Here is a 64,471-nt window from a genome sequence, read left to right as displayed (position 1 = left end):
CAGAAATCAATTGAGATTGTATGAGAGGAGATTGGTGGGGGTGGGGGTGAGTTGGAGGTGGGGGTGACATAGGGGAGGTCTGACTTAACAATGGGCACTTGTTTATGTCATTTCCCTTGCCTGATATCTGCCAATGAAAAACATTATACCTAATCTTGTAAGGTTACGGGAAGTTAATGGGGAAGGGACACAAATCCCTACTAAATGTTGAATGTAAAACAAGCAGCAACAGTACTTAGAGAAAGTATTTTCCTTTTTTCCTACATTTTGACATCAAATGTGTTTTTGTGCTCAGAGGAAGAAATTAAGAGATTGAACCAGAAAAAGTATTAAACTCTGTATCTCACCACTCTGGGATAGGCAGGGTTACTTCCTAGGTGATTGGGCTATTGGACTGAAGACAAAAATAAAACTCAAGAAAAAAAAAAGCCCAAGTTCAAGGAAAAATTGTGACAATCTTTGAGGTCCTCGTACTTTAGGAGTTCCGAGGAGCTCTTGTTCATGGCTAAATGTTTGTACAATAACAGTCTTTGCTTGGGTTATTCTGGGCTGAGAAGTTGTTTGTACAACCACAGCCATGTCTCATCACAAAGTGGGCCCCATTTCTGATGAAGAAAACAGAAGTTGGCTGAGCTAGACCTAGCAGGTTACTTAGCCTCTTTCAATCTGTTTCTTCATCTGTAAAATGAGGGCAGTAGTAGCGATGACCTCATAATAGAGTTTTTGTGAGGTATGCAAGAGGTAATAGGTATCAAGCTCTTAGCAACAGCAGTTGGTACATAGTCAATGCTCACTATCATAGTTATTAATACTATACAGAATAAACTTACTTAATGGGCTAAGGAAAGAATTCTTTCTTGAATTGCCTTAGATAGGACTAGATGCCCCTATCTTGTGGGTTTGTATATAGACTCAGGTCTACCTTTGAACTAAATTGAACTTCTGGGTTTGGTGGCATGGTGGAGGCAAGGGAGAGTGGGTGTTGTGGGTGGGAGGCAGTGCTGCAAGGTGTTGTAGCCATAGAAGTATGAATGTCCATGTTAGCCTTTGGTTTAATTTGGCATTGACTGACATTCAAACAAAGCAGCGTTGTGAGTAGCAGAGGAAGGGAGCGGAGAAAAGTCAACAGATTCTTGGAAATAAGATGTGGCTTTTGCTTTGCTATTTTTTTTTTCAGGCACAGAAAATATTTCTTTGCTCTTGGGCTCACACAGCTTAGTTTCCTCTAAGCTTCAGAGGAAACTTCTATTTAAAATAACAAGGAGTTAGCAAGACTTCCCTTGATACTTGTTGTTTTTATAATGAGGACCCCTCTGATAGGGTCATTTACCCTAGTGATAAAGCTTTGCATATATTTAAAGTCCCCCTACCTCACCTCCTGTAGCTATGGCATATGTGATACTTTAAAAGTTGCATATCTTCTATTTCCTGATGACTTTGCCTGAAAGTGTTTATAGATGTATATAGTGTATATAGATGTATCATTTACCCATTCTCTCCACGTATTTGTGTTTTTATTTCTAATTTTAGGATAAAATTTTAGCAGAAAGCCTGGCAATGCATAATTCATTCTCTAATAGTTGCTCCCTTGTACATCAGACATCTGGTGAGATGTTATAGGAATTGGTCCTAGGTCAATATTCAAAGCACAGGGAAGCTCTGTGTGACCAGTCAATGGAACTTTCCTGTTTTCTAGTTTTGTGGTATATGTTTAAAGCAAGGTTTCAAGCAGAAAAGTTTGAGCAGTCACCGCTCCACAAATGCAGGGCTTTTTGCAATAGCAATACAGTAAATGGCTACTTGTGATATTAAGCTTATGTCAACAATGATGGGATGGGTTGGATAGGGAACTGATGTACCACTTGGTACTGAAATTAGACCTTAATACACATTTTTTGCTGTAACAATATAGACCAATATATTCATAATACATAACATTGAAACATGGACCTACATACAGGATAGGAAAAAATACTAAACATCATTTCTACACTTTAAGTGCCATTTGTAATTTACTAGAGATGTCCAATTACAAGCTCCCCTTAAAAGTTAACTTGCTTTTAGTCGAAAAAGTAGCTATCCACCATATAAAGGATCCTACATATCTTTAGTATTGTTAGTGTTAGGTTTTCTAGCAAATAGCTATTTTTTTCCTATATAAGGGAGGAAGCAGGAAAGCCTAGAGAAACATTCACTAGGTGTGTATTTTCCACTAAACTGAAAATTGAGTCTTGACACCCAACCATGGTCTCTTTCTTTTCTCCTGATTACATCTCTCCTGCATTTCTAGAAAAATGAATGGTGAGGATTGAACTAGTGTTCCTGAATAAAAAGAGTGATAAGGATGCCTATACCACTTTATTATTTGTATGTAATTCATTTTGTAACTATGTTTTAAAACTCACTAGATGAAAAAGACATCCCAACCTCAAGGCTTCCATAAGAAGTAAATGACCTATTTAAATTGAGGGCAATATGAATAGCTCATTTGATCACTCTTGGAGCCTAAAAGATGCCCAAAAAACAGGAAACAGTGAGAACCTGTAATGTCTAGGCTCATTTTCCCCCTTTAATGAGAGGCATAGATTTGAACCATTATATTTGCAGCTCAGTAAATGTGTGCATTTATTCTTATGTACTAGGCAAAGCACTTACACATAACATCTCTTAAGAAATATTTATCCCCATTTTACAGATGTATCAGAAAACTTTACCCTCTAATGTGCTTCTGATTTGCATGATCCAAGTTTTTAAGGCCTTTGAACTATTTGGAGAACAAGCCAAAAACAAAAAAAGCCTCAGCTTTAGTCTTAACACCAGCTTATTTATTTATTTTTTTTAATTCCAAGCCTAAGGTTGACTCAGGGCTACTTCTGGACATATAGGGAACAGAAAACTTTGGTGATTCATTCTCATCTTGTAAGCATTTTAACTCCTTATGAACAAAACATAGTCTCAACAATTCCAGGAAGATCTAAACAACTAGGAGAAGTTCTTTTGCAGGGAGCAGACATATGCAACTTGTATAATAAACCAGATAACCTGGATTAGAAAGCATAGTAATCTCTTTTGGTTTTGTTATCAACTGTGTGACCTTCAATTTTAACCTCTATGTGATCAGTTGGTTCTTAATGGGAAAAACCAGGGGTCTGAAATTTATGATGCCTTTTAGTTTTAGCATTTAAGAGGAGGTCACATTTACCTGGGCATTTTCCATAGAGGCCCTTGGAAGTCTGCAGCTAATAGCTGAGCTTACATTTCACTATTATTTACATTTAAAACACTTTCTGTAGAGGATAAGAAAGGAGATGGATAATAGAGTTTTGCAAGGACTGTAGGGAAATTGTAAAATTTATTGTTATCTTTAATACCTAGCTTTGGAGTTTTTTAGACAAGTGATTATTTCCCTCAATTCGTTCATTCTTGTCCCCATTCTCCATCCCATAAAACAATGTTCACAAATTGAAAAGCACAAAACAAGTGAGAAAAATCAGCTTAATTCCACCAGAGGTAAATCTCGCATTTCTTTTGTTTCTGTGTAAGCATATGCAACTGTGTGTATTAGTTTGCGATCTGCTTTCTTTTTGGAAATATATTTCTTGTAGGTATTTTCTCATGTAGGTCACTTTTAACCTCTTTTCATTCTTTTGCTTCCTTCTAGGGCATCCGGGGAGGCCGGATCTCAGAGCACTGCTGGCTCTGCTGGTGATAGGAACAATATGATAAAGTTATAAGGGCGGGGGAGGGGTGGGGGCGGGAAAGATTCTTTAGCAGAGAAAAAAAATGAAGAAAGCTCCACTTGAAGACCTATGAAATTTCCGACACTAGAACCTTTGTATATAGTTTCCAGTAACCTTCGGCAGGGGGCGCTCGGAAATTGTCATCACTTTCCGGACAGCCTCTCGCACTTTACCCTCTAGAAAATTGAACAGTGTTTCCGGCTCTTCTCAGTTGTAGAAACTCGTAAGTTTTCGGCAGTTTCCGGGGAGACTCGGACACTCCGCGTCTCGCTCGCTCTGTGGCGCTCGCCCGGTGCGGTGGTGCAGGGTCTCGGGCTAGTCATGGCGTCCCCGTCTCGGAGACTGCAGACTAAACCAGTTATTACTTGTTTCAAGAGCGTCCTCTTGATCTACACTTTCATCTTTTGGGTGAGAGACGGAGGCGCCCGGGTGCGGCTAGGAATCCCGGGCTAGGTAGGGGGTGTGACCCTTAGCACCGAGAGCTCAGGTTGGGGGTGGGGTGTGGTTTGCAGGGCCATCGCTTCTGGGACCCTGGCGCTGGCGACGTGTGGCTGAAGCTCGAGATCCGAGCTCTGGCATGTCTCCGGCGCCGGGGTCGGGGTGTGGGACGAAGGTAGACGACAGGCTGAGCTGGGACCCAGACGTGCCAAGCATTTGAGGTCGATGCGGGAGGCGAGGAAGGGAGTAAAGTTCCCAGAGCAGGCAGACGGTGTCTCTGAGCCGCTGGAGAGGCTAGGCTTGTCCAGCTCCTTTGAAGGCTCACTTACATATTAGTGTTTTTCTTTTCACTGCTTCTTGAGAGGGGAGTGTTTCGCAGGTAAGTATGGTGTGGTTTTTCTGCTCCCGCCAGTGTATCCTTTAGGTTTGCTTTTGCGTACCCATTCCTTTGTGCCCTGTGCTCATCCCTAAACTGAGGGTGGGAAGAGGGACGAGGGACGAGGGGAAAAGTTTCAGGAACTCACTGAAACACTTTATTTTTCCTCCAAGAAGGTTTTCTTTCTAACAGTTAAGGAAGTTCTGATGCCTAGGTCATATATGCCTGGGGCTTGTGTTTACACAAAAGATGAATTTTAGGAATTTCGCTAAGATACTTTGTCCACAGCCTACCCTCTGTTATTCTCCACTACCCTCCCCTCTTGTCTGCCATATGCATGCATATCACACTCCTGTCTTAAATACCTCGTGGCTTGTGATTTGAAGATGTTTCTCTACACGGTACATAACTTTTTATTGTCTGATTTCTCATGTAGATCACTGGTGTGGTCCTCCTTGCCGTTGGCATTTGGGGCAAGGTGAGCCTAGAGAATTATTTTTCCCTTTTAAACGAGAAGGCCACCAATGTCCCCTTCGTGCTGATTGGCACTGGCACTGTCATTATTCTTTTGGGCACCTTCGGTTGTTTTGCTACCTGCCGAGCTTCTGCATGGATGCTAAAACTGGTGAGTCCTTGTTTTCTTTAAGTTGATTCTTGGTTTTAGAAAAGATTCTCATATGTCTTTGTTTCTTGGAACTGGCCATGGCCCTTTATGATTTTTTTCCTGTTTCTTATGAAAACTTACCAAGAAACAGTTCAGCTGCCAATTTCCACTTTCAAAATAGATATTTTGTTATTGTTTCCCCTGCTCTTTTCTGTAAAAACATGCTGAACTGATTGAGCAGATAATTATTTTTTCTTTGACTCCCTTTGGAACTATGATATAGTTTATTTATGCTGACTTGGACTTCTTTTCTATTCTACAGTATGCAATGTTTCTGACTCTCATTTTTTTGGTCGAACTGGTCGCTGCCATAGTAGGATTTGTATTCAGACATGAGGTAAGCCTGAATTAGGGAAGCTTTTAATATGTTAAAAATTATCATTTAAGAGATAAAAATGAATTAACTTAAATAACAGAGTTAGGCCTCTGTATTTAAACTTGTAGCTGACAATAATGACTTTCTTCTAAAAATTCTGGCCCACTTTTAACATAATAGAAAGTTTAGAATATTGTAAAATATCCTGTTAATGTGGAGATAGTACAGTTTTTAACTTTAATGATAGGAAAATATGGAAAGCACAAAATTGATACTTTCTTCACTTATGCCATATGTTTTGAAAAGATTGGATATACTTAGTACAGATGATCAAAATTTAATGTTGAATTAGAAATCAGATAAACCCACGGTTGGTAAGAAATCATTCAGTGAGTAGTGAAGACTCATCAACGAGAGTGCTTTACATACAAAGTGATAGTGTGGTCTTTGGAAGTAAAGTTTTGTAGCTTAAATTTGTACTCGGTTTAAAGTAGAGAAAGATGGGAGATTACAGAATACAGTAATACTTAGATAAATCTGTGCTCCCACAGCTCTTTGACCTTGTAGTGGTTATCATCTTATATTGCACTGTTTTACTTAGTAGTCCCCTCAGCTAAACTATTTTGCTTAGAGGACATGATTGGACCATGGAAGTTGATTATCATACATGTTGCCACTGACAGAGATAGGACCAGTGGTTAGATGAGAACTTATATTTGACCTAGAAACCAAAAGAACTTTCCAGAATATCTCTTTACTGGCATTGTGTTTTTTTTGTTGTAGATTAAGAACAGCTTTAAGAATAATTATGTGAAGGCTTTGAAACAGTATAACTCTACGGGAGATTATAAAAGCGATGCAGTAGACAAGATACAAAATACGGTAAGTGGTTATAGGTGGTAGCTTTTCAAGAGGGGAACACATTCCCTGTCGCTTCAGAGAAAAGAATGGACCCTGGCTACTAGATGTGCACTTGTACAAGAACTGTGACATGTTTTATTTTCCTTACATGTGTGCCTGTTTTTTTCCCTCTCCATTTTCATGATAGGCCAAAGTACTGTTAGTACCAACTGTAGCAGGAAAGTAATGCCAGTTCTTTAGGGGGGAGTACTCATCTCTTGAATCAATTCAGGAGAGAGATCATTGAGTATAATAAATGTTTTGAGCACAAATTACAGTAGAAGATGATTTTAGGTTAGATGTTTGACTAGAGAGTTGTAATATGAACTATAGATGCTTTTGTTGGATTTTTCAGTTGCATTGTTGTGGTGTCACCGACTATAGAGATTGGACAGATACTAATTATTACTCAGAAAAAGGATTTCCCAAAAGTTGTTGTAAACATGAAGATTGCTCTCCACAGAGAGACGCTGATAAAGTGAACAATGAGGTAAGGAGTCTTTTAAAACTTGTTTGACAATATTTGAGCACTTCACTGAAGATTGAGTTGACTCAATTTTTAATTTTCCCTTACTTTAATACATGTAAGTGGAAGTGGTCTGGGCAGGTAAGACTTGAGGTCACAGAACTAGCAAGTAACACTTTTACATGCATAATTCACAAGGTGGAAAGAGTTGAGAATAACAATTGTGTTCAGAACATAGGGAAGAGAATAGAATTTAATAAAATGACAGTCAAAGGCTATGGTATATATGTCTTTCTGTGGATATGATCAAAGTGTGTATTACCATAAAGAAAAGCACAGATTGGGCTGGGTGTGGTGGCTTGCACCTGTAATCCTAGCACTCTGGGAGGCTCTGAGTGAAACCCTTGAGCTCAGGAGTTTGAGACCAGCCTGAGCAAGAGTGAGACCCCCCATCTCTACTAATAATAGAAAAATTCGTCCAGCATGGTGGCACAGGCCTGTAAGTCCCAGCTACTTAGGAAGTTGAGGTAAGAGGATTGCTTGAGCCCACAAGTTGAGGTTGCACCATGGTATGATGGCACCATGGTACTCTACCCAGGGCTACAGAATGAGACTCTTATCCCAAAAAAAAAAAAAAAAAAAGCAAAGATTTCTTGAGCTGTACTCAAATTTTTCCCTCCTTTAGGGTTGTTTTTTAAAGGTGATGACCATTATAGAGTCAAAAATGGGAGTTGTTGCAGGAATTTCCTTTGGAGTTGCTTGCTTTCAGGTAAGTCCTTGTAGTTAGGAAATACTTCATCCCTCTCATAGGGTAAGCTAGAATATTTTTACTTTTAGTGCTTAAAGTTTTTGCCTCAGGGGCTGGAACAGTAAGGAAGGACATTTTTGGAGAAGTCACATTTTCACAGAATTCTTAGTTACTGAGCACAGTGTAGAAATACTTTGTTTTTCTTTTGGTGGAATCTTGATTAGACTTGTTGTGTACATGTAATACTGATTTTTATTTACAATTAGGTCTTTTTTGTTTTGGTTTTTTTAATTTCAAAATATTAAGGAGGTACAAATATTTTTGTTACATGGATACTTTTTATAATGCTTAAGTTGGGGCTTTTAGTGTGCGTATCACCCGCATAGTGTTGATTATACCCGATGGGTAGATTTTTACCTCTCCCTTCCTCTCCTCCTCTTCCTTTCTTGATTTCCTATGGCCTTGATGTCCCCTAGGTGTGTCCATTGATTCATAGTGCCCATGTGTGTTCATTGATTAGTTAATTAGGTGTTTGTTTTTCCATTCCTGAAATATTTCACATAGAATAATGGTCTCTGGTTCCATCAAAGTTGTTGCAAAATACAATATTTTATTCCTTTTTATGTCTGAATAATACTCCATGGTATGTATACCACATTTTCTTGTACTCAGAAATTTATTTAGATTTGTTTTACTTAGGGAGGGTGGATGTTTTGCTCTTTTCATTCCAGTATTTTTAGGTCTTGGGTTTTATGTTTTCCTACACAACTACGGAGGTTTCTAAATTTTTACTGCCATGTTATACACTCTTTACCATGGCAATCATGCCTTGAAACTACAAAAGCAAGATTCAGAATTAACAGTTATGAAATTCTGGCTCATATATTCTCTGAATGTTTTACAGGCACTGTTACGTATACAGTGTACAAGGAAGGAAATTATTAATGAATTACAAGTGAAAGGAGAATATATTCTGAGGTCTTCAAGCTCTTTGTGTGTTAATTTTGTTCATATTTTATTTCCAGCTTATTGGAATCTTTCTAGCCTACTGCCTCTCTCGTGCCATAACAAATAACCAGTATGAGATAGTGTAACCAGTGTATCTGCGATTTACTCCTCTCCAACTTCAAGGTGAGTTCATTTTGGTCATCAGCTCTGTTGGTGTTGATATTTACTCCAGCTTTTGCATGTGATACACGGACTGAGTTTGCCAAGAATGTCTTTTCCAGTAGTGTATTTAAATTTTGCACCATATACACAAGAGACCCATCTACAAGGCACGGCCAGAAAGCAGTGACTTAGCTACAGCTTATATGTTCACGCTCTGTTCACTTATGGAACAGAAGAGTCTCTTTGGGTTTACATGTTTGTATATATGTCAGCCTAAAGATCATATGTGATTCCTCTTTTAACATATTTTGACGTGGAGTGAGGAGAAACAAAAGAATCCCAGTAATGACTTTTTTCATGAGGTCCCTGGCAGGTACTCTCTGCTCTTAACCAATACTGATTGACATTTTCCCTAGTCCTTTGCCAAGTTTTCAATTACCACAGTCTAGTCATTGAGTGTTGCTTTCTGGTAAAAAGATGTTTTCATGAACTGTTGTTGAAGCCATAAACTCACCTGACCTAACCAGAAACCAGATTTTGGGGAAACATGTGTTTCCATAGCTTCAGTGTTTGAATGGTAAAATACTGTGAGAACAGTTGGCGAGTTGATCCCTAGGACACCCTTCTCATTGTAATTGGACACATGGGAAAGGTCTTCATTGGTGGGAATAGACGAGCATGTCTGCAAGTGAATACAGATGTTGAAATTTGGGCAACACGCAAACTTAACTTTTTTTCCTTTAATTTTAGGATACTTAAGGTAGCCCCCCGTGAATTATAAGATTGCCTGGATGGAGGACTGACGACTCTACTTATCTAAGTAGACTTAAGAACTACACCAATAGGCTGATTCAATCAAGATACTTGTTCAGTATGTTCTAAGTCCACCTTCTGTCCCGTTCATCTTGAATTGTCCCCGTGTCACTCTAAAACACTGGAAGAGCTAGTAAATTATAAGTGAAATAATACTGTGTTTCTCTTGACTTTTATTATTCTTAGTGTGGAGCCTTTGGAAGGCACTGTGAATTTGCTATTTTGATATAGTGCTATAAGGTGGAAGGTTGACCCCCCCTGAATTTGCTATTGATGTAGTGTGATAGAAAAATTGACCTCCATGAACTGGCCCCTTCCCAACAAAGGTTATCTGATTGGATTGTATAATGTGCACCAAGAAGTTGAAATGTTCCACTATTCTGATGACAGGCAGAAAGTCATATTGTGTAATTTAATCCAGTAGACCACTGGATGGCATCCATCATCAGAGTGACACCCAAGACTGAAAGACACTATTGATGTTCTATGCTATATCAGGTTTCAGCACAAAATTTATGTTTCTTTGCCTCCAAAATAAGGCACTTATTATGATTATTTTCCTATTGTTCAAAAGGTTCTAATTATTACTTTAAATGGTGTCGGAATTGTATTTTCCTTAGGAATTTAATGGAACTTATCTTCATTAGCTTTCGCTGGTATTTCCTTACCAGGTTGATATAACTTAATTGTCGATATTATGGTCAACTTTAATAGTCTTAGTTTTGGTTTGTGCCTTTGATTAATAAATATAAATCTTTCCACAATAAATATGGTTTTCCTCTAAAAGAACTGTGTTTAAGTTAACTTTTAGAAAATATACTGGAATGATTGTTTTCCACTGAGAAAGCTAAGCTGCACACTTTTATTTGGAATATAGTTTTCAGATATATAATGTAAGGCTAAAGTCTTAAAGAAATAAAGTCTTAACTTTGTGTTATTATAACAATTACTGTCCTTATTTAAAAAATCTATTTCCTGTAAACATGTAAATTTCATGATATGAAACAGCAGATGCTTATCATTCTCCTAGAGAAAGACTTTTTAATTATATAGTTTACAATAAAAAGTTGTATAGGAAGGGATAACAAGGAAATTAATAATTATTAAAATTTGAGTTGAAGTGGGGAACTATTTCTTTGGTTTTTAATTATTTATTTATTTTTATTTCTTTGGTTTTGAGTCTTTATATCAGTTGAACTTATCTCTGATTGCTGTATAATCCTTGAAGAGGCAATCAGTTATAGGTAGATAAAAACTACTAGTTATTTAAGAATAATGAAATTTGGGCAGATGTTTTAAAGTGCCTGGAGTTACTGCAGAAAAAGGATATTCTCCTCTATAATGTTTAACAGGGATGACTTGACATTAGAAGATAAAGTAATAAGAAAATAAAGTAAAAATGTGACCTCTCCAATTGCAGTAAATCAGATCTTTGGCTATGGGCATTAGTGAAGGTAAAGAAGCAAATATTTAATAGATCATCAGTGTGATTTTTTTAGGTAGGTATTTTTCATCATAATTTTCTTGAAGAACTTTTTAAGCTTTTTAAGTAGGAGTTTGTTTTTTATAAAAAATGTTTCCCCTTTATTATTAAAAAAAATATATAGGAAAGTAGAAAGAGAAAAAAAACACCATGCATTGCCTTTCAGGTAGGTTTTTAAAAATTTTCTTTTCTTTATTTTTTATTAAATCATGGCTGTGTACATTAATACAGTCATGGGGTACAGTGTGCTTTTTTATATACAATTTGAAATATTTTCATCAAACTGGTTAACATAGTCTTCATGTCATTTTCTTAGTTATTGTGTTAAGACATTTGTATTCTACATTTAGAAAGATTCACATGTACCCTTATAAGATGAACCATAATGAATTTATTTTGGATAGCCAGTTATAAAAGTTCCTTATAGCTGATGTGTACATATGGATACTGGATTGTAAGCCTTAAGTCTCAAAGTAACGAGGAATCTGGTTTCACCTGATTATCACTGGTGCAAAGAAAAGTTCATGTGTCTTTAATAGTTTGCTAATTAGAATAGCTGGTTACAGAGAATGCTCACTAGATCCGGAGAGATCCAGTTTTCACCTGGCTCATAATAACTTGGCACAGTAGGTCTGTGCCTTTCCGTGGTTACACCTCTAATGACAGAGAAAGTGAATTTCATTAGTGGCAAAGCCCTGGGCTCTGAGCTTTGAAGTTTCATGAAAACTTCATAAAAATCAGGAGAATTTTACATTTTTCTCCACAATGTATCTGTTTTAGTTTTAAATAATTCTTTATTTTTGATGTGCCAAATGTATCCTGCGGGTTGCCTTATTTCCAGGCAGCAGGTTGCTTATTGCAAGGTAGCTCTGAACCCCATTTTGAGAAGCAGACATTTCTAGGTATATTTTCTGAAAGTGTGGAAAGCTTCATAACTTTTTTTTTTTTTGCAGTTTTTAGGCTGGGGCTGAGTTTGAACCCGCCACCTCCGGTATATGGGGCCGGCACCCAACTGAGCCATAGGCACCGCCCAAGTTTCATAGCTTTCTTTCCATTGCTCATTCCATGTGGGCTGTTGGGTTTATGTTCTAGGCATCAAACTTTAGTGGAAATAAATACCTAACACACTATAAATGCCATTTTTGGTTTTCCTCCAAGCTCTCAAAAGATTCTTTGAGACTTGATGTTTTCAACCTCTTGTCAAAATCCAAATTTGTTGTATGCCAGTGATGTGGCCAGGCAAACCTGTTAAATTATGATACACAAAGCAATGTATGCACTTTCTTGAGAAACTGAGGAAACCAGTTCCTTTGGACTATTCTGTGTGGGCTTTTGTTTGTGTTTGTAGGGAAAAAAATAAAACAAGATATAAATGCTATTTCTGCTTTTCCTCACAGCATACACAAGATACTTTGAGATTTGATATGTTTGCTGCTTTTCTAGGTTGACACGTGATGTGGCAAACCAAACCTTTCTAATTAAAAAAGAAAAAAAAAAAGGCTAACATATCAGAAAAGAATATATAAACTGAAAAAGCTACAGGAAAATGAGACTTTCATTTGTAAGTCATCAGGTTTAAACTTTGCCCAGCTTGCTTGTGAGAAAGAAGCAAGTATGATTTAGTTATGGTTTTTCTATTAGGTACTCCCTACCCCATGGAGCTTAGTAGAGTCAGGCACTTGTAAGAGCACAGTAAATGCTAATGGATAAATGAATGAGTGAGTCTAATTATAATGGCCTTTTAATGTTCTGTGTGAAATAAGATGCTGATTTAAATATCTCATTCCATATAAGGCACCATTTATGTAATAGAAAGCACCTGCCTAGTCAGAAACCACTTAACCTCAGAAACCACTGCTCACTTCCTCCAGGTCAAATCACTTTTTGCTGCTTCTCTTTCTTGAAGTCTTTGCTACATTTGATGTCACTGAATTTTTTTTTTCTTGTTTTGACCTTGTGCTATCCTGATTTCCTTCCCTTTGACTACTCTTTCTATTTTACTTTGCTGTTCGAATTTCCTTCTGCTTTTCAAGTGTAGCTGCCCCCAAGGCCTTGTATTTGACTTTCTGCTCTTAGATTGTGCCAACCTTACCTTAAGGAATTAAATGTAGATGATTAGTAGGCCAAACCTCTTACCCTCAAGTTGTGCCTTTTAGTTGTGTATTGGTCATAGCAGCTTGCTTGTATTCCCCACCCCCTCTAACTCCCAAAAGCTTAGCATTTTGAATGCTTAAAAATTTAAAAGCATTTCTCCTATAACATTTAGTGCATGGACAGTAAGCAAGCACTCTTCCACATTAACTGAACTGGCTCCTTCACCAAGGATGGCATGGTTTATGAGAATTGGGGAAAATGGGTCAGCTAGTCTAAGAGGTCACTATCATTGGCTCTGTCACATGCATTTATCAGGTGAGCATGAGTTCTTTGGGATTGTCACACTTGATCTGGTGGTATTCTCATTATAACATCCTCAAAGTTTTTATTTAAAAAAATATTGAAGTGGTAAGTAGGAAAGGCTCTTGTATCATCTGACAGAAGTTTCTCACCACCTTTCCTGGGAAAACACAATCCTAGTGGCAACATCCACCAAGGAAATCAAACTGATAATGGCACTTGCTTGGATAAAAAGAATCAGTTCACAAATGGGTATATATAGTGTATGGTAGGTGATACAGTTACTCAGAATCACCACGAGAAATGGAGAGTACTTACATTATGTACACTGTTAGGGCAACACACCTAGGGTACAGCATTAAGAGATTCTGAGAGTTAAAGGCTGGTATGCACACATTTTCACATGTCCAGAAAGGCCATGTATTTCATAAGCACAAAAATGGGTTTAAGAAAGGTAAGCCATTTGAACACACCTTTTTATTAAATTTTTTTTTCTACTCAATAACTTTTCCTCTAGAGAGGACGTAAGAGAACTAATGTTTATTGAACATTTAATAATTGTTTCAATTGACTATCCTTTATGGGGAGGTAGTGCTATTCCCATTTTCCAGAAAAATAATAGCAAAAAAGCTGTGGATTAGGTTAAATAACTTGTCCAAGGTCACGCAACTATTAAGTTGCAGATCTGGGATTTGAACTGAAATCTAACTCTGAAGCCTGTGATCCTTTCACTGGATTCTTCTGCATCTTAATAGCACAGAAGATTATGTGACCCTAGTCCATAGCCAGAGAACAGAAGGAAGAAAAAGGATTCTCCCATCCTCCAAATATCTTTTAATCAATCTCTATTGAATATGAAATCTTTAAAAAGGAAACCTTTATGAGTATCCTATTTCCTCACACTATGCCCTTGAAGGGTGTTAGTATACAATACGCACATATTAAAAACAAACTCTGGGTTACTGCTCGCTCCCATGATGTCATTGAACAAAGGAACTTAGATTATAAAGTTAATCACAGTCTAAACATTAACTCCTCTCATAACAAAGATCGTTTACCAATCTTTAAAATAATCTTGTGAAGTAGTAAGGGAGGGTGAAGTGATCATATTCCCAGTTTACAAACTAATGTTGTTAATTGAACTCAAGAGTGATTCCATGACTCAAAGATCACATACTGTGCTCAGTGTCAAAGTCAGGAAGAAACATAAGTCTAGTTTCTTAGTCCTGTGCTCTCCATCCTCTTGTCTTGGTTCTGGAAAAGCTTTAGTTCTTACTAGTCAAGTTATTTTAGCATATACCTTTCTAGGGATCTGAGTCTGGGAAAGTTTTCTTGTAAACAACTTCTCAAGCGGATTCTCTGCAGCAGACATGAATTATTTCATCTAAGAAGACATCGTTCCATTGGTTGTTATGACTACTGAGTGGAGGAACACACACAGGCAGGTCAGAATCATGAGCTGATACTTGTTAGGTGACATTTTATCTTTGGCAAATTATGGCATTTCTCAAAATACCTGTTTCTCTACAGAGTAGCCTCCTCTGTAATTAATCTCTTGGGACTGATGGTTTGAAAAGACCCTTGGCTTTTATGCCACTTTCATTTTTTTTTGATCAGATGGATTCCTAGCCAAATTTTAACAGATCTAAAAAGAAGAGTTGGTACCCACCCTGCAGAAACTATTCCATAATATTAAGGAGGAGAGAATCCTCTCCAACTCATTCTACAAAGCCAGTATCACCTTGATACCAAAGCCAGCAAAGGACACAACAACAACAAAAAAAGAAAACTACAAGCCAATATCCCTTATGAATATAGATGCAAAAATCCCCATTTTTAAAAAGCATCTTGTCACACAGTCTAAAGCTTCCTAAAGTTTATCAACTAATATTTTCTACATTAGTAAAGATACTCTGCAAAACTTAGTTGCCTTCATAACATATTCCCTTGTGAATTATCTTTACATATCAAGTGGGAAAAAATCCACAAAAATAAAAAATAAACCTATGTCACACAGACACTCACATATGCTGAAGGCAGACTCACTCACCCCGAGGGCACAAATCCAAGTTCATGATTTTATTAAATGGGTTTATTTGTACAGCTACACATGCATACAGATAATTTATTCCCCCACAGGATAGCAGCATTTTCTGAGGATGCCAGCCCCCCCCCCCGTGTGCCCCAGGGAATCCAGGGACTTCGGAACTGCACACTACAGCTCAGTGCAGCCTTGATTCCAGCCCAACCACAGTCTCACCTAAGCAGAGCACAACACACAGGCCCTTTTGTTATGGTCTTTTTTTTCCCCTACGAATTTCTATATATTTTTTCAAATTTTTATTTTATTTATTTTTTACTGCATTTGTGGGGGACAATATGCTGACTCTGTATACAATCTAGAATGTTCACATCAAACTGGTGAACATATCCTACTGTGTATATTGCAAGCAGACATGTCAACTATATTAACAGTAGAGTATAAATGTCTAAACACAACAACTGAACAAGTGAGGTGAATGGTAAATGTTGTCATGGTCTTTCTTAGTCTCCTCCCTGGCCCATCTTGGCATCAGTCTCATCATGGGGCTCTGACACTGCAGGACAAAATGTAGCAGGAAACATGTCATGGTCATTATTTGAGAAATTATTCGAAAGACCTACCCCAAAGAATGTGGAAAATTTTAAAAAATTCAGGGAAAATTAAAAATGTATAATCTAAAAAATCAAAGGTAACTGATGATTTCATTTAAAAATAGGTATTTCTCATCTACAAAATGTAATACATGAATTATTATAAAACATTTTAAAAGTTCAGAGTTCAAAGAGGTATAAAACAATAAGTGAACGTCTCCCTCTCCTACCTAACCTCATTCCCACTCCCCAGAGGGGACCAGTGGTTAAAGTTCCTTGTGATTCCTTTCACATATTGCCATGTACAAGCGTATCTGTAATCTTTTTTTTTTCTCCCACAAATTGGAAGCCATGGTTAAGATCACAGATTTAGGGCCAGATTGACTGGGTTTGGGCCTCATCTCTACCAATTATTGGCTGTGTGCTCTTTGGCAAGTTACCCAATCTATCTGTGCCTTAGTTTCCTCATTTATAAAAGGGGGATAAATAATATTACCTACTTCCTAGGGCTATTTAAGAATTAAATGAGTTACTTATATGCCAAGCACTTAAAATAGTGTCTAGTGTACACTAAGTGCTACATAATTCTCAGTTCTAATTTTAAAAGGGATTTTATTTCTATATTTTACATATAAAAATTCACTCATCTCAGGGAAGGTATTGGGGGACCTTACCTAATGTGCATGATGCAAAGGTACATCCCAAAACTATTAAGAAATGAGTATAATTGTGATGGATGTGTTACTTAGTTCAATGTAAACATTTCATATTGTATACTGAAGCAATACGCTGAACCCCATAAATGCATCAATGTACAAAGTTATGATTTAATAAAAATAATTAATTAATAAAATAAAATAAATAAAAAATTCATTTGTTTCAAGTGTAAAATTTAATGATTTTTAGTGGCATTAGTGAGTGGATACAATGCCACCAAAAATCAGTTTCAGAGCATTTTCATCACCAAAGATTTGATTTTCTAGGCATTTCATATTAATGGAATCATACAATGTGTGGTCTCTTTTGTCTGGTTTCTTTCACTTCACAAAATGTGTCTGAGGTTCATCAATGATGTAGCATGTGTTAGAAGTCTTTTTTCTTTATTGCTGAGGAGTATTCCATTGTATAGATACACCACATTTTAACTATCCATTTGCCAGTTGATGGACATTTTAGGTAGTTTACAATTTTTGGCTATTATGAATAATGCTGAATAATGAATAATGCCACAAACATTTACATGCATCTTTATGTGGACATATGTTTTCATTTCTCTTGGACAGATACCTAAAAGTAAAATTGCTGGGTTGTATGATAATTTTATGTTACCATTTTGAGGAACTGCTAAACTATTTTCAAAGTGGCTATACCATTTGACCTTCCTATCAGCAATTTATTTTTTTTCCCTGTCAGCAGTTTATGAGGCCTCCTGTTCCCGCACACACTTGCCAATATTTGCTATTGCCTGTCTTACTTTTCATATCTATTCTAGGGGGCCCAAAATAATATATCGCTGTGGTTTTAATTTGCATTTCTCTAATGACTGATGATGTCGAGCACCTTTTCATGTGCTTATTGATGGTTTGTATACCTTCTTTGATGAAAAGCCTGCCATAGATTTTGTTTGTTTCTAAAGTTGGATGATTTGTCTTTAAAGTGTAAGAGTTCATGGAATGTTTACATCTAACTGGTTAACATAGCATTCACCTCACTTGTTTAATTGTTGTGTTTAGACATTTATACTCTTAATATATTTGACATGTACCCTTGTAATATGTACAGTCGATGAGTTCCCACTGATTACCCTCCCTGCACCTGTCCATCCCCCTCCTATCCCCTCACCCTCCTCTTCTTTCCCTCTTTCTGGGCTATAATTGTGTTTTATCTTTCATATGAAAATGTGGGTGATTATATATTGGTTTCATATTAGCATTGAGTACATTGGGTATTTTTTTTCCATTCTTGAGATGCTTTACTAAGAAGAATATAATCCAGCTCCATCCATGTAAACATAAAAGAGGTAAAGGTTTGAGTTTTGAAGAGATCCAATTTACTATTTTTTTTCTTTTATGGACTGTGCTTTTGATGTTATAGCTAAGAACCTAATCTAAGGTTTTACAGATTTCCTCCTATTTTTTTTCTGAAAGTTTGATTTTTGTATTGATATTTAAGTCTACAAAAAATTTAGAGTAAATTTTTGTGTATGTTGTGAGATGAGGATGTCAGATCATCTTTTTCATGGACTGATCATGTACCCTGTGGCCTTGCTTTACTTTTAATACTTTTTGTTTTGATTTGTGAGTTCTTAGGGTTTTCTATAGATAAGATTATGTCATAGGCAAATGGAATTATTGTACTTCTACCTTTCCAATCTAGATAGCTTTTTTTTTCTTGCCTAATTGCCTGAATAGAATCTCGAGTACATTGTTAAATAAAAGGGTGAGAGCAGGTATTCTTTTTTGCTCCTGATCTTATGGGGGAAGTTTTCAGTCTTTTATATAATTATGAAGTTACCTGTGGGTTTTTTGTAAGTGACCTCTATCAGGTTGAAGCTCCCTTTTATTCCTGGCTTGTTATATAGCTTTATCATGAAAAGTTACTTACTTTGTCAAAAGCTTTTTCTGTATTTTCCATATATAGTATGTAGTAATTAATGATGATGTAGTTTTTGTCTTCTTAAAAATATACTAATTAATCATTTTAGGTGCATTAATGCATTGATTGACTTTTACATGTTGAACCAACCTTGCATTCCTAGGATGAATCTCAATTGGTTGTGATGTATACACCTTTCTTTATACTGCTGGATTTGGTTTCTTGGTATTTTCTTTAGGGTTTTTGTGCCTATATTCATAACGGATATTGTTTTATTTATAGTTTTCTTGTGATAGATTTGTTCTAATTTGGTATCAGGATAATATTGGCCTCATAGAATATATTGTGAAGTGGTTCCTTACATTTTAATTTTTTGAAGAGTTTGTGAAGGATTTGCATTAATTCTTCTTCAAATATTTGATAAATCAACCAGTGAAGCCAGCTGAATCTGGGTTTTCTTTGTAAAAAGCTTACAGATTCTTGCTTGAATCTCTTGTTATAAATTTATACAGACTTTCTATTTCTTTTTGAACTCATTTTGGTAGTTTGTGTAATTTGAGAAATTCACCCTTTTCATCTAGATTGTTTAATTATGTGCCGTGCAATTGTCCATAGCATTCCCTTATAATGATTTTATTTTTCTAAAGTTGATAGTGCTTTTTCATTCATGATTTTAATTAGTTTAATCTTTTCTTTTTCTTTCTTGGTCAGTTTAGCTTTATTAATCTTGTCAGTCTTTTCAGAGAACCAACTTTGGTTTTATTGATTTTGTTTTTCTATTCTCTAGGGCAATTAGTTCCATTTTGTACTTTATTATACCCTTCTGCTTTGTGTGTATTTTGCCTTTCATTTTTCTAGCTTCTTATGGTAAAAGTTTCAGTTGTTGATTTGAGATATTTTTTATTATAGACATTATAAGGTGTAGATTACCCTTTAAGAACTACTTTAGCTGCATCTCATACATTTTGATTTATGTGCTTTTAGATTAATTTAGGTCAGAGTATCTTCTGGCTTCCTTTGGAATTTCTTGTTTGATCCATGAGGTTTTTAGGAATGTGTTGTTTCATTTCCAAATACTTTATATTTTCTTCTTTCGTTGATTTCTAATTCAGCACCATTTAGGCACAGAACAGAATTCACATAATTGTTTTCCTTTTAAATTTATTGGTACTCGTTTTATGACCCAGCATATATGTCAGACAATGTTCCACGTGCACTTGAAAAAAATGTGTATTCTATTCCTGTTAGATAGAGTATTCTATAGATTTATGTTAGATTGATTTTGTTGGCAGCATTGTTATATTTTCTATTTCCTTGTTGACATTCTGTTTAGTTTTTCTGCCTGCTATTGATGTGGTGTATAAAATTTTCCAACTATTATTATTGCATTATCTATTTCTTCCTTAAATTATGTCAATTTTAATTTCACATATTCTGAGGCTCTTTTGTTAGTTGCTTAACTGTTAAAGTATTATCTCTTCCTGCTGAGTTGACCCTTTTATCATTGTAGAATGTCCCTTTCTGAGTCTAATAATAATTTTTTGTCTTAAAGTCTTTTTTGTTTATTATTATAGATGTTCTAGCCTTCTTTTCAGTATTGTTTGCCTATCTTTTTGCATGTACTGTTTGTACACTTTTTACATTCTTTTGCTTCAAACCGATTTGAGTCTTTGAATATAATGTGTGTCTCTTGCAGGACAGTATGTAGTTGAATCATGTTTGTTTATATCCATTCTGTCAATTTCCATCTTTTTTTTTGGAGAGGGGACTTCATTTATATTTAATATAATTGCTGATAAGGAAGAACTGACTTCTGCCATTTGCTATTCATTTTCTGTATGTCATATCTTTTTTTGTACCTCTCTTCTGCCATTACTACCTTATTTTGTGAGAAATAGCTATTTTCTAGTATCTTAATTTGTTGTTTCTTTTATTATGTGTCTTTTGAGTTATTTTCTTAGTGGTTGCCTTGGGGTTGACAATCTTAAAAAAATATAGATTGGATTAATACTAACTTAATAGTATATATAATATTAGCTCCAATATAATCCCATTCCCTCTTCATTTCTTTGTGCTATTATTGTCATACAAATTATACATTGTTAGTCTAGCAACACATTTTATAATTATCTTTATGTAATTGTATTTTAAATAAGGTGGGAGAAGACAAAAGTTATAAAATGCATTTGTTTATTTATTTATTTATTTATTTTTATTTCAGTTTAATGTGAGGGCACAAGTAACCAGGTCACAATATTTGAATTTGTTAGGTAGAGTCTCTCTTGTAGTGAGAGACCCAAAGGTGTGCCATACACCCCTACATTGAATTTGTTAGGTAGAGTCTCTCTTGTAGTGAGAGACCCAAAGGTGTGCCATACACCCCTACATTGTTCCTGTTGTCTGTTATGTTTACCCACATAGTTATCTTTCCTGGTTGCCTTTCTTTCTTTGTGTGGATGTGAGTTATTGCCTAGTCCTTACATTTCATACTGAAAGACTCCTTTTAGTATTTCTTGTATGTCAGATCTGATCGTTAAAAATTCTTTTAGTTTTTGTTCATTTGGAGATGTGTTAATTTTTCTTCATTTCTGAGGGACAGATTTATCAAATATGGAAATTTTTGTTGACAATTTTTTCCTATCAGTGCTTAGTGTATGTCATCCCAATACATTCTGGCCTCCATGGATTCTGTTGAGAAGATCCATTGTCTGTGACAAGTTGCTTTTATCGTGCTGCTTTAAAGAGTCTTTCTTTGTCCTTGTCTTTCTGACAGTTTGGCTATGATGTGTCTGAGTATAGATATCATTGGGTATTCTACTTGGAAGGTTTTTGAATTTCATGGATATATAGATCAAAGTTTTTTCAAAAAATTTGGGAAATTTTTGGTCAAATATTTTTTCTGCTTCTTTATCTTTCTCTCTTATCCTCCTATAATCCCTAATATATGTATGTTTGTATGTATACAAACTCCCCACTTCCCTCCTTCTTAATTCCCCATCTTAAATGTAGTACCTGGTGTACTCCAGGTCTTTGAGGCTCTGTTATTTTTTTCTTTATTCTTTTTACTTTTTGTCACTCAGAGTGAATTATCTCAATGGACCTAGCTGTGAGTTCTCTGATTCTTTCTTTTGCCAGCTCAAATTTGCTGTTGAACAACTCTAGTGAAGTTTTCACCTCAATTATAATACTTTTCAATTCCACACTTTCTATTTGAATTTTCTAAAAAATGCTATCTTTTTATTGATAGTCTATATTTGTGGAGTCATAATTGTCATATTTTTCTTTAATTCTTAATAGTTCCCTTTAGTTTTTTGAACATATTTATAAAAGCTCTTTGAAGTCAGTGCCCAATAAGTTCAATTTTGAGCTCCTTTTGTAACAGTTTCTATTGACTGTTTTTCCCTCTGTGTATAGGTCATACTTTGCTGTTTCTCTATGTGTCTTGTAATTTTTTTGTTGAAAGCTACACATTTTAAATAATACAATTTGGCAACTTTAGATCATATCCCTCCCTCCCCCAGGGTTTGCTGTTTTGTTTGTTTTTTCAGCTTTGCTGTCCTTTTGGCCAGTGCCTTTTCTAGACTAATTCTATAAAGCTTATATTGCCTATAATGTAAGGTGATATAAGTCTCTGCTCACTTAGTTTAATGATTAGCTAGTGATTTTTCAGATATATCCATAAATGACTTGAGTCAATAATTTTTCTACCCTTTGCCAGAGGTGTATGCATGTGAGTATCTCTCTGCCATTTGAGGCATGCCTTCCACACACAAACAAGTGACAATTCAACCTTAGCTCTCTGGCTTGCAGAGAGCCTTAAAGTTAAGAATAGATAAGAGGTTAGTGCACTCTCAGGTTTTTCTAGGCAGGTACACAGCCCTGCACTTTCATGTAGCATTCTACATCCCTGGGAATGTGTCAGAACTCTTTAAAGCCCACTGTGGCTATCTCATTCCATAGATTTTCCTTTTAATGTTTTGACCAGGCTCTGGCTTGCCCAAACTGGTATAGTCAACTCAGGCAGCTGTGATGTTAAACAGTTGCAGCTTATTATTTTTGACAAATGCACTATAGATAAGGTTTTCTCATGGAGCAAGCTCTGAGTCAGGTCAAATAATGAAAGCACTCTATAAATGGAGCTTTCTCAGGGAACCACAAGACAAGTCAAATAGTACCAATACTCTGAGATGAGACTTTTAAAACCCAGTCTGCCCCATCTTGTGACTATAAGGCTTTTTTTCAGCTACTGTGGTTGTGAGTTGGCAGGCTATCAAGGTAACTGTGAAGCTGGGGATAGGGACCATGGGAATAAGCCAAGTAAAAAATATCATAAAGTTTTCTTACAGAGATTCAGTGTTTTTCATGAATAGATGCTTCTCAGATTGCTTTAGGTCTTTGGTTATTTTCCAGATTTCTAAAAAAGGTGATTTTTATAAATTTGCCAATATTTTAATTGCTTTTTATGGAGATGTAGATTTATAGAGGTCTTCACTGTGCCATTCCAGTGCCTGGTTAGCTATTATTTATTATGCAAGGTGTTCCTTAGCTTGATTTTCTTTCACATTTAACAATGCTTCATAAAGATTTTTCTATACCAGGTCATGCAGATCTTCTGTAATGTTCTATAGTAGGGATGGAGAATTATTTGTGTAACCATGTCTTATTACTGAACCATTTATTTTTCTTCCCAGATGTTTTATTCTGGCAAAATCAGTGTACTGAATACACTTTTTATTTTTTTAATTTTATTTTTTAATTTCAGGTTAATTTGAGGGTACAAATAATTAGGTTATAATGTTTGCATTTGATAGGTATAGTCCATATTGTAGTTGTGTCCTGCCCCCAGGAGGTATGCCATATACCCCCACATTATGGCCATTAAGGGGAAGCATACCAATCTTCCTCCCTCCTATCCTCTCCCTACTTCCCTCCTTGTGCATGCCCCATCTTGAATTGAATTGAGTTTTTCTCTTGTGTGGGCATGTATTAGACTGCCTACTGGTTTCATATTGGTATTGAGTACAGCACATTCTTACTTCCCCATTCTTATGATACTTTACTAAGAAGAATATGTTTCAACTCCATCCAGGTTTATACAAAAGACGTAAAGTCTCCATCTTTTTATGGCTTAATAGTATTTCATGGTATATATATTCCATTGCTTGTTAAGCTATTCCTGTGTTGGTTGGGCATTTAGGTTGTTTCCACATCTTGGTGATTGTAAATTGAGCTTCGGTAAACAATCTGGTGCAAATGTCCTTATGACAGAATGATTGTTTTTCTTCTGGGTAGATGCCAAATAATGGGATTGCAGGATCAAATAGGAGGTCTAATTTGAGTTCTTTGAGGATTCTCCATACTTCCTTCCAAAAAGGTTGTATTAGTTTGCAGTCACACCAGCAGAGTAAAAGTGTTCCCTTCTCATCCACATCTACAGATTTGAGACATTGTGATGTGGGCTACTCTTACTGGAGTTAGGTGATATCTCAGGGTGGTTTTGATTAGCATTTCTCTGATGATAAGAGGTGATGAGCATTTTTTCTAAGGTTAGCAATTTATCTGTCTTCCTCAGGGAAGGTCCTGTTCATATCTTTTGCCCAGTGGTAGATGAGATTGTTTGCTCTTTTTTTTGTTGATTAATTTGAGTTCTCTGTACATTCTAATTATCAAGCTTTTGTCAGATTCATACCATGCAAATATCTTTTCTCATTCTAAAGGTTGTCTATTTGCTTTGATTATTGTGTCCTTAGCTGTGAAGAAGATTTTCAGCTTAATTAAGTTCTGTTTGCTTATTTTTGTTGTTGTTACAATTGCCACTGAAGTGGCAACTGAAGTGTTCATCATAAAATCTTTCCCCACTCCAATACCCTTAAAAAATTTTCCCACATTTTCTTCTAAGATTTTTATTGTTTCATGTAAAAGATTTAATCTTTTATCCATCCTGAGTCAATTTTTGTAAGTGGTGAAATGTGTGGGTCAAGTTTTAGTCTTTTACATGTGGTTATCCAGTTCTTACAGCACCTTTTGTTGAATAGGGATTCGTTCCCCCACTGTGTGCTTTTGTTTGGTTTATCAAAGATCAGATGGCAAGTAGAGACTTGTTTCATTTCTTTGTTTTCCATTTTGTTCCATATGTCTATGTCTCTATTTTTGTGCCAGTACCATGCTGTTTAGATTACTGTGGACTTGTAATATAGCCTGAAGTCTGGTAGAGTGATGTCTCTAGCTTTGTTTTTATTACTAAGAATAGCCTTGGCTATACAGGTTTTTTTCTGGTTCCACACAAAATGAAGGCCTATTTTTTTTCAAGTTCTTCAAAGTAGGATGTTGGTATTTTAATAGGGATTGCATTGAATCTGTAGACTACTTTGGGTAGAGTAGATATTTTAACAATGTTGATTCTTCTCAACCGTATTTCTTTTCTGAGGGTTTTATAATTCTCTTTGTAAAGATCCTTTACCTCTTTTGTTAGGTACATTCCTAGGTATTTCATTTTCTTTGAAGCTACTGTAAAGGGAATGTGTCATTGATTTGCTTCTCAACTTGGCTGTTACTGGCATAAATGAAGGCTACTGATTTGTGGACATTGATTTTATACCCTGAGATGTTACTGTATTTCTTGATCACTCAGGAGTTTTGCAAGTGAATCTCTGTAATTCTGTAAGTATAAGATCATGTCATCAGCAAACAGTTAGAGTTTGACCTCCTCTGCCCTCATTTGGATACCCTTTATATCCTCTTGTCTGATTGCATTGGCTAGGCCTTCCAGAGCTATGTTGAATAGTAGTGGTGATAGTGGACATCCACATCTGGTTCCATTTCTAAGTGGAAAGCTTTTAGTTTTACCCCATTCAGTATGATATTAGCTGTGGGTTTGTCATAGATGGCTTCCATCAGCTTCAGAAATGTGCCACCTATGCCTATTTTCTTAAATGTTCTTGTTAGAAAAGGATGCTGTATTTTATCAAATGCTTCTCCTACATGTATTGAGAGGATCATATGGTCTTTGCTTTTGCTTCTATTGATATGATGAATTACATTTATGAATTTGTGTATGTTAAACCAGCCTCTCATGCCTGGGATTGTGATGCCTATTGTGAAGCCTACTTGATTGTGATGTATAATTTTTTTATTGTGTAGTTGCAATTTATTAGCTAAAATTTTGTTGAGTATTTTTCATCTATATTCATTAGTGAAATTGGTCTGTAGTTGTCTTTGTTAGTTGGGTACTTTCGTGGTTTTGGTATCAGGATGATATTTGCTTCATAGAACGTGTTGGGGGAAGTTGGGGAAGGTTCCCTCCTCCTCAATGTTTTGGAATAGGTTTTGCAGTATAGGTACAAGCTTTTTATTATTTCTTTATTCTCAGTGCTTGATATTGGTCTGATCAAGAGATCTATTGCTTCCTAATGAAATCTAGGGAGATGGTGTGATTCCAGATATTGTTCCATTTCCCCCACATTTTCTCTCTCTTACTCTCTCTTTTTTTTTTTTTTTTTTGAGACAGCATCATTAAGTTGCCCTTGGTAGAGTGCTGTGGCATCATAGCTCACAGCAGCCTCAGACTCCTGGGCTCAACTGATTCTCTTGCCTCAGCCACCCAAGTAGCTGGGACTACAGGCTCTCACCACAACACCCAGCTATTTTTAGAGACAGGGTCTTGCTTTACTCAGGCTGGTCTCGAACTCCTGAGCTCAGGCAATCTGCTGGCCTTGGCCACCCAGAGTGCTAGGATTATTGGCATGAGTCACCACACCCAGCCCCCTTTTCTTCTACTTTTTTGAATTTCTGGGCATGGAGTTTTTTGTTGTAATCAGAGATAATCTCTTGTATCTCTGTGGTATCAGTTGTTATTTCTACCTTTTGGTTTCTGATTGAGGTTATTAAAGATTTTACTTTTCTTTTTCTAGTTAATCTGGTCAGTGATTTATTGATTTTATTTACCTTTTGAAGAATCAACTTTTTGTTTTGTTACTTTTTTGAATGATTCTTTTATTTTCAATTTCATTTATTTCTGATTTAATTTTGATTATTTCTTTTCTTCTGCTAGGTTTGGTATTAGATTATTCTTCCTTTTCCATTTCCTTAAGATGATTCATTAGGTTGTTGATGTGGTCTCTTTCTGTTTTTTTTTTTTTTTTTTTTTTGATCTAGGCATCTAATATGATAAATTTCCCTGTTAGGACTGCTTTTGAATTATCCCACAGGTTTTGATAGCTTGTTGGTTGATTGTCATTTTGTTTGAGAAATCTAATGATTTCCTTCATTATTTCCTCTTGACCCAGCTGTCATTCAGCTTAAGGTTGTTTTGTTTCCATGCCTTTGTGTGGGGTTGAAGGGTTTTGTTGGCATTGTTGGCCAACTTTTGTTGGCCTCCTTTATTCCCTTGGGGGCTAAAAAAAATACAACATATAATTTCTATCCATTCAATGTTGTTTAGGTTTCATTTGTGTCTTATGATATGATCAATTTTGTATATGATCTGTGAGCTGATAAGAAGAAAATATACTCAATAACTTTGGGGTGGTTTTTTCTGTATGTGCTTATAAGGACCACTTGTTCTAGGGGTATGTTTAAGTCCCTTAATTCTTTGTTTAGTTTCTGCTAGGAGGATCTGTCTCATTCTGTCAGTGGGGTGTTGAAGTTCCCAGCTATTAGCATTTGTAAGGTATCATATTGTTCAGACTGCTTAGAGTTCATTTTATAAATCTGGGAGCATATATGTTGAGTGCATATATATTTAGAAGGAAATGTCTTCTTATTGTACAGTTCCTCTGACCAGCATATAATTCCATCCTTGTATTTCTTTGCTTTTGTTGCTTTAAATACCCTTGTATCTGAAAATAAAATTATGATCCTTCTTTTCTTCTGATTTGCATTTGCCTGAAATGTTGCTTCCCAACCCTTCATCTTGAGTCTTGTTTTGTTCTTAGAGGTTAGATCTGTTTCCTGACAACAGTATATAGATGGATTTTTTTTTTTTTTGCTGTCAGCCATTCTGTGCCTCTTCAGTGGGTAATTCAAGCCATTCACATTTGTTGAGAGAATTGATAAATATGGTTGAGTTCTGTTTGTTTTGTTTTGTGGAGGTCTGTTGCCTAGCTTTATTGCCTTGGCCACTGTGGAATCTAGGTTTTGACCTTTGTATCCAGGTGTCTTTACTTTGCTGTTGGTCCATCATGATGGTGTGTGTGTAGTATAGGTGTGAGTACTTTCTGCAGTGCTGGTCTTGTAGTGGCAAATTTCCTCAATGATTGGTTGTCTCCAGATTGGTTGTCAGTAAAAGACTTGGTTTCTCCATCAAATATGAAACTTAGTTTGGCATAAAATACAGGATCCTAAGCTTGTTATCTTGTGTGAGCAAGTTGAATGTTGGGATCCAATCTCTTCTGGTTTGTAAAGTTTCGGCTGAGACACCCTGATGGATCTTCTCCTGCTGGTCATTTGGTCCTTACTCCTGGCTGCTTGCAGAATTTTCTCTTTCATTTTGATCTTGGCCAGGTTCCTTACAATGTGCCTAAGGGTATGCTCTGTTTGAATTAAGACAAGCTGAGGTTTGATGTCCATCTAAAAAGAGTGTGTCAGAATCTTTTGTGATGCTTGAGAAATTTTCACTTGTGATATTCTTCAGTAGGGCTTCCATACCTTTGGGTTGCCTTTCTCCTTTGGGGATACCTATAATTTGTATTTTTGTATGCTTTGTGAAGTCCCTTAATTCTCTAAGAGATTTCTATGCTTTTACTCTCTTCTTTTCTCCCTCTTGAAATGACTAAGGTTCTCAGGAGCCTTGTCTTCTAGCTCTGAGATTCTTTCTTCTCCTTTTATCTGTTATTGATATTTTCAAATGTACTTTGAAGCTTCTTAATGCCTTCTTCAATTTTTTTAAGCTCTGATATATCCTTTATAGTTGCATCATGTCTTTCATTTGCTTCAATTTTGATTTCCTTTTGGTGGTTTTCCACTTTTCTTTCAATTCCCTTCATTGTTTTTGTCGTCTATGCTCTGAATATTTTTACATTATTTCCATAATTTCTTTTTAGGTGGGATTGTCTGTGGTAGCTGCTTTATGATCCCTTGGGAGGGTCAATCTGTTCTGTTTTTTTTTTTTTTTTTGCATTGCCAGAAGTTTTTTGTTGGTTCCTCCTCATGTGTGTTTACTGCTTGTATACGTTCCTCCTCTGCTTAATTGTCTTGCTTTGTCCTTCTCCTTAGTCTTTGCTTTCTGTTTGTTGATGTTGAAGTGTTTGTGAGCAGCTGATGAGGCAAAGTCTCTAGTCTACCATCTTGGAGCCCTCTTCAATGCCTTCCATCTTTTAAAAATTTCTGTTACAGGCTGGAAGTCAGTGGGCTGCCAAATGATGTGTCATAGTTCCTAGATTGGGGGTCCCATGATAGGTGCCTGGTCACCAGGTAGCCACACACGTTAGTGGCTGCAAGATGATGAGTTTTCATTTGATCAGGCACCAACCCAAAGACAGGGAGAGCCAGACCAAAAGGCAAAGGAGAGAATTATTTATTTATTTTTTGTATAGCAGGGTCTTACTGTTTTGCTCAGGCTAGTCTCAAATTCCTGGCTTCAAGTTATTCTCTTGCCTCCAAGGATGCTGAGGTTCTAGGTTTGAGCCACTGTGCCTGACTCAAAATGGCTTTCTTATATATATTTGCTAGTACTGAGAATCTTCTTAATTTTTGCTAATTCATAAGTTCAGAAAATGATGTCTTATTCCATTAACTCACTTATTTACCTTAGTATAAGGCTTTCTGTTCACCTTACACATGGTTTGAAAGCTCCTTTGGATTGAGCCTTTGGCAAGAGAAAAGGAAAAAGTAGTTGTAGATGTGGGGAACATCACAGAGTATGCCCTATTACCAATGTAGTTTTCCCAGTGGTTTGTAAAATCAGTCTAGGAATAAGGTCCTCAGTCAATCCCTGATGTTGCCATTATTTCATAAATTTGGGTAACTTCATACTTCAGGACTTGTGGTGTTTGTTGGAAAAATGGAGCTTTTCACCTTGGCATTTGGCATGATGACTCTGGATGGTAAATGCTTTGGGGCTTTGATAAACCCTGACTGGAAGTCACAGTTGCTCACAATCATTTTAGCTATCTGCTGGTGATTTTTTTATTTCACAGTTGCAACTAGGAAGAATTGCACATGTTTTGGGGTTATGAATTGTTTGTAGCAGGCATGAGAAGAATACCATTTTAGAAGTATTTTCTATGGGGGTTATAAAGAAAAAGAAGAGTGATGTTTAAGAAAGACATGGAAGAAAGAAAAAGTCCTGATAATACCTAAATGCCAGGTAAAGTTCACAGAGAGATTTATTATGACATATGTAAAGTGAACACTTCTTTTGTGCAGGGTGATGTCTTTCCTTATGTTTGTTATCTTTTGGACAATAGCATGGTTTCCAAAAGCTATCCCATGTTTGCTTAATACACAGCTTGTTCTTTTACATTGTGACCTGATGGGCCAATATAGACATCCTTTATCAACTAAGATGGATCCTCAGGTTAAGGCAACAAAAGTTACTCACAGGTCAAGGGTTCAGGGCTCAGCTGTCATGGCAACCTTCTAAATTTCCTATGGCTACAAGAAAAACCATGCTCTTACTAAACTTCCTAAGAATAGGAGCTCTCAAGCAAATGATCAGACCCCTCCTAACTCTGATTTACAACCCAAACCACTACAATGCTGATAGTACAGAGGATAAGCCTTACAGTTTTTCCTGTTAAGTAATTACAGACCTTAAGCCAGTTTCAGCCAGCTTGTAGAGGCTGAACAAGAACTATCTTTGTGTGCTGTAGTTCACTTTTTGACATGAAGAGACAAACTCCAAATCATTCTTTAAAAATTTTAATGTAAATATATATTTCAGAACAATATAAAGGTACAAATGATTAGGTTATATTGTTTGCATTTGTTAGGTAAAGTCCAAGTTGTAGTTGAGGCTTTCACTCAGGAGGTCTGCTATATACTCCTACATTGTGCCTATTAGGTGAGAGCACACCAATTACCCTTCATCCTCCCCCTCATTACCTCTTTGTACTTTCCCTTCCCTCCACTTGAATTTAATTTTCTTCTCTCTTGTGGGCATGTAGTTGTTCATCTACCTGTTTCATAGTAGTATTGAGTAAATTGAGTACATTGTTTTTCTATTTTTGTGGAACTTAGGAGGATGTTATCCAAATCCCTTTAAGTAAATGCAAAAGATTTAAAGTCTCCATCTTCCTTTGTGGCCGAATATTATTCTATGGTATACATATACCATAGTTTATCCATTTGTGACATGATGGACACTTGGCTTGTTTCTACGACTTGACAATTGTGACTTGAGCTGTGATAAATATTTTAGGGCAAATGTCCTTATGGTAAAATATTTTTTTTCTTCTGAGTAGATACCTAATAATGGGATTTCAGGATCAAATGGAAGATCTACTTCTAGCTCTTTGAGGATTGTCCATAATTCTTTTGAAAAAGGCTGTATTAGTTTGCAGTCCTAACAACAGTGTATAAGTATTCCTTTCTTGCCACACCCATATCATCCACCTCATTTTAATACAACACCCTGCCCCAAAGTAACCACGGGATGAACATTATGTATATGTTTACCCATTGCACATATACTTGACTCCTCTCATAACTGTGTATAGATTTTTCCCCCAAATCTGCTGAATATGTATGATTTTATTATATAATCTTGACACTGTGAGCCATTAAAACCCAACCTGCCCTTTCTTTCTTCAAAGAGAGAGAGGGCATTTGGTATATACCAGAGACTGTCTCTTCCTGGTTTGCAAACTGATAGTGCCAGTGAAGCTCTCCTTTCTACTATTTAACCCTCCTGGTAGTCTTATAGATGACAGCATCCAGTGTACATGGCTACTTTTAGGCTATGGATATTATAGAATCCAAATAAAGCCAGTATATAAAGAAATTAAATGGGGGAAAATTCAGGGATTGGGGAAGGGCAGAATGGTGGATGAGCAGAAGTCTAGTTATGCTGCTGTAAGGTTGAAGAGAGAAAGTTTCCCCTTTGCCTTCTGAACGTTCACAGAAAATGAACTGACATAAGGCAGATTGACAGGAGAAAATGGTATATAAAATTTATTTACCATGCATAGGGAAGTAAAAAAATCACAGGAGTATGATTACTCAATAACCTAATGAGGTCCAGATGCTTTCATGTCCTTCCTCATTCAGGAGAGGAAGGTGGGGAATGTAGGCAATTCTTTAGAGAGATAGTAAATGAGTAAATCATTATTAGGTAAAATTAATGGATTTTGGAGACAGAAATTAACTCATAAATGATTCTCCTTGGAGTATGGATGAGCCCAAGAAGCAGACACTATCTTGAGGAAAAAGTTTGTCCAAGTGTGGCTACATTCCTCAGTCTTCTTTTCTAGGATAGATAATGAGATTTCTGGGAGGAAATGGAAGGCAGTTCTGTTCTCTTTGGATGGTTCAGTCTTAAGGTAGATAAAAGACTATGAGAGTAATGCCTTTTCCAGCATCTGCTAACCTTCAAGGGCCTTTAATTTAAAATAATCAACAGAGCAGAATGCCATATTTTGGGATGAAATTCCTTGGACTCCTTAACTGGTGCCATCAACTCCTTGGTGACCTTGGAAAAGTTACTTAATATCTCAATTTCCACATCTCTTATGTAAAGCAATGAATAAGCAGAGAATGCAGAAATTGCTATAAAAATATTGTAGTAGGTATTACTGTAATCACACACTATTCAGGGAAACTGAACTTGCAAGTAAACCACTGATAAAGGCCTATACTTTTACAACATTTCTGTGCTCATAATAATTTTGAAGTTTTGCCTCGGTGTCCATAGCACAGTGGTTACGGTGCCAGCCATATACACCGAGGCTGGCAGGTTCAAACCTGGCCCAGGCCAGCTAAACAACAAAGACAACTGCAACAAAAAATAGCCAGGCGTTGTGTTGGGTGCCTGTAGTCCCAGCTACTTGGGAGGCTGAGGCAAGAGAATCACTTAAGCCCAAGAGTTTGAGGTTGTGGTGAGCTGTGGTGCCACAGCACTCTACTGAGGGTAACATAGTGAGACTCTGTCTGGCAATTTTTTTTTAACTTTACTAAGTGAAATTAAAAAATATTATCACAAAGAAAGGAAAGCTAGTATTTTCCTTTTGAAGTATAAACAGTTAGTATAGCAGAGTGGTTAAACACATGGGATCTAGAGCCTTTCTGCCTGCCTGCCTTTGTACTCTGGTTCTAACACTTATCAGGCTGTGTAAGCTTTGGCAATACCTCAGTTTCTTCATTCATAAAGTAGGAGTAATAATAGTTCCTACCTCATCTGTCGGATTGCTGTAAGGATTAAATTAGTCAATGTAATAAAAGCACTTAATGCTGGGTAAATAGTAAGCACTCAATAAATGTTAGCTATTATTGTTATTATTAGTAATGTAAAATGCTATCCTTTGCCCAGGCCCCATATAGGAGCCACAATACAGGTGGATGCAAAGATTTGGCGTATATAAGAGCAAGGAAACCAGAAGTTTTCCTCCAACTCCACCTAGGAGCTCATAGTTCTAATGATGGTGTTGCTGACATACTAGTCAGTAATTACTCTGACCATAGTATCAGGGTATTTTTAAAAAATACATCAATTTCATTCAAAATGTATTCCTTGAGCTACTTGCATGAGAATCACCAGGGGAGGGGAGAAATGATAAAATATAAATTCCAGAGCTTCATCCCAAAGCTGCAGAATCAGAATTTCTGGAATTCGGATCTAAGACTGTCTGTGTTTCTAATGGGCAACCCAGGACCTTATAATACAGACTAAAATTTGATAACAACTATACCAGGGTATATTTAGATATGGCTTGGCCAGAACATAGTAAGCAGGTAGTCACACTGACAATGATATCAAGTGGTACTAGTATGTGAATCCATATTCAGCTTGATCCTGGAGCTGCTCTAACTATACTTGCTTCTGCTCTTTGGCTAATGAATAATCTTGTCTTGTAATTTTTGAACTCAGGTGATAAGATATCCTTTTTCTGGGCACAGTAAACAAATGTTTAATTCTAAGGCTTTTGACACATAAATTTTTGATCCTGGCTGTAGCTCTAGATTTTACCAGTAGGGAGCACAGTTTCTCTATTGATCTTAAGTTTTGTAAAACTAAGAACTTTGAGATGGTTTTCTCTTTCTTTAGTAAGGGGATCTTCTCCCTCTGGCTGGTTAATTAGAGACCCGGGTCACTTTTGTGTAGGGTAGGAATGTGACACTTGGTGTGGAATTACTCATTTTTCTAAGATGACATAGAATGAAATCCATCTAAAACTTTTATATCTGAAAACTATGGTCTCATGCCATCACATGAAATAAAACAGACCACTTCTTTCATGAGTAAAGTGTCCTCCAATTGAACACTTTAGAATAGGATGTGGAATGTAGAGAAATGTGTAAGAAAAATTGAGAGATGTTGAATCAGTCTATTTTTTGAAAACGTTGTGCTTTGGCATGTGGAGTTAAGTACCTGGAGGAAAATACCAGAATGCTTGATGAAATATAAATTTCAATTTTCTGCAGTTTGGTTAGTTCCAGATGCTTGATTATCATCTACAAAAAAACTAGATGGGCAAGGATTTGGAGGCCTTGGGGAAAAGATAAAATATAGATCATCTTTATCACTTCTTCTCTCAATTCCCCAAAGTCAAAATATCTGAGACCCTCAAATGAAAACCTTTCTCAGTCTTTTCTGTACAATTAACAGAAACTCAAAAAGAAGGATTAGTTCATTTATAACATGTAGACAATTTTTAGAATAAAAAATTGGACTATCAAGACAAGCAGAATTTCTGTGAAGAAATCCTTTAGTACTTGAAGTGGGCTTCAGTCTTAAGATCCTTAAATGTAATACTGGGTCAAAACACTGGGAAATATTGGCTAATATTTATTGAGTGCCCACAATGAATGTGCTATAGGGAATCAGTTTGTGTTGGTTGGCCTGAAGACTGGGAACAAGTTTCAAACTAATACGTGTTTTTCTTTATTTTTTCTCTGGTGGCCTAGTCATTGTAATTTCTCTCAAAATAAAAGTTTATGCTCTTGGGATTGATCTAATAAATTGGTTACAGCCTTTTATATCTCCAGAGCCATATTCACTGTGATGACTGATGGAATCCACTGATGGTGCAAAAAATGAAGATTTCGAAAAATAAGCGTGGATTATTGGCTACTTGAAAGAAAAGGGAAATTTCCCTGGATGATAGTAAAATAGAACTTGTTTTTTCTGGCCTTAGATTCTCACATTTGCTCTGTGTATGATGTGTCATGAAATTTACTCCGTTCTGCCAGACATATTTGGATTCCCCATAATGCAGAACATGAACTTTCTCTAGTCAATTTAAGTCTGTCAAAACAAAACCTCTTTGATGAATAATCCTCATTTTATAAAGGTCTTACTCCAAAACTAATGAGTATTTTTGAAAAGAAAAACCTGTTCTCTTACTTGTCTTCAAAATGGTGCTCTATTTTGATTCAAAAGCAAGAACTATAGTTATTTGGAAGTCTTTTTCCTCTCCTTTTTCCAGCCAGTTCGCAATCTCCTAAGTACCACTTTGCCTTCTTTTTTGGTAAAAGTAAAAAATAAAAATATTGCAAAATTTAATACATGGAATTGTTCGCCTTGGGATATATTATCTTGGAGTATAATCTACAGACTATAACAATTCCATACCATCAGCCTAGAAGCGTGGGGTCAGTTTGAGCAAAATTGTGAAGTAAACAAAATTGGTTTTGGTTAGCTCCCTACCCTCATTCTAGTGCCTTGACTTTACAGAGTCTTCTATATGCTTTACCTTAACGTATCCCTTATTTGTTTCCCCAATTAGTGTTTTTGGTTCTCTCTACTCATGATCTTATTCTTCAGAGAAAAAGTTAATCTGAGAGATTGGTTTGTGATCATCAGAGGAGGATGAATTTGTTGATGTTTTGCCACTTTTAAAGTAATGTGTATGTATTTAATAGAGATTTTGAGAAGTGGTGACTTAGCACAAAAGGGATGACTTTTTAATAGTAGAAATTCTAGGTTCCATGACAAGTTACTAGATGTTGCCAAGATTGCCAATTACTTCCTCCAGTATGTCTTCTTGCTCTCTTTCTCAGTGACCGAAACTTGATTTCACTTGAGATGACAATGCACCCAGAACAAAGACTATTACTAGTTTTATTTGAAACTATGACCATGTGACTAAATTCAGCCTTATGACATGTAAACAGAAATCTTGCCCCAAATAGGAGATATCCTTTTGTCTTGTCCAGCTTCTTTCTGATGCCAATTTGGAATGTAGATGTGACGGCTAGAACTAAAGTTGTACTAGGTCATATGGTGACTTTGAGGATGAAAGCCACATATTGAAGGTGGTAGAAAAGAAAGTTGGTGAACTTGATCCTAACAATTCCTAGACAACTATTTCTGGGAAGTCAGGGCTTTGCAGATCTCTCAGCATAACTGGTAGGCTGATTCTGAGTCTTTCGGAAAAACATTGTATCTCATACTTGTTTAGAGGGTATAGATAATGTCAAATATTTTAAAATGACTAGGCGACAAAAAGGATAACCTATTTTCTATCTGCCATGCCAGTGCCTAGCAGAATTCTTGGTCCTTTTTATCTTGTTGATCATATTAGAGTGATTGCTATCCTATATTGACATGCTCTCAAAGAGAGAAGTAGTTTGGAGAAATATGAAATGTAAAAATTTGGAGGGATATGAAATGTAAAAGGTCAACCACAAACCATTCTGATTTCAGCATAATATGATTTAGCATAACCAAAACATCAAAAGTGATTACTGGGAGCATGGGAGATTTACATCTTAATGGTTCACCAGATACACATGGCTAGGACAACATTGTTGTGTAAGAGGCAACCCCCACCCCGAAGAACAGATTTCAGTGAACACAATAAATTTGTGAGTCGACCTGCCACATGGGCCCCTTTGCAAAATAAACAAGTTCAAATCACTATGTTCTGTTTCTGGATAGTCACACTGCTGCTTTTTCACTCTCTACTTCAGCAACTCTAACGTGGCTAGGGGCTGTACCCTAAATCCCCTGCCCTTGGCAGGTGTCTTGTTCTTGGCTCACTGGTGATTGATATGAGTGTGAGCCTGAATTGTGTTTTAGTAGTCAACACTGCTGTAAGTAAGACCAACAGAAATACTGCTGTCAGTGGAAAATTCAGAATGGCAAATGATAGCATCAGCAGGGAAGGATAAATATAAACAATGTATTAATATCACTGTCAGACAGAGATCATCCCAGCACTATGGAGTTGGAGGGTTTTTTTTTTTGTTGTTGTTGTTGTTGATGTTAGTTTGTTTTGGTTGAGGGATTTATTGTGGTTTGGTCTATTTTCCTTCGTTCAATTGGCTTCTCTCTTTCTGAATTATTTTACCAAGGACAATAAGCCTGAGTGTCAAGTTAGGAGAATGGAAGGAAAGATAGACAATGGCATCCAAATCTTAAAGCAGCAAGTAGATAGGTGACTGTTTACTCATTGGGTTACAAATGCCAGAATTGATTATTGATTTAAATAAATTATCAATGCAGTCATTGCGTAAGTAGCTTTCATGGAAATTGATTAAGTATACCCAAGGAGACTTATGAACAGGACTTTTTATGCCAGGGACAATATTTTTTTACATGTACACTCATACCTGGTTTTTAATATGGAGCCACTTTTTTTTCTTGTTAGAGAACAGCATGCTGTCAGCAAAATTAAGCCCAGAATGAAACTTCTTCAAAAAAAGAAAGCCAAAATGAAATCATTTTTAAGGGTATAAATAAAATAAGATCCACGCATTTCCTGACAGCCTGAATGAGAAGGTCCATATTTATCTCAGTAAGCTTTCAGCGTTAGACTTTAGGAGCCAGAGTCACAGTTTTGGACTCAGCCAGACAGTGTGCCTTATATATAATGACTCAAAATAGATTTCCTTTGCCCCTAGTCCTGCCAAAGAGCCATTTTAGGTGTGCAGGAAGGAGCTGAGCACACTAATACTTAGTGTTCTTAGGCTGGATAGGAGCAATAGATGGCTTTGCCTTACCTGACTTTTCTTGATTACAATTTAGATCCCCAAAGAATCTGAAAGGTAATAAAATATTTCTTGTAATTTCATGGCAGATGTGCTTTTTGACTTTTTTCTTTTTTGTACATAGAATCTTTGAAAATTGAGATGAAAATGCAAAAAGCCTGCATTTGTATAATGGAAATAGATAATTGAGCTGTTGATCATTCTGGAATTAGAGGAATTCCTCGTACTTTACGGTTGTGTCATAAGATGAAGAATACAAAAATGGATTTAAGTAAGATGAGAACTTTCAGCCCAAATTTGAACAGAGCTCAAGGTCAACTTCTATAATAATATTATGAAGGGGCTGGGTACAGTGGCTCATGCCTATAATCCCAGCATTCTGGGAGGCTGAGGTGGGTGGACTGCTTGAGTCCACAGGTTCAAGACCAGCCTGAGCAAGGGCAAGACCCCTGTTTCTAAAAATAGCCAGGCGTTGTGGTGGGCCCCTGTAGTTCCAGCTACTTGGGAGGCTGAGGCAAGAGAATCGCTTAAAGCCAAGAGCTTTAGGTTGCTGTCAGCTATGACACCACGGCATTCTACTGAGGTAACAGAGTGAGACTCTGTCTCAAAAAATAAAAAAAATATTCTGAAGGGCTTTGTAGCTGTGCTCTTTTACAATTTCTGCTTTTTCTTCTACTTTCCTCCTCCTCTTCTTCCTTATTGTCCTCAATCAAAAAACCCAAATATTTAAAGGCTACCTATATGCTTTACATACTGTGTTAGTTTTTAGACAGAACAAAATGGGTGAGAGTATTGGCCCTATTCATTTAGAATTTGCATATTAAAATCATATACAAAGAGTATGTGCATCGAATGATATACACTTAGCCCTCCCTGTCCATGGGTTCATCATTTGAGGATCAAAAATATTCGGGAAAAAAAGAACAATAAAAAATAAGAACACAACAAAAAAAATAATAGAAATAAAAACAATGTATCATAACAACTACCTAAATAGCACTTGCATTCTAGTATTTATTATAAGTAATCTAGGGATGGGCTAAAATGTAGGAGGGGATGTGTGTATGTTATATGCAAATACTACATCATACTATGTAAGGGACTTAAGCATCTGTGGATTTTGGTATCCTAGTGGGTGAGGTCCTGTAACCAATCTCCTGTAGGTACCAAGGGATGACTGTATTAACTTATACAGGCATAGAATGAAGTAGAGAGAATTTAGATTTCATGTTTGGGCGAAAGGAAAATGGAGTTTTTAAAATTTCTTCAAATGAATGACAGCATTAGACTTTAGGAGCTAGAATCACAAGGGTCCAATCATGGGATGACTGGAGACATAGAGCATGAAGCTAAGGTGCCTGAGGAAAGCAAAGGGGGTGTATAGGGAAGTGGGAGGAGAAAAGGGATGGGGGAGGTAGTTTAGGGTAGATTGAGTAAGGGTATTTTGAATATGAGTTAGGCCTGATTCTTAATGTAGTCAGCAGCTGTTACTTGTGGAAAACCTCTTGGGAAAATACATGACATTAATAGTTGTAAAAAAATAAAATCTATGAGTAAAAAATAAACTTTGCGTAAAAACAGTTCTGTTAATTTCAGGCTACAACCTTGGACTTTCAGCAGGGAGGAGGTTGAAACAGATGAGCTAAGAAATAACCTGTGACCTGGACCATAAGCATAATTGAGGGAAAGTTTAGAGAGAAAGGTGGGAGTATTTGGCAAGAGATCGTTGTGGAGGACAGGGACACATTAAGTTAGTACAAGGTCTCTGGCTTGGAAGGTCAGAGTCACTTCGATGCTGCCCCTTGTGCTTCGCAGGCTGGATGTAGAGGAGAGTGATAGAAGGAAGAAAGGCAACTCTTGCTTCAACAGGATCCATATGAGAGAAATCTAAGGCATGATGTAAGCAATCTCTACACAGGATTCAAATGAGGGTCCAAAACATATAACAGAAGAATATCTTACTTTCTCCTTTTCCAACCTGACCTGGGCCTAAAGTGAAGTGACAGACTAGGGTGTTTGGATTTGTTTGCTTGCTGTGTTGTTCTTTTTCCCTAAGCATGTGATGATTTGAATGGTTCTTGAAGCATGCCTTTGTATTTTCTTTTGAACTCACGGTCTGGTTCATTAGGGGATCACACGTTCCATTGTGAAACTATTTGGAGGCTGAGGTATTTTATGTGAACAAGAAATGTTGCCTGAATTAAAAGAATGTGAGGCATATAAGTAATCTAGTGACAAGTTAAACTAGAGGAGGGGATGTATGTGGGTTACATGCAAATACTATGCCGTATTATATAAGGGACTTGAGTCTCTGCAGATTTTGGTGTCCTGGGACCAATCCCCTGCAGATACTAACGGATGCCTTCATTAACTTATATGGGCATAGAATGAAGTGGAGAGGATCTTTAGATTTGAAAATCTAAAATGTGATATGAAGCCACCTATACCTCTTAGTGTTTGTGTGTGTGTGTGCACGCATGCATGCCCATGCACACATGCACCCATATGCATAGCATACACAACAGTAGTTAGTTTTATATATAAGTTCCTATGTTTGGGCTTATATATTTTGGGTGTCTTATCTTTCTTTGGAAATAAGAAATATACTTTATACTTACATCCCTCACAGAACATGAACATATATAGAGATAGTATACTATAGATTGCATAAATTTGAGTATCTCAGGAATTTAAAATTACTGACTGATCTATAAAAGTAGTGTTATAAATGAAAAATTCATTTCAGAGAACACGATAAAGTCTATAACCTGAAGTAAATCTTATGTCCTTTGCGTTTTTCTATTTAAACTATGAATTAATGCCCATTATGATAAGTGAAGTACTCTAGACTGATCAGATGTCTTCTAAATTATCAGTAAAGAAAATGTTTTCAGTGATGTGCGTTAGATATATTTTATTGTGCTCTTATTCTATGAAAGTTGGTAATCCACGTATGGCAACTAATGACTGGTTAATCTTACCTCAGCCTTGAGAAAAGCTGTTTCTATGTGTTTCCTCAACTGTTAAGTGGGGGAAATGACTCCTGGCCCACAAGCATCTTGATGAAGCATTTATTTGAAAATATTTTTCTGATAGTAAGTTAAAGACAGATATTTTCATGACACAGTCATTTCGAAGTTAAGCCATGAAAGATGCAACCTTCAAATGAAACTAGAAGGCGTGACAGGTACAGTGTGAATTTTGAAACTGGAACTGGCTGGGACACCAGGGTTAACGTTACCCTCCCACCACCTCTTTTCTTTTCTTCTTTGCCCCCATTTTCCTTTCCTGGGCAAAGAATGAGGTGAATGGGAACTAGGCCTTATCCTTCCTTTAGGAAAGTAGAATGTTGCTACCATGTTTCCCCGAAAAAAGACCTACCCCCCAAATAAGCCCTAGCAGGATTTCTATGCATTTGTTAAATATAAGCCCTACCCTGATAATAGGACCTAGTGTATCTGCATAGCTACACCATGCATTTGGGTGTGGAGAGGAAGATATCCCCTGAAAATAAGCCCTAGTGTGTGTCTTCTTGAGAAAAAATAAATAGAAGACAGTGTCTTATTTTCAGGGAAACACGGTAGTTCCTTATGATTTGTGAGGGAAAAGCCCATTTGATTCCTGACCTCGATAATTTCCTATGAGGCCTGTTTTGTGCATGATATTTCTGGGGCCTTGTTTTGAGATAATTGCCTTGGAAAGTTGTATAACTGGACACTGATCTAAAGATATGTCAGACATGAAAGTTACGAGATGCTGAATTTGTCCAAAGTTGAGTTCCTGTTTGTAGGGATCCTTTTTGCTAGTTTAACTATCTCCTTTGCTGAGTCTGCACATTTGGAATATTTTAGTGTTGGCCTGCTGTGATCCACTGTCTGTCCAGTGGCTTAACTAATACTTAAACAAGTCCACAATATGTATTTCAGATAATTAAACATTAAGGCTATGTACAAAAAAATCTATTTTAATGCATTGGTTATGGGGACATTTTGTCATCAGCCCCTCATGTCCACTTTCTCAGTATAGCAGAGTAAAATATGGCATTTGAAAATCATTATGCTTTGCCCTTTCCTACTCTCGAATTTGATGAAGTGCAAATTTTATTGTTGTCATCCATGTTACAAAGGTCTGTTCCATTTCAGTTACCAGAAATATTTTCAGCAAACACTTACCCAGTGTGTTCAGCAGCAATCACACCATTGGTGATGATGTAGAAGTTTATTAGAACATGAAGAGAGGAATTACCTTTAAGTAATTCTGGAGTACTGGCTACCAGGAGCCAAATGCCTCAGAGGCAGAAATTCATTGGATAGCATGCATTTATTATATGTTGGCTGCCAGAAATTTAAGCATTTCAGCTCAAACTTCCGATTAGACCCTCCCCAGCATGCGGGCCACCCACCAGTTGCAAGGCATGATGACACGACAGATGACCCGTCCTCCTTGGTAGCAGTATGGATATGGGTAGTAACCTAGTAAAGGTTCACAGACGCGGCGGCAGTAGCGGTTGCCTCGACGGCAGTAAATACAACAATAACCTCTTTCATCCAGCATGGGATCAAATTCTATTCCATTTTCAGTCTGAAAGAAGAAGAAGCCAGTGTTGGAGGTGGGGGGAAGGTTCACTAGGAAGAGGTCTCACCAAGCAGGGGAGCACTACAATACTTTAAGAGTTGGGGGCTGCCTGGTGAGAAATTAGGCTCCTTAGCCAGATCATGAAGATATATCAATAGATTGATTTTGAATGAGCTTCCTGGTGATTCCAAGTTTCTTAATTTTTTTTTTTATTAAATACATGATCATTCTCCTTCCAGCGTTTGTGAATTGAGGGGTAGTAAGTTTTGTGAGGGCTCTTTGTTTCTCCTCTACCAAGAGTTAACGTGAACATAACTCACATAGTCATTTATTGGAAGTTCTTCCTCACTTGCTTGTCTGGTGTGACGGGTCTTCTCCACCTTCACTTGAGGGACCACCCACTGCTCATTTTGCTCAATCCCTTTTTTTTCATTGGCTGGGAAGTGAAGATCTTCACCATCCTCCTCAAAGTCTTGTAACTCGGAAACTAACATAATAAATATAAGATTGTGATATGACTGCTTTGAAAAAGTTTCTGAAAGAAGTGCTTGAAGGAACAGCAGTTGGGGATAGAGGTTTTCATTGTGCCTTCTAATTGGCATCATTAAGACACACCAGGACCACTTTTCCAAGCTCCTTCAGCTGATATAGCTGATAATTTTAAAGAGTATTTTCCAAAAAAAAAAAAAAAAAAAAAAAAACCTGGCCATTTTCATGTACACAGACATTTTCTTTGCTTGTTTGACATCAAACATTTGCTGCTTTTTCTCATTAGTACACTAAAGTTAAAACTGATGGGTTGTACTTGGTGGCTCACATATGTAATCCCAGCACTCTTGGAGGCTGAGGCGGGAGGATCCCTTGAGCTCAGGAGACCAGCCTGGGCAAGAGCAAGACTCTGTCTCTACTAAAAATAGAAAAAATTAGTCAGGTGTCTGTACTCTCAGCTACTCAGGAGGCTGAGGCAGAAGAATTGTTTGAACCCAGGAGTTTGAGGTTGCTGTGATCGAGGCTGATGCCATGGCACTTTAGCCTGGGCAATAGAGGGAGACTCTGTCTTAAAACAAAACAAAATAAAAACAAAAACAAACTGAGGATAAGAGACTTGTCTGTCTCCTACAGTGATTTTACCTCTAAAAGGTGCTCAATAAATATTTGTTATCTGACTTGATTTGATGTCCTATGTCTTTCACCCGCTTCCCTTCTGTTTTCTAAAATAACTTGCTATTTAGAAATAATCTTAGATTTATAGATGAGTTGCAAATTTAGTACAGAGTTCCCATATATCTTTTACCCAGTTTCCCCTGATGTTATCTTACATAGTCATGGTGTAATGATCAAAACTCAGAAGTTAACATTGGTACTATATTATTAACTAATCTGACTTTAGCCAGATTTCATTAGTATTTCTGCTAATGTCCATTTTCCCTACTCCATCACTCAGTTCAGGATACCACATTGCATTTAATCACCTTTTTGTAAATCGCTGAAGAAGAAGCTTGCATTGGTGGGAATGGCCTCATTTGGGTAACATAGTAATCTAAGATGTCCAGAATAAGGGAGGACAAATTCTATGTTAGCCAGATAGAACAGGATGAGGCCTTTACCTTCTCTATGGACTGACTGGAATTTCAGGGCTGGACTCTTCTACCCTGGACCTCTAGCCCTCAATTACTTGTATATTGATTCCTAAAGCAACCACAAAGAAATGTGTATTGTAGTGATTGTCCTATCTTCTGGGGAGAATGCCACCATTTGACATAGAGAACCCTTGACAACAGAGCATTGTTTTTTCTCTTCTCTCTTCTTTTCTTTACTCAGACCCACAGTGGTTTGAGCAATAGTCTGGTATCACAACTGCAATGAATATAGATGTGCAAAGAAAGACAGATTAGGTTTGTGCTATCACTCGTCACATTAGGGTGGTGTTACCTTTGCTGGGATATTTAAAAGCCTGTCAGCATTAATTTATCTGATTTATAACTTGTCTGTGAAAAATTCCCTTCTCTGGCAGTCAGCATATATAGTCTCATCCAAGAAGATATAAACTGATCATTTATTTTCCTAGAAATGTAGTCTCTGAATGCTGGGAACATTAACCTGTTACTGTCTTTGGAAAGAGGGGGAGGATGCCATACCTGCTATTAGAGTGGGATTGATCCAATACATGGTCACATTATCGCAAATTTCCAGAATTTTGGAATTTTTAAGAAAGTCTCTGTTTTCAATAGGCTTTTCTGCTGGGACCCAAATCACTGACTGTTCAAAGAAAGTTGTGGTAATTTCTTCATTCTGAAAGAAGAAAGTAGTCAAGGATGGGGATTGGCAGATAAATCAATAAAACAAGTGACAAATTATGGAATGCTAGAAAACAATATATTTTGAATGTGAATAACAATTCCATTATTCTAGGGCTATTGGTGAACTATCTGTGTGCCTAGCATACAATAGGTGCCATTGGGGGAGTTCACAATTCCCTCCCTTCTAGGTTTAATAGCAGGGCTACTCACTGAAATTGAAGCCTTTTCTATAATCATTTCGCTTAAAATCAAAAAGGCTCTCCATTATTTTCTGGGCACCCAAGGGTCGTGTATGTTTTAATTTGAGCTTCTGAAACCCTGAGTGATTTACACTTGTTTTCTTTTTTAAAAATGAATATTTTGAATCTGTCTTGTTTTAGGCTGGCAGCTAGGGTTATGAGCAGAATTTGGCCTCAAACTAAAAAAAAAAAAAAAAAAAAACCAAAACCCTCCTATAATCCAAACTGATGAGATCAAGTAAATAACAACTGAACCTACTATTTTGGTTTTACAAGATTTGTCTGTTATGGTAGCTAGTTGTAGGATAAAAGGTGTCTTTTTATGTTTTAAAGTCAAACCTCTAGCTTATGACTTCACTGGCCTTACTACTCTTGTGTTCCTTTCATTCCAGATGCTTAGAGTTCATCTCAAAGAGTGTTTTTGCTTTATGTAGCCTTTCTTATGTTGTGAAGGACACCAACTTCTCTTTACTTTCTAGTATTGAAATAGTTGTCTTGTATATCTAGTTATTAGTAATTTTTCCCTGAGTCATTTACAATGACTGGTACCTTTGTCCTTGAGTCTGTAAAGACCTTGGGGTACATTGAAAGGGATTGTATGAAATGAGGTTGATATGCTGACTAGCTTTGTTAGCAAAATCAGGACTATTTATATACCAGCTCTGCATGTTTAACATGCATATTCTGTGGATACAGTGGTGAGGGAAGTCCAGAAGAAGAGGGGTTTTGTCATTCAGGAGTACAAATTAGTCTCATGAAAAAAATCTGTAGTGTGAATGTCAAAAACAGGATTTACTTGAAGGTGTAATATTCTTACTGTCATGTGATGCGTACTTGTGGTATTTGAAAGATTTAGCAAAATTAATTGAAGAATAAATTCGGGCCAAAGTGAGACATTATGGACCATTGTCATTATCTCTTTCAGAAAAATAAATCCTATTGTGTCACTTCAGGCTTTCATTGCTGGCTGGTCTACTCAAATGCTTATGTTATTTTCTGTAAGACTCAGCATATGATATTGTGTATACCAGCTTGTTAATCCTATTGATTCTCCTTTCATCTTACCCTTGCTGCCTGCCATCATTCCTAATATCCTGGAGGTTGACCTGTTCCTCAGACGAATCTAATTTGTGCTTATTTTAAAAATCTCCAATTTTTCACTACTATAGGCCTTGGGAACCGAGCATAATCTTTGGGGGAAATTTTCTTCTTCTTCTTCTTTTTTAATTCTAGTAACAAGGATCTGCAACTTCTCTGGTTTTGAGGAGACCAGTTGCATGAATGAAAGAGTAATGTGGGAGCTAATGACAGCTCTGAGACTTGGGTAAGGGAAGGGAAAAAGTGCTCCCCACCCTTCACCCTTCAACAAAAGAAAGAGAAAAGAAAAAGATAAATGGGTAGCTGAGAATTCAGATGGATGGAGTTGAGTGGAAGAAGAGTGAAAAAGAACAGGACAGAGAGAGAAGAAAGAGATAAAGGTTTTTCAAAGTCTATAGAGAGGCCATTGTGCCATTGCCCTAGCCCCATTTTAGATTTGCCAGTTAAGCACCAAATCAAACCAAACCAAAGCAATGCTCATTTATTACTTGCTACAATGGGGTATGCTGTCAACCACATACCCCTTCTCCCCACTTATAAAAACATACTGTAATTATAGACAGAATACCAGGGCACAACAAAGAGTTTTAAGAGCTTTACGGTTAATTGTATTTTAGGCAATTACATCCATCTTCTACTAGGCTTTCAGAGGTCATTCAGTGATTACAACATTACCCTAGGTTGCCTCATCCTGGCCTACCAGTGTGTTTCCAGAGAATTCATATTACACTGCAGTTTTCACTTTCTTTGCTTTTGCCTTTCCTAGTGAAGTCAAATTTGGATTATTTCATTAGCATCCTGGTACAAAGTGTAAGGTGAGTGAACTGAAATCTTTAAACTAGGTGACTGTTGCAATGTGATGAGTGGCAAGAACCTCAGGTGACCTTGGGGATTTTGTTTAAGGACTTTATCTTAGGGAATATTGATTTAGTTTTTCTGGCTCATCCCTCTTACCAGAAAAAATTGGGTTTGGAAGCAAATGTACATAATGTCAATGAGTACCCAAGTGAAAAATGTGTAGTGTTGCACTTAAAAGCATGAACTTTAGCTTTTTGAGAGGTCTGAGTTCAAGACCCCAATCTACTCTTCACTAGCTGTGTGACCTTGGATAAGTCAGTTTTTGGTTCTGAGTCTCAGTTTCCTCATCCGAAAATAGTGTTAATAATAGTACCTATCTGTAGGGTTGTTTGAGAATCAAAGGAGAACAAAGGATTGAGTAGAATTTTTGGCACATAGCACCCAATATAAAATGTCTTTTGCTACCATTATCATTAGTCTTACATACCTCATCTATTTCCTCTTCTGGTTCAGAAAATTCAGGAATCACTTTAATCTGAGTTTTAATAAAACATTTCTGAAGACCTACAAAATAGATGCCAGTGTATCCCTGTAAAACAGATAAAACAATAATAAAGTTTCCTGAAATAGCTGCAATTAATGAATTCCATGATCTGTCAGGACTCCAGATTAGCAAAATCTGTATTCAGAGGGAAAGCTTTGTCTTGTAAATTAAATGGAGGTTAAAGGTTATTTTTAGCTTGACTCAGCTTCTTTAATATTTTTAAGAGGAAAGCCTTAATGAGAAAACACCCAACTTACATTCTTAAAGTCATGTACTTCCAAAGTTTCATCAGTGCCATTTCCACTTCTGAATATTTCAGTTCTGGTCACAGGATCGATTTCCATGTAAATCTTCTTCTTTTCTCCATTGCTGTAGAAAGTGTGCTCCATGTCATAGGTCTGGGAGAACAGAGGAAAAGGATCTCTAAGATACAAAGTGTGTCCCTTCATAAGATACTTTAATTGGGTACTATCTGGGGCACCTTTTTTCCCAGAGCTTTTGTAGTGAGGTACCATCTCACAGCTTGTCATTGGGAATTCTTTGAAACTTGAGTTTAAAGTGAGGTTCTTTCTAGCTCTCAAGCTGATATGGGGATCCCTTCATAGCTGGAAGTTTGAATTCAAGCCAAGTTGCTGAGCTAATTACTAAGAATTCCAACAGTTTTCTTGGCAGCCTTGACTAAATAGCAAATGATATTCTGCAAACCAGCCTGTAAAGTATTTTCCCCTTGTGTTAAGCTAAGAGATCGCCTAAAACCTATGCTTCCATTTCCAAATGCTTGAGGTCATCCCTCCACCCCAATGAAATTCACTAGGGCTGAGAAAGATAGTTAAACACACTTAGCGTGGTTAGGTATTACTCTCTATCTTCTTATCTACCCAGGGCTTTAATGTTGCCACAACAGTCTTGGGCTTGTCTCTTTTTTTACAATCTGAAGACAGTCTCCTTACTCATGGTGAGGTGAGTTTGCTTCCTTTTGCCCTTTGAACTCTAGGAAATATTTATTGACTTTCCCTAGCCTTCTGTTCTATAGGCTAACTGACACCATCCAGTTTATTCCTGCTTTCTGTTTTCCAAACTTTCTTCAGTTGTCTTTAAGTTTTGCAGATTCTCCTTTATACATAGAATTTAGCAACTGTGTCAAGTGCCCAGCATTAAGTAATGTGAACCTCCCAAGAAGAGTGACTGGGAAAGGCTGCCAATCAGGTCTTTCTGGAGTGGCTGAAACAAAACCCCAGATTTCCTTTTGCCCTCTAAAAGAGGCAGTTGTCTCACTAAAGACCAAGAGGACTAGTCCCACACAGTATCCCAGTTTAGGAGTAAGTCCATAACTTATCACTTAGGCCGTATTTATAGCTAGAAGCAAATCATAAGCACGAAGGAATTTGCTACCTGTCACAAACTAGGCCAAACCTGATGGTGATATTGGGAAGTCTATCTTATCACTGTTGTTAGGAGACCTTTGTTTATCAAGTCTCTTCATATTCATTTTTCCTTATGAAAAAAAATGTGGAAAGCTAAAAGCCTGGAAAATCAAGTTGTCTACACAGTCACCATTGCTTTCTAATGATATGGTTCCCAGTGGCTGCCTGGTAGAGCTTACACTTAGTTGGGTTGTTTTTTAGTGTCTGCTAATGTCCATGTCTGAATGTTAGTTTAAACCGGTCAAATTTTCCCCAACTGAAGAAGAAAAATAAGCTGGAACCATTTGTAGAAGCAAGTGTGACTTTGAGGGTGAAAAGTGTGATGCAGCTGCTGAATAGAAAAACAAGAGACAATGTTGTTTACCTCTTGGCAGCCCTATAGCGACTTGGACGTGGTTACGTATCTGCTGAATAAGTTTTCCCCACCAATGGCATCCTCATCCTCATCCTAAGGAGAGATCTTGGCCATTGGAAAGGTCTTTTAAGAGACCATTTTAAAAGTGAACGGAAAATGGTATTGAGAATCCTCCAGCAACTGCGGAGTTAACTCAGAAAGTCTGGCTTGGTTTTGTGACAGGTAGAAAATTCCTTTAGGCTTGTTATTTGCTTCTAGTTATAAATATGTCCTTAGTTCCAGCTCTGCAGCCAGCTTGAGAATAGAAACTTCTACCTATGGAACAAATTGATCTCTCTGTTCATCTGACCTAAGTAGAGGAGAGAGGCATCCACTTCAGATCCAGTCTTGTCAGCTCTCCAACAGCAGGGGAGTTTTGCTAGAAATACTATTCATTGTTGAGACAAATGTTGACACCACTAGCCATTGGGGGCTGGAGTAGGGTGTTTGTTTCATCAGTAGCACCACTGATGGATTATCGTATGGAAAAATGAGGTTAGAGACTAGGGGATGTTGGACTGCTGCCTACCTGGGCAAAAGAGAAAATACAGGCTGTATTTTCAATCATTGGTAGAAGGCTATGGAACCATACTAGTGACATTTAGGATTTCAGTGTACTTCTGTGGAATGAGTTTTCCTGCACTGTTGGCAATGCACTTTACTTGGACACCTTGCTAGATGAAAACTCTTAGAAACTGCCAAGCTCAGCAGATCTTGATTATTTTCAACATTCCTGCAAATAGCTTTTTTGGTAGGGGAGAAGGGGTACATTCTGATTATATTCATTAACCAGCTTGTTGGCTATATGTTAGCAGTGGTAGGTTGCTAAATAGAGTGGGATCAGAGTGCTTACTTTATGTGTGAATCTGTGGTGGGGGGTAGGGGTGGGTAGCCAAATATTCACCTGGATGGAATTCCACTATCAAAGGTGTTCTTTTAGAACAGACTGTCCTTTGTCTAGGAAGATGAGGCTGGTGGCCCACTTTGAACTGTTTGGGGATGGGTTTCACCAAGCCAGACATACTGTCTAGTCCGCGTCCCTGTGGAGTGCATTGCTTGGATAATGACTATGCAAGCTTCATTGGCCCATATTAATACTGAGCTCATGCTTTTGGCATCACAAATACTTTGCTCTTTACTTAGCTCTGTGAGTCAGGGATTGGGGGTCTTTCTGGAGATGAAGGAACAAATGGATTTGTTCTATCCAGGAACAAACCAAAGCACAGACAGGATGACTGGCCTGAGAGAAGTGTGAGTGGGCTTCAAGAAGCTCATCTCAGACTGCCCCCAACTCAGCTTTATTCCAAGAAGGACAAATCAAGTAGAGTATGGAGTACACCCCTGCCAAATTGGCTAATAGAGAGAGCTAATTTTTGGTGCTTCTAGCTTCCCTCTTCTGTTTTCTTTTCATATCATGTTTACTCTGTCATGGCCCTTCCCATTCCTATCCCCATTTCTATCTTTGCTTTTGTCTTCTGTCTAGATAATCTAGGAATTCAAGTACCTTATGACAGAGAAGATATCAAGGTGAAAAATGATTTCATATTTAGGTATTAGTGATGGATATTTATTCTAAAAATTGAGTAATACTTCACTCAGAGGAATGAAGTACTAATGGGGGATTTTAGACACAGTGGCCCCAGGAACAGGAAATATTTGGGGGGAAATAGCATTCTTCCAGCTCTGCTCAAATGGGCTCTTCCTCCGCCCACACATAAGTTTGGCCTTAAATGCAAGGGCCAGAACATTGGAATGGGGCAAGAAAGCCAGTGGCATGGAATATGAATCAGAAATGAAATGAGACACATACGTGGTTAAGCCCAGGCAGTGAGAGGTATAAGAAGACCATACTGACACAACATGGAGAGGACACAAACCCATTTCTCTTTCCTGCCCAGGAATTTTGTCCTCAGTCCAGTTAAATCCTCCACTCAGGCAACAAATGAACCCTAACATCCCCCTTTCACCGTTTGCTCTGGTTTTTATTTTGCCTCTGTTTGTGACAGTCTCTGAGATAGAAAAAGAAAGCTTTTTATAAAGAGGAATGCTGCCTCAGATCTCAGTGTGATGGATCTGTTTTGGGGGCAAGTAGCTTTAGCCTGTCCTGACAGGGATTTGAGGACATTTGGCTTAGGTTTGTTTTTTGAAGCCTGTGATTAATCTAGCTGCTCTTCTCTCCACTTTCATTCTTTACTGTCTGTTTATGAGGTACACTCTCCAAAGGTGAAATACATGCTCAGAATAGCTGGCTAGCAGGTGTTAGGCTGGAAGGAGGGAAGGGAATGCACTGTGCCATGTTATTACTGACCTAGCCTGTGGGAAATAAAGGGCCCCTGGGTATTTCTTTACCAATAAAGAGCAGACAGATTGTTTCTTAGGCAAAGTTGGATTTCTGCATCTTCCATCACTAGTTCTTAGCCCTAAAAACAGTTGGCATAAGCAGCACAGACATTCCTCTTTTTCAACATGAAAAAGCCACTTCTTTCATCTACAGATTTGAACTGGCTAGAACGTTTTCCCCTGTCCAGTATCCCCACCCCTGATTCTTATACACAGCTGAAGAATAGTGGAAAGAATCTTCAGATCATATTCTAGTCCTTACTTCAACTCTGCCACTTGCAAGCTGTGTGACTTTGGGCAAGTCACTGAATGTCTTTGGGGACTCAGTTCCTAACTTTATCTCCCACCCCTTTGCGGCTGTCATGTTAGTAAAATCAATTCTGCTCAGAGTTGGCTGACACCTGTCAGGTTGATCACTGGAGTGCTACTACCTGTTGATCATCTGGACTACCTCCCTGCACAGTCACAGTTCCACTCTCAGACACTCAATGACAACTTTTTCTGAAGGTTTAGGCTCTCCTTGCTGGTGCCACATAAGTTGCTCATCAAATGCTGCCTTAGGAGAACAAAGAGACTATCTAGGAGTATACCCATCTCACCCAGAGTTTGGCTCCATGTAATTAGTGGGCGCTTCCCCTAGGTAGCCCAGAGTGAGAATTATTGTACAGGGTAGAACTGGATCTCACAATGCTTTAAGAAGAAAAGAAAATGAAGTCTTCTTTTCTAAAATTCCAATGTGACACTATCTGGTGAAGCTCAGTGTCCCTGATAAAGAGATCCCAGCCACAACTTTCACTTTTTCCTTGACTGCATATAAATGTTTCTCCAGATCCATATTTCACCCACAAGACTATTGGGTAGGAAAGCCCAGGAAACCTGGGTAAGAAAGTTGTCTTCTCTGATGCCTACAGAAGAAAGTTAGTCTTGAGCTACTGCTAACATTAAAGAGGCAAAAAGAAAACTGGACTCAGACTTGGCAAGAAAGTGCATCTTTTGAGCAAAGGATTTTTTAGTCTAGAATGATACTGGGCTTGTGGCCCTGGGTGAGACTGTTTTAATGGTCATTTGCAGTTGAGGTGGAAATGAGAAGGGCTGAAGGATACCTGCCATCCCTACCACTTCTCATTGCTCTTGTGGTACGGAGAAGTTGAGGGAACATTCCCAGAAACCTGTTGATTGCTATGTGGCTCTGATGACTTCCAGACAGCCCTAAAGTCACAAGGCAGCTCCTATGTAGGAAAGGGACGAAGGGCTGCCTTTCATTTATTTAATTTACTATATTCTTCTACCTCATTCCACAAAGGATTGGTGAGGATGAGCTTCAAAGTCTGTGCTATGTTTTATAAACTGTTAGTTTAAGAGCTGAGATTTTTCTTTGCATGTTGAATTAATTAACTGGGGGGTTGGCTTCTGATTGTCTCAAGTTAGATGTGTAATACAGGGAGCTTTAAGCAAGAGTGCTTCTCTGGGGATTCTGCGTCAGCGATCCCAGTCACTGTGTGGAAGTGGAGGGAGCCTCATTGCAATTCTTTCTCAAAATCTCTGGGACTGAATAGGTCTATTCTGCTTGGCTAAGAAAGGTGAATGCAAAAAAAAAAATTGTTTTATTTAACTTATATGAGGAAAGTATCCACCACCATGTATGTCTCTATTCTTCATATAACATGGCTGGATACTTTCCAGGCAGTCCTAGTACATTTGGTGATAACTGTTCCTTAGATAATTTTGAAAACTTGCGCTTCAAAACTTGTCTGCAAGGTTATTTTCAATATTTGGGTAAGCCAAGCACCAATGCTTGAAGAGGGGGGAAGGAAGGTACTTTCGTTGCAAACTTCAAATACCAACTTTAACAAGAAATGAATAAATACAAAACATTGCCGGGGGAGAAAGCTGAATACAGTGTTGGATGGACCTGGCTTCGCTTAGCTAAAGGAGCTCCTCTATGTGGCTGTGGCTGTGGCCTGTATGAAAGTACAGCAGCTCACCCAGAGTTAGTTCTCCTTCTCCCTATTTCACTTTACTTTGATTTCTTTCTCTCTCTCGTGTGTGTGTGTGTGTGTGTGTGTGAGAGAGCATACTCAAGATGTGGGAGGAGAAAGGGTCAAGTGTGTCTTACCCTTGGAATCAGGAACGTGGATCTTTTGTACACACCAAGGTAGGAGGGAGCAGAAAGACTTACTGGCATGGAAATGTCAACACCAGATGTAGGATGTTAAATAAATACAGTTTATTAATCACAGATGTCGAAAAACAAAATAAAAAGGAGGCACAGTGGGGTCTGGGGGAGCAAACACTATGAGCTTGGAGAAAGTCTCAGGACAGCAAACAAATCATTGCCATCAATAAGCACAGTAGCATACACAGTTCTCTCTACTAAGGGTGCCACAGTTCCCCAAAGTTCCACAAGCTAGTAAATGAAAGTCCAGAAAAGCATGGGTTTTAATTTGCTGTTGTCTCTTGCTAGGCCATACTCTTAAGGGGAGAGTCTTTAATTTATATAAGATGCTAGGATTCTTTGCCTCAGCAACTCTTCTAAGGCTAATATGACTGCTAATGTCTTCCCAGGATTCCTCATTTAGCTTCAAGACAGGCTTATTGGGAGGCCTAGGTCTCCTGAGGCCCTTTTCTGGGACTTGAACGTAGGAGTGGACTGAGAAAAGCATCCTCATCTCCAACTAGGTTCTTAGTTTGCAGTGAACCCACCATGGCTTTATGAAGGGTGAGACTTAAATATCAAAGACAGTAAATTGCAACCACTCCCTGGAATGAAAACAAGCAACTTGTCCATGGTGAAGAAACGTGTGTGAGGAGACACCTATTTTCTTTTATCTGGATTACTTTGTAATACCTTTGTTCATTTCTGAGAGTTGTTTTGCTGAAAATTATATCCCAAGATGGATTACTTCACAAGAGATTTGATTTTTGATAAACTTTATTGTGTAGCATATCCCATCCCTTCTGGGCATGCACTGAAAAGGTTTTACTTTTGGCTTGAAGAAACACATTAGAAGGAGAACTGGACGAAAATCACAAATAACAAAATAGGGAAGCAAAGGAGACCACGGACCTTGCTAGTGAGTTTGGCAACGTCCCCACCTAGTCATTTACAGCTGCACTGGGGCAAATAGCACTGTAGGTTTAGAAAGACACACAAACGCTTTCAGAATAGCATTTGCAGTTCCAATGGCTGTGATAACATAGTACAAGTCCATCTGGCCACCTATTTAGGCAGGTATCTATGGGTAGTCAAAAGCATTAGCTACCAACTCCACTCAGTTAGGGACATGGTGGCCATGGAAAACAAATGAGTTTCAGGCCCTCAAACTCGTGCATGATTTTCAAGAGGATCTAAGATTTGATTTGGGGGGCAGTGTGTTACCTTGGGGATTATCAAAGTGGCACCAGAATTGTATCAGAATATATTTTGGCTGTCTTAATTATTTGTTTTCTTTTTCTTCCTGATCTTAATTGCTTTGCCCAACCAGCGAGCCTGAACAGGTGGCTTTAAACAGTAAGTAGTTCAGAAGTAGAGAACGGTGGGTGTGGGGGGCAAGGGCTAGAGAGAGCTAACTATAGGCCTCAGGTGAGGCCTGAAATCCTTTCTGGAACAAAGTGTAAGTAAAAAGATGAACCAATTAACCGGGTTGGCTCTCCTTCCTACTTAAACTTGGTAAGGTATCCTTTGGGACGAAACGAAAGTGGGTATGGCAGCAGAGGTAGAGACTCCAAAGGTGGCTATGACTTCTCTGGTTTCTTTTGCACACTTAGCCAGTTTATTTCTTATTTCTTCCCCCTCTGCCTCTCCCTTCGCGTTGATCCATATTATTTCCTCTCTGCTCCTATCACTCCTTTGGCTCCTAACCGTCCATACAAACCCATTTTCTTCTTGTCTCAGCCTCCCTCCTGAATTTGTGCCTTTCCTTCTCGGTCTGTTACCAAATAGGAACAAGCATCTCAGGACAGCAAATGAACGACAGTAACAACAACAATAGCAACAGCCTACACATAGACAGAAAAACATGGCAAAGCCGGAGAACCACCTTCATACCTTGTAGTTTGTACATTTATTATCTTTCAAATCGAAAAGAGGTTGGTTTTATTTGGGTCACTTCTAAACTTGTCCATTGCGTGGGAGCCCAGAAGTGACCATTGCACTAAGGTATATTAATGCAAACGACAATGGCCAGCAAAATTTCACCAAATGACCTCAATATCAGGAGCTTTCTGAGATATCTGTGATTAATGACTTGGTTTCACTGAATTCTACCTTGTGGCATTAGTATCTCAGTGGGAGAGTGACGACTGTGGCTGTAAGGAGCTGAAAAGCTCTAGCTTTTTTTTTTTTTTAAGTCATAAATAAATGTGAACTCAGGTAGGAGGATTTCTCTTTCTGAAAAAGAGCTTGCTGCTTGTCCTCAGAGAAGATGCATTAAGTCAGAAATATAATCCCTGAAAATCCTTTGCTGCCATTTCTGGTGGTTTCTCCTTTATGTGGTGATATAATTACTTTTCCATAAGTTTCTGCCCAGATAATTGAAAGAAAGATGGAAAGTATTTTTTCTTACAGCAAAAAAATTTACTTCTAGGAGGAATCTTAACTCCTTAAAGCCAAGCATTATAGAAGAATGAGTAATTTACATCCTCTCGTTACTAACTGAAATCAGAAGATTACTTTTTTCCCTTACCAGAATAATTAGATAGATAAATGAGAGCAAAATCTTGATTCAGCTTTTCATACCACCAGAAAATAAACATAAAAGAGACTTCACGATTTTAATTTCAGAGTAGTTTACATATCAACCACTAATTAAATGCAATCAGACTCAGACCAGAAGCACTGAATAATGGTATGCATTTACTTTACTTACTTTTTTTGGTGCCTCTGGCCAGAAATGCTTGCTCCCCCAAAACAGCACAATTAGAGTTAGGGCCAGGATACCAAAGACCAGTCCACAAATCTTAAGTGATTTACATATCTTCTTGGATTTAAAAGCTTCTGCCTAAGCAAAGAACAGAAAGAATAGAACAATACACAATAACCCTCAAAATAGCAAGCCATGATTCAAAGTCACCTTTGATTTCCCTTTCTAATGTTCACATTGTAATACGATAAATCTGTGAAACCATGCTTCTGCTCAAAAGGGAAAAAATATCAATCAACTTACATTTAGAATGTGACAGTCCTCACAGTTCTCTGGAGGATTCTTTGCCATGGTCTCTCAGCACACAGAACTCTTTCCTTGCTTTGAGAGGACTGAGAGACCACTGCTGAGGTGGAGTTGCAAGTGAGTCGGCTAACAGATGCCAGAGGAGAAGCTGAATTTATATGGCTCAAATATGTCATACCAGAGCCTGAGGGAGCCTAGTGGGCTCCTGTGCTGCGATTTGTTACATAGATATACCCATATATGTATATAACTTCTGTGCACAGAATTCCATCCAGAATCACAAAGACAGAAGGTTATAATGAAAACTATTGTCCTGGGGGTTGGCTTGGAAAGGGACCAAGCCTAGAACACATTGAAATGATTTTTCACTATGAACTGAAAATATCAGTGGCAAGACATGCTGTACACTCCAGGAATAAGCAAACAAAATGAAGAGGGAATGAAGTCCTAATTTCAATTCCATTTGATTCAACAAATATTTATTGCAGGCATATCGAATGTCAGGCACTGTGCTTGGTGTTGGAGATTCAGAAATGAATAAGATATTGCTTCCCTTTCTATGTTAAAATTCTTTGAAGAGTGAGATCAATAGGTATTCAACTAATTATAATAAAACGGGATAAAATAAAGACTAACTATAAGCTCTCTCTCTCTCTCTCTTCATCCTACCTCTCTGATTATTCTTTTTTGATTCCTCTTCCTCAGTTTGTGTCTTAATTCTGTTATGCTTTATGGATGTCTTCTTGTTGATTATTTCACTTTATATACACATCTTAGATGATCTCATCCACTCCTATAGTTTAAAATATCACATATATCAATGATCCCAAATCTGTACCTGTATCTCAGTTCTGTATTTTAAGTTCAAAGCCATTTGAACATCTTTAGCTGATGTACCTCAGGAGTCTCAAACACAACATGTTCCATCTCGGAGTATTTCAACACCTCTGTTTCCCAACTTTCTTTTCTATATTCTTAATCCTGGTTGGTGGCAATATTAGTTTGCTAGGGCTGCCATAACAAAGTACCACAGACTGAGTGGCCTAAACAACCGAAATTTGTATTCTTACATCTCTAAACAATAGAAGGTGTCAGCAGGGTTGACTTCCTCTGAGACCTTTGGACTTGGCTTGCAGATGGCCATCTTCATGTTCACATGACATTTCCCTTCTATGTGTGTATGTGTCCTAGTCTACTCTTCATATAAGGACATCGCATATTGGGTAAAGGCCCATCCACATGATCTCATTTTACTTTAATTACCCCTTTAAAGCCCCATCTCTAAATATAGTCAAATTCTGAAGTGCTGGGGTTAGACTTCAATGTATAAATTTTGAGGGGGCTCAGTTCAGCTCATAACAGTGGAATCATCATCCACCCAGGCTCCCAAACCAGAAACCTCAGGTTTGTCTTAGGCTCCCCTCTCTTTTTCATATCCTTTTTATTTAATCAATCACCAAGTCCTATCGATTCTAAATTCTTACTTCCTTCAAAGCTGTTCTTTCCTCTCTATGTACACTGCTAAAACACTATTTAAAATTGTCATTTCTCTGACAAATCTCAAATCTATCTCTCTCACCCACACTACTCTCTTGGGGCTCCAGATCCATGTGTCCATGTACCTTGCGACATCTCCAGTACCCCATGGGCACCTCAAATACTACATCTCCGAATGAATTAATGATTAATTATCTCTTCTTCAAAACATAGTCTTTCTTCTGTATTACCTCTCACTAAATGCCCTAACGATCAGTTTCTAGAATAGAAATTTCCAAATAATCCTCGATTTCTTACTCCTGCATTCATCTCTGTGCCTAATCAATTATTAAGTCCAATAAATTATGCCTCTGAATTATCTCTGCCATCCTATTCTTTCCATCCTCCATCACCACTGTCTTAGATGAGGTTCTCAAAGTTACTTTTATTGTTGCAATAGAATTGTGACTGTTTTCCTTTCCTTTAATCTATTGCCATTAAGGTGGCTTTTCCAAGGCTCATATCAGAGGACAGTATCTCTCCTGCTTAAAATCCTTCAGTGTATATTTATTGTCTATAAAATCCAAGCTATGGTGAGCACTTCATGGTCTGGACACTGTCTATCTCTGAAGCCTTAATTGTGGACAATTTCCTCTATAGCAGTGGTTCTCAACCTTCCTAATGCCGTGACCCTTTAATACAGTTCCTCATATTGTGGTGACCCCCAACCATAAAATTATTTTTGTTGCTACTTCATAACTGTAATTTTGCTACTGTTAGGAATTGCAATGTAAATATCTGATATGCAGGAGACCCCCAAATGGGCCGTGACCCACAGGTTGAGAACCACTGCTCTACAGAAATGGAGCCAACTGAGGATTTTAGCCAGAAAGAGCAATGGGTCATGTAGATATGACTCTATTTACATCTTTATGTCTTAAAGAAAAATGATTTTCTGATTGTTGGAGATAGGATTATGCATGGAATTGGTAATATAAATTATAAAATGTGTTGTGATTCTATTTGTTCTACAATTATTTGGCTAAATAAAACAAAGCAAAACAGATAAGTCATGAGCACAGACTCATGAAGAAATCCATGTTTATTTGGTCAGGTGATTCTCATCAATGACATTATTCACATTTTCTGGTTCCTCCTTCACATTCTGCTTCCTATTGATGAGCGTGCTCTGCCTCTTCACACCACAGGACATTTGCACATCTATACTCATTGCCTGGATTTCTCTTCCTCTCCTTGTTTACCTGGAAAATTCTTATTTACCTTACAAAATGTTGTCTAGATTTTATTAACTTTTGAGTCTTCCATGGTCTCATCTCTCCCACTTAGTAAGTTAATCACCTTTTACCTTGCTCTATTTTTATATCTTGCTCATACTTCAACTGTTATACTTGGTATACTGTATTATGATTAGTTTTTATGTGTTTTTTTTCCTGATCAGACTTTGAGATCTTTAAAAATCTGCCTTACTTATTAAAAGGATTGAATTAAATAGAGGTCACAGCACTATGCCATGAAAACATAAAAGCAGGAGTGATTAATTCTTGATTCAGGAAAGCAGGGAAAATGGCACAAAGGACATGGCATTTCAATAGACTATTCATTTATTAGCGCATATTTATTCAGTGTCCTCTGTGTGGCAGGTACTTTTGTAGAGGTTGGATGTTTATTCAGTAATGGACAAGCAAATATAGTCCCTGACTTTATAGAGCTTGGAGTTTAGTTGGGGAGGCAGGCATTAAACTAAAAATTAAAAGTAAAAAAAAAAAAATCCTGTAAATAAATTTAAAAATATGTATAAATTAACAAATATGCTGAGAAAGAAAAGTGCAATGTGCTTGGATGGGGGTGGTCGAGAAGTCCATTTAGAGGAGATTCTGCTTTAGCTCAGGCCTGAATAATGGAGTAGAAGTTAGCTGGTGAAGAGTGGGGAAAAGATTTTCTAAGCAGAGGGAATAGCACATGCAAATACGCTGAAGCAGGAAAAGGGTTGAAACATTCGAGGGATAAAAGGAAAACCATTGTAGCTATAATATAGTGAATAAAGCAGAGAGCTGATTTAAATAAGGCTGAAGAGGTAAGCTGAAGCTATATCATTCAAAATTGTATCTCCTAGAACCATTTTTGGCTACATGTAACAGAAACCAAGTTAGGGTAGTTTAACCCAATAAAGGGTTTATTTTTCTCATGTAACAGGAGTCTCTCAATGTTACCAGTCCAGGGCTAGTTCAAGTGCAAGGACTCAAACTTCCGTCCTTCTGTTCTGTGATCCTTTGAATATGGCCTCCATCACCATGCTTCCAAGAAGCCTGCTTTATCTCCTGGAAAGAGAAAAGGGAGATAGCAAAGCAAATGAGCATGTGCAAGCTTAGTTTATTCCTATCCACCAGGAAAGTAATAGTGTTCCTGGGAAGCCCTGTCCTGCAGATTTTTGTTTGTCTTACTGGCCAGAACTAGGTTGAATGATCACCCCTAAATCCATAGGAGTTTGCGGAGGGTTTGTTTTCAACTGAGCATATTACTACTCCTAATAATATTCTGGTTTTGTTACAGAAGGGGGAACATAGTAGGTACATAACTTATAGTTTCTGCCACAAAGGCTATGGTAAATGCTTTAAGTGTATTTGTTTTTCATTTTTTTTTTTTAAGAATTAGAGGTGAAGTCTTGCTATGTTGTCAAGGCCAATCCTCCTGCCTCAGCCTATTGAGGAGCTGGTATTGTGGCATGCTCAGGTGAAGTTTATTCTAAGAACAATGGTAATTCATTAAAAGTTTTTGAGCAGAAATCTTTTTGTGTTTATTAACATCTTCCTGGCTGCTGTGAGAAGAATGAATTGTAAGGGGGCAAAAATTTTTAAATGTTGACCCGTTAGAAGGTATTTAAAAAAGATAGTAATGACTTAGACTAGGGAAATGGTGGCAGAGATTGAGAGAAGTGAATATATTTGAAATACATTTTAGGGGTAGCATATACTTGGTGGTAGATTAGATATAGAGGATGAGAGAAAGAAAGGAATAAAAGAGAAAAAGGCTCATAGATTTCTGGTTTATGCCTTTGGGTAGAGAGTGAGACCATTCCATGGGATTAGGAAGCACTAAGGAAGACCAGTTTAGAGTAAGTGATGAGTATAGTTTTGGACAAGGTTGACTTTTGTCTATGAAGTATCCAAGAGTTGTTGTTCAGTTGACAGTTGGGCATATGTGTCTGAGCTTAGAAAAACAGGTTCTGGAAAGGAAACATAGATTTGGGAGCCATTTGCCTTTGGAAAATATTCAAAACTATGGGAGTTGATGATATGGTCTAGGAATAAAGTTCAAATTAGAAAGAGCAGAGGGCTCAAGGCTGAGCCTCAGGGAATGATCACAGTTATTTATTTAAAAACATGCTTTCAGAATGACTTTCTTTTTTTATTTTGTAAAAAATATTCATACTCCTTATAAAAACAATCAAGAAATATAGAAAAGTGCAAAGAGGGAGACAAATCCCTCCAAATCTTCACCAACCAGGAATAACCATTATTGTGTCTTAGTTTCCTTATATGAAAAACAGGAGGATAGAAGCAATATCTATTTAGTTATCACAAGGTTGTGATAATTTAGTGCGGTAATCCATATAAAGTGCTTACTCTGATACTTGGCAGATAGTGAACTCTTGATAAATGGTAACTGCTTTAAGATTAATGAGCATTTTTTTTGCCATACTTGTGTTATAGAGGGTCGAAAAATATATAGACAATTCTTAATAGATATGATAATATACTTTTATTTATTTTTTTGAAAAATGAATTTATTTCAGGTTAAGGTGAGGGCACAAACAACCAGGCTAAAATATTTGATTTTGTTAGGTAGAGTCCCTCTTGTGGTTATGTCACACACAAAAGGTGTGCCAAACACTCTCACCCCCTGCCTGTTCAGTGACAGCACCCCCACAATATGCTCCTTTTAAAACTATAAATTTTTAAAGATGCTTGAATTGAACAAAAGAAAACCAAGTCAAAGTGAAAGTGAAGGAATTGATAACTTCAGATAAATGTTTCTTCCCACTCAAGGAATAGTTGTCTCTGAAAGACTACTTTACAGTTAAGGTCAACGATTTGAAAATATAAAAAGGTCAAAGATGTTTGTATTTTTACCTCCATGTCTCAATTTTTGATAATATTGACTGATTCGCTGGGAAGTTGGTTAAGAGCAAGGGTTCTGGAGATAGCGGGCCTGCATTTCAAATCAGGTGTGTACTTATTAGCCATGTGAAGGTGGGCAAATTATTTAATCTCTACGTGCCTCAGTTTGATCTCCGGAATGGGGATTAAAAAGTACCTACGGCACTGGGTTGTTGTGAGGAATAAATGAATTAACACATGTAAAATACTTGGTATAGGGTCTGGCACAAAGTAAACTATTATTATAAATACGAGGAAACACACCCCTTTGCATCTCTCCCTTCATCTCCTGATTTATTTTAGCTATATTATCATTTGTATCTTTTCATACTTTATAACATTTACATTCTGTTCTCCACCTGTAATTCTCTAGGTTGTTTGATCTTAGGTCAGTGTTTACATTTATTCAATACTTATGTCTAGTCCTTTTATCATGGCTTCTTTATTCTCAAGTTCTTTTTTGATTTACCTTTTGGCTGTTTATATTTTATCATCTACTATGTTCTTTTTTAAAAAGTACTCATAAGTGTTGTTATTTCTTGACCTTTTGCCTGTTTGAGAATATCTGTCTGTTGAAGGGTAAAATGACAGGATATAAAATTCTTGGGTCACACTTTCCTTCCCTCAGGACTTAGTCGATATTGTTTCACTGCCTTTTGGCACGGAGGGTTACACCAGTTCTTTAACCATGGCCTCACTCATCCTTTGGCCAGATTGCACGGTAGAAATTCCAGCATTAGAAATCAGGTGATGGAGGAGGAGGAGCTGGAAAACGATATTGAAATAGAGTGACTAGGAAAATGAGAAGAAAACACTGAGGTGTCACAAAAGCCAAGAGAAAAATGGGTTTAACAAAGAAGGCAATGGAGAACTGTGCCAAAATCTTCTGCAAGGTTAAAAGGCTGTGAAAAGCAGGATTTGAGTGGAGGAAAATGTAGAAGAGCCTTCTGGGCTGCAATAATAACCTAAGCAAAGTTATATAGGTGTAGAAGAATGTATTTGGAGTGAGGGAGTGAGTAGTTCGGTGTGGGTGGAATTGGTTGCATGAAAGAATGAAAGACAGGAAGTTATGATGGATCAATTTACTCAAATCACTTTCTTTTCTCCCAGGCTTTCTTGCTTTATCCTTCTGCCTCCCTACTTAGCTTTTCATCTTGATTTTTAGAAAACACCTCTGTGTTACCTTCCTTTTCTCCCTCCTTTGCTATTTTCCGTTTATTTCTTTGAAATGAAAAGAATATTTGGCATTGCAGTATTACCAGTCAATATTCAATATTTATTGAATTTATTAATTGAAAGCTCTATTTTTTTTCATTCCATAGTCATATGTGTGTGTGATATATATACACACACACGCATATAATTTATTTATTTTTGCTGGTAAAGTCCCTTATCAGGCATATATTTTCTCCCATTTTATAGATTGGCTTTTTACTTTTTTTTTCTTTTTTTTGCCAGGGTTGGGTTTGAACCCACCACCTTTGATATATGGGGCCGATGCCCTACTTCTTGAACCACAGGTGCCACCCATGCTTTTTACTTTGTTGATATTGTTCATCAATATACAAAAGTTCTGATTTTGACAAATACCAATTTAAGCACTTTTTCCTTTTGTTGCTTGTGCTTTTAGTGTCATACTAAGACTCCATTTCCAAGTTCTGGACATTTACCTGAATGTTTTCTTCCAAGAGTTTTATGGTTTTAGCTATTACATTTAGGTAATAATCCATTGTGAGTTAATTTTTGTATATGGCATGAAGTAGGGGTCCAGATTCATTCTTTTGCCTATGTATGCCCAGTTTACATAGCACCATTTGTTGAAAAGACTGTCTTTTCCTTTTGAGTGATCTTGGCACCTTTCAAAAAATCATGTGACCACATATACAAAGGTATATTTCTGGGACTTCTTGTGTTCTATTCAAATGGTCTTTATGTCTATCTTTATTCTAGTGCCACACTGTCTTTATTACTGTAGTTCAGGCGTCCTCAAACTACGGCCCACAGGCTACATGTAGCCCCTCCTAGGACATTTGTCCAACCGGCCGGGTGTTTTTGCCACCACTGCCTGTCCTGCTTAAGAGCCAACTCATCCCGGGGCCTGCAGTCCGGTCCTCCAACGATCTGAGGGATAGTGAACTGGCCCCCTATTTAAAAAGTTTGAGGACCCCTGTGTA

At 37.4% G+C, this 64,471-nt stretch overlaps 2 protein-coding genes across 2 annotated transcripts; one reads left to right on the top strand and one right to left on the bottom strand.

Annotated features, from left to right (window-relative positions):
• Window positions 1-3,898: 3,898 nt before the first annotated feature.
• TSPAN6 (tetraspanin 6) lies at window positions 3,899-9,721 on the top strand. The gene is made up of 8 exons (XM_023517918.1): window positions 3,899-4,148; window positions 4,991-5,179; window positions 5,481-5,555; window positions 6,318-6,416; window positions 6,790-6,924; window positions 7,586-7,669; window positions 8,674-8,779; window positions 9,509-9,721. The coding sequence occupies exons 1-7, from the start codon at window positions 4,062-4,064 to the stop codon at window positions 8,740-8,742; spliced, it is 738 nt and encodes a 245-aa protein (XP_023373686.1). The 5' UTR covers window positions 3,899-4,061; the 3' UTR covers window positions 8,743-8,779; window positions 9,509-9,721.
• Window positions 9,722-41,962: 32,241 nt separating this feature from the next.
• TNMD (tenomodulin) lies at window positions 41,963-56,914 on the bottom strand. The gene is made up of 7 exons (XM_003797831.1): window positions 56,641-56,914; window positions 56,344-56,475; window positions 47,575-47,715; window positions 47,261-47,362; window positions 44,477-44,630; window positions 42,659-42,825; window positions 41,963-42,344 (listed from the first exon to the last, which is right to left on the bottom strand). The coding sequence occupies exons 1-7, from the start codon at window positions 56,686-56,688 to the stop codon at window positions 42,135-42,137; spliced, it is 954 nt and encodes a 317-aa protein (XP_003797879.1). The 5' UTR covers window positions 56,689-56,914; the 3' UTR covers window positions 41,963-42,134.
• Window positions 56,915-64,471: the final 7,557 nt, after the last annotated feature.

This window comes from Otolemur garnettii, unplaced genomic scaffold (genome assembly GCF_000181295.1).
Source record: "Otolemur garnettii isolate 467f Iridium unplaced genomic scaffold, OtoGar3 scaffold00125, whole genome shotgun sequence".
NCBI classification, from domain to species: Eukaryota; Metazoa; Chordata; class Mammalia; order Primates; family Galagidae; genus Otolemur; species Otolemur garnettii.
The sequence above is the reverse complement of the archived record's forward strand: the minus strand, read 5'-3'. Positions and strand labels throughout refer to the sequence as shown.

Excerpts from the sequence above, each read along its gene's own strand:
- TSPAN6 (XM_023517918.1), top strand. The coding sequence starts at position 4,062 with ATGGCGTCCCCGTCTCGGAGACTGCAGACTAAACCAGTTATTACTTGT. Across the intron at positions 4,149-4,990 it reads TCTACACTTTCATCTTTTGG|ATCACTGGTGTGGTCCTCCT; the intron begins GTGAGAGACGGA and ends TTTCTCATGTAG. Across the intron at positions 6,417-6,789 it reads TAGACAAGATACAAAATACG|TTGCATTGTTGTGGTGTCAC; the intron begins GTAAGTGGTTAT and ends TGGATTTTTCAG.
- TNMD (XM_003797831.1), bottom strand. The coding sequence starts at position 56,688 with ATGGCAAAGAATCCTCCAGAGAACTGTGAGGACTGTCACATTCTAAAT. Across the intron at positions 44,631-47,260 it reads CAGAAGAGGAAATAGATGAG|AATGAAGAAATTACCACAAC; the intron begins GTATGTAAGACT and ends TTCTTCTTTCAG. Across the intron at positions 42,345-42,658 it reads AACTTCCAATAAATGACTAT|ACTGAAAATGGAATAGAATT; the intron begins GTGAGTTATGTT and ends TTCTTCTTTCAG.